This window comes from Antechinus flavipes, chromosome 4, assembly GCF_016432865.1.
Source record: "Antechinus flavipes isolate AdamAnt ecotype Samford, QLD, Australia chromosome 4, AdamAnt_v2, whole genome shotgun sequence".
NCBI lineage: Eukaryota > Metazoa > Chordata > Mammalia > Dasyuromorphia > Dasyuridae > Antechinus > Antechinus flavipes.
This window is the reverse complement of record NC_067401.1, coordinates 357,662,656-357,734,744: the sequence shown is the minus strand read 5'-3', so window position 1 is coordinate 357,734,744 and position 72,089 is coordinate 357,662,656. Positions and strand designations below refer to the sequence as shown.

Below are 72,089 nucleotides of genomic sequence, written 5' to 3'. Positions count from 1 at the left end.
GGCTTCCCTTTGCCCGATTCTAATTTTTAAAACATTATTTTTGTCTTTGAGACTCATCACCTTTCCTAGTTGGTTAACTTTATTTTTTCATAATCTTGTTTTTCATGGATGGTTTTTATTTTTTTTAATTTTTCCTCAATGTCTCATTTGATTTTTAAAACCTTTTTAAAGTTTTTCTATGAATTCTCTCTGGGAAGGGAGCCATTTCACATTACTCTTTGGAGTAAAAGGTTTTTTTTTTTTTTTTTTTTTTTTTTACTTCAGTATTCTCTGAAGATGAACCCCAGTCTTTCCTGTTCCCATAGTATGATTCTATGGTGGGGTTCTTTGCGGGTTTATTATTTTTTTAATCAGAGGTATTAATGTAAGTACTTCTAATCCTGGGGTGAGCTTCACTTCAGCTCTCCCCTCTGACCAGAAACCCCAAACCAAGAGCTCCATTCTGTAGCAAGTGCCCACAGCCAACAGTGTTTCTGACCTCTCTCTGTGCACTCACTGGGGGTTGGTTCCTTCTTGCCCAGGGCTGGGGCTTTGCAGCACAACTAGGCCTGGCATTCCTAATCAGTCCAGTTCCCTCAAGTCTTCCCAGACTCAGACCCTGACTCCACAAATAATCCAGGAGAGGCTCCAGATACATCCAGCTGGCCCTAAGACTTCCCAATTGGTTGTGGCAGTTTCTGCAGAGCCTGGAGGTGTTTGCACTTCATATGGGTTAGTTCCCAGCAGGGTCCTCTTGTATCAGAAGGACCGCTGTTCTGCTACAAGGTGTCCTGATTTTCTCCTTGAGGCACAAATTTGATGTATTTGTGGAGGAAATCTGGAGAGAGTGACATTTACCCACCTACTCAGCCATCTTCCCAGAATCCTCTCCATTCTTGTTCATTGATAAGAATTAAGCAATCAGTAGGTAAGCTAGGAGGCACAGGGTGCCAGGCCTACAATCAGAAAGACCCATCTTTCTGAGTTTGAATCTGGCCTTATATACTTCCTAGCTGTGTGATGTGGCTGGGCAAGTCACTTTACCCTATTTTGCCTTAGTACCTCTATAAAATGGGCTACAGAAGGAAGTGTTGGCAAAACACTCCAATATCCTATAAGAAAAGTTGAAATTGAGGTCATGGAAGAGTTGGATCCAACTTTACAACAATCAACTTAAATAACTGATCACAAATTTGTTTGGAAGTCATAAAATCAGGACATGAGGCAAACTGTAGGACTAAGGAATAAGTATAACCCATTTCTTGTTAGCCCTGTCTTCCTCTACTACAGCAGTTGTCTTTTTTTTAAAGTAATAGTTTATTTTTCTAAATACGTGTAAAGATAGTTTTCAACGTTTATTTTTGTAAGACTATCTTCCAAATTCCCTTTCCCCTTCTGAAGATAGCAAACAGTGCTAAGTGAAATGAGCAGAACCAGAAGATCAGTATATACCTCAACAACGATACTGCATGAGGATGTCTTCTGATGGAAATGGATCTTTTCGATAAAGAGAGCTAATTCAGTTTCAATTCATCAAGGATGGACAGAAGCAGCTACACCCAAAGAAAGAACATTGGGAAATTAACATAAACTGCATTTTGTTTTTCTTCCCGGGTTATTTATACCTTCTGAATCCAATTCTCCCTGTGCACAAGAGAACTGTTCGGTTCTGCACACATATTGTATCTAGAATATACTGTAACCTATTTAACATGTAAAAGACTGCTTGCCATCTGGGGGAGGGGGTGGAGGGAGGGAGGGGAAAAGTCGGAACAGAAGTGAGTGCAAGGGATAATGTTGTAAAAAATTACCTTGGTATGGGTTCTGTCAATAAAAAGTTATTTAAAAATAAATAAAAATAAAAAATAGAGTGCAGCAGCAAAAAAAAATAAAATAAAAAATTAAGTTTGAAGTTATTTCATAAGAAAATACAATTGAGAGTTCCCAGGTTGTTGTTCAGGAAAATGTGATTATATAATTAATTTTAAAAATAGTTCCTTCCAAGAAGTATTGGCAAGGTGGATAGAAAGCTGTTTGCAAAAACAGGAAATCAGCAGAAACAAGCCTTTTTTAAGAGCTTACTCTTACCAAGCTCTGTTAAGCACTGGAGGTATAAAGGCAAAGATAGCTCCTGCCCTCAAGGAACCTACAATGTAAAGTAAGCTCATAATTGTAACACAAAAGGAAATTGAAAAGAATAACAGGATGGTGAAGTGGGTAGGAATCTGATTTTGGGACCAGAGACATGAGTTTTGGTGAATTCAAATGCAGCCTTAGATACTTGCTAAATGTATGATCCTGGGCAAATAACCTCTATTTGCTTTAGTTTTCTCTTTTGAAAAAAAAAAAGTAATAATAGACTAAGGATTGTTGTGAAGAACAAATGAGATATTTGTAAAAAGTGTTTAGCACAAGTGTTTGGCAAGTATTAGATGCCATATAAATGCTTATTCCCTTTTTTCCCTTCTAGAGTCTTTAAAACTAATTGGATAGGTAGTTAACAAGCAGCCCTGCTGAAACAAGAGCTTAACTAAAGACTTCATTGTCCAGTATAGGAAATAACCAGAAACATCAAAGATTATTCAAATTCTCATCTCTGAGCTACTGCCATTCTTGGCCAGGCACATTGAGCTCAGGCAGATTCATCAAATATCAGCACTGAGGACATCTCACACATTATTAGATTTATATTTCCAACCAATAATGTAGTGAAAAGAAGCCTTATATCTATATATAATTAACATATAATTAAAATTATTCATCTTATTTTTTGTGATCACATCTCTCCCTTGTTTGGTTAAGAACTCTTTCCCAAGCCATAGATGTTTAATCCCCTAATTTTATAGATGAAGAAATTTATTGTTTTAAGCTTCTTTGCCTGCAAGATGAGGGATTTGAACTACATATGACCTTTAAGGTTCCAATATTCTAACTAATATTATATGATCTGGGGGAAATTGGTACTTTTATATAGGTGCTTTGTATACCTAACCAAGAACATACTTGAATTAGTGGAAATCATATACTATATCATACCATGTATATCATAAGGTAAGAGGCATAGGAGTCAAAAGTGCAAGTTCTCCAACATTTACTGCTAGGGTAAGTTCCTTAAACTCTTTGAGTCTCAAGTCTCCTTTTCTGTAAAGAGCCTGGACTAGTGGCCTTTAAAGTACTTTGCAGGTCAATACCCAGGATCAAATTTCTCTTCTAGAATATCCTGGTAGCGTGAGCAGTTCATTAAACTTCTTGATGCCTCAATTCCTATAGAGTCCGGGGTCCTCAAACTTTTTAAATAGCAGGCTAGTTCACTGTCCTTCAGACTGTTGGAGGTCCGGACTGTAGTAAAAACAAAAACTTTGTTTTGTGGGCCGTTAAATAAAGAAACTTCATAGCCCTGGGTGAGGGGGATAAACATCCTCAGCTGCCGCATCTGGCCCGCGGGCCATAGTTTGCGGACTCCTGTGAGACCCTTCCTGGTCTAGGATCCATAGATTTAATCTACCCTAAGGTAGCCAAGTATCCTGAACACAAGTTATCAGTATATTCTTATCCTGTTACTGATCTGGTATCTTAGGAAGCTCAATAGAGAACACTGATCATAGCAATTATATAAACTATGAGCCAGAGCATATGCTTTCAAATCCCATTACTAAAATGTCACAGTAAGAGGGGATTTAAAATTAATTTTTTAAATATACCTTTACATTTTTATACCTTTAAAATGCTATCTATACTATGTGTCCAAATTTACTAATTACATTTATAATTCTCTCTAGAATTATTTTTTCCTTGAATTTAAGAAAGCAGCCATAGCATTTTTCTTTCAATTAAAAAGAAAATGCACACTTAAAAAAACACAGAACTGCAAAATTGCCCCCTCCACCCAGAACCAACCAATCCAAACCTCAAATAGGCAAGGCCTTAGTGATTTCCAAAATAAGATGTATAATAATTATTCAACATATCATCTCTATATTTGATATCATCTATAAAGGTAGCTTGCTTTCAGTAATATTAATAAAATCCATGAAAGAGCTCTTTGTGAAATAGATGCCAATTGCATATGACTTACTTCATGGTTAAAAAGTGTTCCTGCCTACACCTCTGAACTCTGGCTACAGTGCCCCAGGCTTCCTGCATGGCCAGAATTGAGCAAAAGAGTTGTGAAATGTCATCTTCCTCTGGTTGTTTTTCTATCCTGAATTTTATCTCATAGGAGTAGGTTCAAATAATCTTATCTTTGGAGCTGAAGTAAGGAAACCCAACTCTTCCAGGTTATCTGCTATAGCCTTCACATTTTGTTTTTTTGCTTTGTTTAGGAGGTGGGGATTTGAGATTGAGTCTCTTTATCAGACCCAGACTGAAAGGGCAGCAGTCATTCCTGGCCCAGTTCCACTGGTTATTGGCACAGAAGCTCTGACTTGCTCCACTTCTGATCCAGCCAGTTCAGACCTCTTTATGCTCCCTGGGGCATAACATATTGGAGCCCAATATAGTTTGAATGTCCCATCAGCTGTAACCCTATAATAGCCCCAAGTTCTCTAGCTGGAGGGATTATCTGTCGAGTCTCAGCCTCTCTAGTAGCAGAGAATTATAAGAATGCTCCACCATGCTAGGCCAAACTCATTTTTAATAAGGGAAAAAAACTAAAGCCCAAAGAGCCTGAGTTAGTTGGCCGAGGCCATACAAATAATAAATGTCAGAGGTTTTAAACCTTGGTTCTCTGGCTTCAAAGCTAATGTTCTTTCTCTAGTAACAGATGGCCACCTCCTAGCACATTTCCCACTTGACCCTAATAAAGCAATCTATCCTGCTTAATCTTCAAACTGGTGAGTTTATTTACTTTTTAATTCAATGAAACAAATATTCATTTAATTATTAGTAAATGCAAAACACAGGTTCTAAGTGCTTCCTGATTTTCCTTATAAACTTTTCTGAGCTTACTCAGAATTGAATATTTCATATGGAAAATTTGTAGGAAGTAGAGAACAGGTGAAAAATCCAAAAGCCATGATGCACTGGAGATTTTATAAAAATTGTTAAAAACTAATTGGTAGCAAGATAATTCTGAAGGACATAAGTTGAAAATTTCTATTCACCTTCAGAGAAAGAACTGATGCTGAATGTGGATAAGAAGCATTTTTTTAATTGTTGTTTTTTAAATAGTACTGCTAATATGGAAATTTTTACATGAATAAAAATGTATAATTTATATCAAATTGCTTGCCTTCTCAAGATGGAGGGAGAGGAAAAATTTGTAATCAAAAATTTAAAAAATATTTTAAAATTTACATTCATTTGAGAAAAAATAAATTAAAAAGGAAACTATCTGGTAGTGTGATAGGGATGACTTTTCCTCTTTTAAAGGAGAGTTGTTATGGAGATTTGAAGCATCTACCACTGTAAAAATACAGGAGTAATAGACACCCTGTGTTTTTCTCCATTATCTTTCTATGGTCTTGGACAGCTTACAAGGTCACTGAAATATGGTCTTTTTTTTTTTTTTTAAATGAGAGTGATAATTCTTTTCAAAGGAAAAAATTTAGGTGAACATTGGAGTAGATTAAGGAGACGGGTGAAAAAATAGCTTTGAAGAAAAGAAGAAATTTAAGTTTGTTAGTCCTGTGGATTTTCAGCTTTCTTAAGGCACCCTTGATACCTGATTTTGACCAGAAAGAAAGAAAATTGTTAATTAATTGAAATTAAAATTAATAAATTGATAAAAACAATAAACTGAAATTCAGAAGTGTGCAGCACTGGGCCCCCACTGTGGGGCCTGTCTAAGAAGGAGGTAATGGCATTACTGAACTTGGTAGAACACACCAAAAAAAGCATCCGGTAACATTCCTCTTGGGCATACTGAGTGCCTTGCTAACTGTGTCTGGCACAGTTGTTGTTTGATAAACAAATAGAAATATGTTCTGCTCAGCTGCCAGTCCACACTAGATTTCCTTTTATTTGAACAAAACCAATTCCCACTCTTTCCTGACTTCTAATTCAGGGTAACAGAAAATTCCAAGTTTGTGTTGGGGTTTTTTTTCACTTAAATATTTTTATTGTAATCTTCAATTTGAAGCCAGTAAGGCAGAAAGTAATTTTGTAATAATTAAGGGCCTATGAATCTAAAGAAAATGAGCCTTAAGCAATATCTGTAGCAAGGCCAAAGTTTGAAACCTGATCATGTGAATAAAAAGACTGAAAATTTTAAAAATCAGAAGTGGTTTTTAGCATTTTATTTTTTAAAAAAGAAGTCCAAAATGTACTTCAACACAGAAGAAAAAAAAACCTTTATAATTTAGATTAATATAATGCACAACGACTTGGCCATAGTAGGTGCTTAATTAATAAATCTTAATTGAGTTTGATTAAATTCCTTTTCCTTAAGGAGAGTAGAATGAGGCAAGCCCTGAAAAGGGTTAGTTAGCATGTGTATTCTTATAAATGCTGCTGCTTAGATTATCATAAGCCTATGGAAAACCAGACTTTCCAGTTTAACTCTGTGCCATATACAAATAAGTAATTAGCTTTACTAAGATTTTTGAAGGTGATGATGGTGATTTAGAGTGACTAAAAGCCAATGGCTAGAAGCATTATGATGTTTTAGGAAGTGTTAATCCTTGATTATGAAAAGAAATTTTCTGAATTTATAACTATTGTACAAGAGGCAGCCCATTCTTAGTATTCAAAGACCTGTTTTGGAGTCAACAAGGCCTAGATTCAGTCCTGCATTTGACACATACTAGCTTTGTGACCATGTAACCAAATTACAAATCAATAACTTTTTAGTGTCCTAGCTTTGACTTTAAGTTATAGGGGAATGTAGAGATAAAAGGAGTTTCTACATTTGTAAATCCCTACATCCATTAAATCATAAGTATGGAACCCCCAAAAGTATACCAAGAGCACTCATTGAGTTTGGTTAAATGACTCCTTACAGATTCTTCTCAGTAATATTTGGGGCATTCTACTTCTGACATATATGGGACATAAGCGTGTTTGCTAACTTTTGAGGGCACAGTGTAGGTTGGAAGAGAATAAAGCAAAAGAGTTCTGTTTTCAAAGGCGTAAATGTTCATAATGAAAATTTAACAAATTGCTTGACCTAGCCTAGTCATACTCCTGGGATTTGGAATGTGAAGGGAGGAAAATCAGACCCATTATTTCATCTGTGGGGAGAATTATGGGAAGGGCAATTGGGCTTTGTAACTTAAGAGTTGCCCAAGATCACGCAACCAGTATACGTCAGGGACAACACTTGAATCCAGGTCTTCCTAGCTCTGCGACTACTATAACATAACTATTTCCTTAGTAGTATTCCATAATAAACATTAGTAATGATATTTATCCATTAACCAAGAAGTCTGGTTAAACTCCAGGGATGAAGAACACATGAGTTCATTTATAAATCTAAACATCTTCCTGTTTTTTATATTTGTTATATCCCCCCAAGTCCCACAATTCCTTATTTATTCCTTAGTGCAAATCAATACATTTTTGTTGACTATATTTGTTGACTTATTGGAGCCTTCCATGAGCTTAATACAGGTTTAGATTTTACTCTTTAGTACAAGTCTTAGGGCCTAATTTGTGGAGAAATAATGCCACCTTGTGGATTTATGTGTATGCTGTGGCCTACCAAGAGGAGAATCACAATTTACAAAATCATATAATTTCTACCATGTTTAACATATATTGGATTACTTGTCATCTAGGGAGGGAGTGGGAAAAGGGGGGGAATTGGAACACAAGGTTTTGCAAGGGTTAATGTCTAAGAATAATCCATGCATATGTTTTGAAAAATAAAAGGCTTTAATAAAAAATGCGAAGCAAAAAAAAATCAAATCAAAAGAAGTCAAAAAGAACTCTGAAATTTTTCCAAAGTCCTGTCTTTCAAGTATATTCCCCTTCCTGTCATCAAGAGAATACTACGGCACGCATTGGAATATTACAGAAAGCAGGATACAATTGAGTTTTTCTGCTAGCATTTATTTTGGAAATTCTACTCTAGAAATATCATAACAAGTTCCAAAACATAAAAAAGGAAGGATTCTCTATGTCAGAAAGGAATAATTAAAAGAAGGCAGTTATGGCTTACCTGATTTGTCAACTATGACAATTCTTTTAACTACTAGTTTCAGAAGTGCTGTTATCTATGTAGAAAATAAATCATTCCCAGCTGTTCTAGGATTAATGAAATTTAGGAGCATATATTTACAGTTTTCCAGCTAAATCCCAATGTTAATTCATATTGAGTTTTCAGTTCTCTAAAACCCATAGATCTTTACTCAAAAGAATGGTATGCATTGTAAACAGCCTGGTCCCTCCCACATCATCATGCATGTAAAGTTAATTTTTTTTTTTAAATATCAAGTGTAAAACTTTACACTTATCTTTAAAATCTCTTATTAAATTTATCCTAATACCCTAGACTGGTAAAATATTTCTGAATCCTGACTGTCAATCAGCACGTTATATATCAATCAATCAATCAAATTACTGTGCTAAAAGCTGGGGTTACAAAAAGAATCAAAAGAAAATCCCTGTCCTCAAGATACTTATGATCTAATGGGGGAGGAAACAAGTATGTATAATAAGCTATAAACAAGATAAATGGAAAATTAAGACAAGGAATGCCCTAAAATTAAGAGTTTTGAAAGACTTTCTGTAGAAGATGGAATTTTAATTGGATCTTAACAGGAAATTATAATCTGGATATTAATAAGGAATACATTGCAGGGAAGGAATGGGGGACAATCAGATAATGCACAGAGCTAAGAGATGGAATGTTTTATTCAAAGAGTACATAGTGGGAAGTAAGATGTAAAATGACTGGAAACTTAGGATAGGACTAGGTTATAAAAGTCTTTGAATACCACAGGACTTTGCCTTTGACCCTGGAGGCAATTAAAAAAACTACTGGAGTTTAAGTCATAAAGAGTAGTTCACATATCTCCACCTTTATATCCTCAGGGTTTAACATATTGCTTGCACATAGCAGTAATCAGTAGTTGTTCAATTAAGGCTCTGTAGAGATTCTAGGACTACAGTGCAACTAAACATTGTTAAAAATTCAAAATATGGAATACAATGTTAGATTCAGACTGTATTAATAGATGGCAAAAATCAGAGGAATGGCTAATGCATTGGATGGCAATAAAATAAGATGAAATCAAATATAGAGTCCCCATATGTACTTAAAAATCAGTAAGTCAAATGTAATGTGGCTAAGAAAAAAAATCTTTCCTTCAAAGAAACAAACTCCTTTTTAATGGGATTGTTTCACTATTATATTTGTATTTCTAGTTCCTGGAAACAGTGCCTGCTATCTAATGGGCACTTAAATATTTGTTGATTTAATGTTTGATTGATAAACTCTGATAATGCTTAGCTCCTTCAACTACAAATGCGCCTATTACTGAATTAACAATTTATTAGTTAAACTAGGAAGTTATTAGATATTTTTTTCTTCTACCAAGACCACAACTTAGATTAGCTCTCTCTACCCATCTGTTCCCACAACTTGAGTGGCCTCTCACTAAGCTATCTCTACTTGTCTCAAAGTCAATTCCACTCATGGTGCCTTCTGCTCCAGTGTCTTGTCTCTCTCCCAACTGAATTTATTTTTTAAAAAAATATTTGAGTTTACATTTTCTAATGGACCCCAGAATTGCTAGTCATAGATCCCCAAACTGCTAATATTGGTTCAAAAGTCTAATGTAAGTACAATCCATACCGAGGCAAGTAATAGTCCTGTTCCCAGTACTACATTATATAAGAAACATTGACAAACTGGAGACTATTCAACTTTTTGTTGGTTTTCTGAGGATTTTTTCTTCATGTATTATCAGGGATTTGACAAGAACATAATAGCCATATTCTTAAAGGAAAAAAGAAATTGCCCATATCATGGGGGAGAAGAGCAGAGCAGAGAAGTGTTAAGGACACATACATATCTCCAATACAAATTAATGTATTCCTTGTCACTCAAAGTATTTTATTTGAAACAGGATGACCAACAGTTAGGGACCTTGTGGAAGGGATTCCTGCACTGGATAGGAAGGTGACATAAATTTTAACATTTTTTCCCCAACTCAGAGATTTCATGGGAGAGACAATATATAGTGCAAGATAATATATACTGGTTCTGAAGTTAGAGGGTCTTGTTTTAATTTCCCAGAATAATGTCTGCTCAACTATTACATGAATGGACTGAATCAGACGGCCTCTGCTGTTGTTTTCAGTTCCAAATTTATAATCCTCTGATTTTATTATTTTGCATTTCCAATTGAACATGCAATAGTGGAAAGAATCCAAATCATAGAGGCAGAGGGCCTGAGTTTAAGGCCTCATTTGACATTAAACATATCTGATCTTGTACAAGTTATAGAGTCAGAATTTGAGAGTTGGACTATCTGTTCTAAGTCTCTCGTTTTATAGTTGAGAAAATCATGGCCCTCGCCTAAAGCCCTAGCCTTGGTTTTCTCATTTGTAAAGTGAGGAATTTGGATTCTTTGAACTCTAAAGTCCTTTATGGTTCTAATATTTTGTGATCTATGTTCACTATTTCCATTAAGTGTAGACAGTATTCCCTGAAATTGAGAAAGATAAGACTTTCTTTAAAAATCAATACACTGGGGCAGCTAGGTGGCGGCAGTGGATAAAGAGTTCAAATCTGGCCTCAGATACTTAACACTTCTTACCTAGCTGTGTGACCCGGGGCAAGTCACTTAACCCCAATTGCCTTAGGAAAAAAATTAAAAAAAAATATTCTAAGTTCTTATAAAACTTTTTTTAAAATGTAGCTTTAATTTATTTAGATAATAGTTAAAGATCCAACTGGAGTGCTTTCTAGGAGAGTGGGTTTTGAGTTTTTTCTGGTGTTTTGTTTTGTTTTGTTTTGTTTTGAGGAAAGGAATTTTTTCTTGTGGTATTTCTTTTACTTTGGAAAGTATAAATAAGTATATCCAGTCATTGTAAACAAATCCTCAACAGAATATCTTGTAAAGTTCAGAAACAAAAAACAAAAACAAAACAAAAAACTGATCTCATAGAAGTCTTTTGTGTATCTTGCACATTATTGTCATAGGACTTTTTTAAAAAATAAAAACATAAAAAATAATTCTAGCCCATCTTGAGTGACACTCATTTCATTTACAAGATGCAAAGTAATAAATCATTCCATTCCTTGTAGAGATATAAATAAAAAATGTTCATCTTCACTTAACTAGGATACTTTACCAAATATCAATTTTTTTTTTTACTATATTTGCCTATAATTCGTCACATATAATGGATCAAAGAAAAGACATGTTAAGTGCTTTGAAAATAGCACTCATTTTTCTGGGAATAAAAAAAAAGGTTTAAGAATTATGATTTGTGCTTAGTGTATTCTTCACTAGAATATAGAATATATCTGCTGCTAGAGTATTCACTGACACTAAAATTGCAGATAATTTATGTGGGAAAGTATAAAAGAGTATTGAAATAGAGATTGCAGGCATGCAGATTTATACATAACTTGCTTTACAGATTTTCATGATCAACAAAGATAATCCAATTCCTCTCTGACAATTCATAAATTAGGATTTTACCCAGAGGTATGCTGGAACCTGCTTCTACCTGCCCAAGAGAGCCCATCTAATAAATTTTCAATTAAACCATTAACACTTCAGAAATCAAAAAATATAACAAGCAAGGGCTTGTTTTATTATTTCGTTGATTGTCTAGCTTTAAGAAAGTAATAGAGAAAATGTTAATAATGCAGATTAAATTTTAAAATGTGGTGGGTGTATATATTTGTTTTTCCAGAGAATCAGGTATTAAACTGTTACTAGTATATTTCTGATTTTATTCTTTCAGGTTCATACATACACACATAAAATGATCTTTTCATGAAACATTATGTTTTGTATTTCAAAAGGTAGCACAGAAGTCTTGATTATAGGATTGAAAAATGAGAGCTGAATGGAATCTTAGAAACAGTGGAGTTAAGTGACTTGTCCAGAGTCATTTGGTAAGCATCTGAGCTGGAATTTAGACCTCGGTCTTTCCAGTCAAGTCCAATGTCCAATTCACAACACCATGGTCCCCCAAGACAGGCTCAACACAAGGAGGAATGCTTCCAGAGGAAGTGTATGAGAGATAAGGGCACCATTTCCTACTAGGATCTACTGAAGGAGCTAGAGGTGTTTATTCTGAAGACTTAGGGGAGCATATAATAGCTCCTTTCCAATATCTAAAGGTAGTAGGCAGATTGATGTGACAGAGATGGAGTCAGGAAAACCTAAGTTCAAATCAGACCTTAAAAACATAGTATCTGAGTGATCTTGGATAGTCATTAATTTCTGCCTTCATTTCCACATTTGTAAAATGGGAGTTATTGTGAGTCTCAAATGAGATACCACCTGGCAAATACTAGGCACTATATAAATGTTAGCCATCAGCAGCAGCCCTAGGAAGAGCAAAATTAGAATTTGATTTAAAAAAAAATCTTGCTAATAATTTGAACTATTCAACAATTGAATGGGACTGCCTCTAGAATTAGAGAGTTCCCCACCATTGGACTTATTTGATCCTTTGTCACGGGATATCTCCAATTGGAGTCTGAGTGAATATTTATTATTGATTCTTTTATAAAACCATGGAGAGTGTGCCTTTTTTGGAATCTCTCAAGAGTCCCTGCAATTATGAGTGGGGAACAAGTTGGAGAAGATTCTGGAACCACAAAAGGAAGATGGTCGTATTTTATAGCTATATAGCTATAGCTGGCAGGGGATTGCCAGGCAAACAACACCAATAGGGCAATATTAAGAGAGCCTGCAGGAATGGTTGGATGAGCTGCAAAAAAGAAAACAATACAATTCCTTGTTATTCAGGCTGCAGCTGCAAGCTACAATGAATCTTGCTTTCCTAGTTGCCTGATAGAGTATGAGCATTTCCTTCTCCACTTTATCCTTGAGGAACTTTTTGAGAGTCTTATCTCTTCTTCAGACTTTGAACTGTGAGAATTTTCTAGCACAGAACTGCCAGTGGGGGAATAGGGGAAAGAAAGAGTTTATGTAAATGCAGTCAGATTTGCATTAACCAATTTGAATCTCCAAACATCAGATTGTGAGAGTATTTATATCCCATACTAGGGATACAGTGGGTGTTTAATAAATGCATGTGAATTGATCTTCCACCATTTCTCCCTCCAGTGTTGGATACAAATGGGACCCCAAACACAGTATCAGACACTATCCTATAGATAAAGGTAATGGTCAGTTTTTTTAATTTGGCAACTTCCTCACCCAACAAACAAGTAGAATCCCACCTATAAATTCCACTGTCTTGGAGGCATGAAGAGCCAAACCAACTGGAGCTGAATCCAAGGTGCTGGTCCAACAAAGATAATACAGACACAACATGGACCAAAGATAAGGGAATCATCCTTCAAAACTTTTAAGAAAATTGTCTCTGCCCAGTAGAAGAAATGTAAGTTTCCCCAGAGCTTCTCTTCCCAGCTCTCTTCAAAGAACTGGAAAAGAGGCCATCCTCTTTACAAATAATTCCAAAGGTTATTTTGTGCTGCTTTTTACAGTTGCTACACGTCATCACTTTTTCGAAAGAGAAGGATGACCTCCTTGGATCATAGTTATTTGCACCAGTGCTACTAGTGGGCACAACATGAGTGTCCTGCAAGAAGACTGACAAGAAGTGAGAAAAATCATCAAAGCAAAATTAGCAATTTGCAATTTCTTAATACTTGATATACCAATTTTTAAAAAGATTAATTTTGTGAGGTGGGGTGATATAGCTCTGGTTTGGGAATCAGAAGACCTGGATTTGAATCTCAAGTTCTGTCATTTACTCTCTGTGTGAATCTGAGAATCACTTCCCTCTATGGACCTCAGTTTCTTCATCTATAAAATTAGAGTCAAACTAGATGACCACAAAGGTCCTTTCTGGCTCTAAATCTTTTATTAAGTTTTTTCTTATTCTCATTATCTTGCATATATGTATAACCCCAGTCCCAAAATCCATTGGTATGGTACCCTCTACTTATTGATGAAGATCAGTACCACATGAATTAGAAGTGAGGATTGGGGAACAAAGGAGTTAGTGAGAGCAGAAGAGTTTCAGTCTTTCCAGTCCCTCCAATTGTCTTCACAGTTTTCTTCAAGTTGCTGAGTCTCTTTAGACTTCATGTGCATCCAACTTTTGAGAGAGAAGATGGGAAATGTCAATCCCACTTTAGTCTGTTAGCAGTAAAGACTAGGAAGAAGCTGTCATGACAGAAGAAAGCAGTCTTCATTTGATAGCATAGCAATGCCCTTAATTCATTCATTGTTAATCTCTTCTTGTGTAAAAAATGGATAGGGGCATTTCAAAAGGACTTTTTAAGAAATTAGGAAGCAGACTTTCTACTCTTTTTTAAAAATCAATCATTAAAAAATTAGACATCTATTGTGTGGTAGACGTTGTGTTAGGATTTGGGGATACAAATACAAAAAACATAAAACAAAGACAGCAATATCCTATGTAAGTGCATATAGAATAGAAATTAATTATTTTTAAAGAACCCATAAAGAATATACGTTCTCTCCCCCTCCTCTTCTCTTTCCTCTTCCCAGTGCTAAATTCAGATAACAGATTTGATAGTTTCTGTGATGATTCTGAAAGAACATCTAAAGATAAAGGGATATACCTCCTAGAGCTCTATCTTCTGTACACAGGAGTTCCCTGTTTGAGATGTGTTGTGAATATGAGTAAATATCAATTCAAAACTGAGTTCCTGAGCTCCTACTATGTCTTTTATTAACCAATCACATCACATGTTAATTTAAAACAAAATTAATTTAATATATAGTAAGATAATTGACAGACATCTGTCCCCACCCCCATCTATACCATCTAAAGACCCAGAAGCACATGCTTCTTCAAGTTAACACCACTGGCAGAGAAAAAGAGGTATAAATTCTATTTATGACTGGGGAACATCTATGGAGAAACACACCATTAGGAAATATATGTGGACAGAGAAAACACATGACAAAATATACAAGTCTATAGATATGTCTGGACAGACAACATATAGAAGGCTATTGCAATTTCCTCTTCTTCTGTGAACAGAGGTACTCATGCTTTTGACTGCAAAATTGCCCATGTCCTCTGGTATTGTGCTAAGAGAAGCGTGGCTAGAGTTCTTTTTAACTCTGTTTTCTAGGTCATATTTTTATTTTCTGGGTATTTCTGCTGCTGATATTTGTGCTAACATCATTTAATCTTTGACTTCTATGTCTTTATGGTGGGGGATCTGGCAGGTCCTTAGCTTGATTAACACAATGGCCATTTTTTGACTCATTCATGATGCAAACCTTGGCCAGCTGTACTTCTCCAGCTAGCCAGAGGAACACATTTTAAAGTTGTCTTCTGAACTTTTTTTCTTCTTACAGCTATGGGAGTTCCTTAGTTATAAGTATATTTGAATTATAGTCTGATTTTCCTTTTTAATTATCCTAGGGATTCCTCTTAGTAATACTATCAAGAAGCTGAGTGGAAATGGGATGAAGGGCTCCCTTCCAATAACTTACTCTCAAAACTGCTTCTCCTTATCAGAAGCACAACTTTTGCTCTTCTTTTCACCCCCAACCAACATTGTTGTACTGTATTCACTTTACATATGATAATGGTAGACAAGAGGGTGGGATTGAGCCCCAAACATCCCTGGGACAACTCCTGACTCTATTATTAACCATTTTCAAATCGTGGACGTTATTCTTCTACAAGGGGTCTTAGTTTCCTTATCTTTAAATATTTGAAATCAGAGAGTTTGAATAAGTGGTTATTCAGGTCCCTTCCAGTTATGAAATATGATATGAAATACTGGATTTTGCTTGTTTGGTCATTTAAAAAGCATACTTTCCTTTTACCCTAGCTAAGAATTTCTGTGGGTCTGTCAAGTAGTAATGAAAAAGGACTAAGGCTCAGAAGATTTCATTTTAAAACCACCTTTGCAACTGACCCTATATGAAAAATGAAGAAAAGCTACATTTTAGAATCTCTGTAAGTGAAATGGAATGAGCATAAGAGAATATGCAACGTTCTGAAATTCTCAAATGAAAGGTCTCTGTAATAATAGCTCATTATTGTTGTCACTGGACCCTCCACCACTTCCATCCCACACCACTTTGAAAGCTGCTGTAAGACTTGCTTTTGTGCCTCACTGTGTTTCTATGGTAACAATCCATAAAAATAACTTCCATAAAAGAAGGCCTATAAATGCTGCAAAAAGTAGAGTGAATTTAGATGATGTTGGTGAGGCAATTATTATAATTGCGTAAGAGGTTGTGGGTTTCCAAAATTATTGGTCCATGTCTTGTTTGTCTCCAATTTTGTCAGAGCAGGCATCCATGATTTCTTCTTCCTCACCTTACTATCCAGTCTCTATCTCCTCTCCCCAGTCCATTTCTCTTATTCCGAAGTAGTTGTCTGGTAACTATGGCAACAGACCTGATAATGGTCTTCTGACTTTATTCACTCATAAAGCTATCTGGGGCAGATAGGACTGACATAAGAGGAGTCATTGTGTACTTTTGTATCAAGATTTGTAATCATTTCCGACAAAGCAATTTGGACAATCTTGCATCTGATTGTCCAAGACAGGAGTTGAAAATTCTTGAATTTATACTAAATGGTTCTTCTGTATTAGCTGTACAAGGTGGCAATCATATTCCTGTATAATTCCTTACCTTTAGCTTATCTTTAAATATGTCATTAAAGGGAGCTCAACTTATTCAATCCTCACCCTCTGCAAGTATCTATAAAATTACAGGGATTGGAAAAATAAATTTAAAACACCTGCTATCAAAGGTCTAAATTTTTTTTATTTTTTTTGCTTTTACTGATTTAAAAGAACTATAATTTCAGCAGAGTGTGGGTATAAAGTGGTGAGAGTTGTGATTCCTCCATATTGTGATTCCTCCATACTGTTGACAATTGTAAACTTCTTGAAAATTGCAGCATCCCCCTAAATCCATCACTAAGTTTCCAGTTTTCTGGCAATGAGTCTGTAAATTTAAGTGGGCTGGTTCTGAGATAACACACATAAAATATCACTGACTTCATTCTCCAAATATTCCCAAATTGGAAAGCCCTATTAGAGTTTGTAGTCTATTGGAATAGCCTTTGAGAAGCTAAAGTTAACTCCACTGTCATGGAGAATGCTTTGCACAGAAGAAAGATTACCTAAAGATTTTAGGGTTCTCCAGATGTACCTATAACTAAAAGATAGTTTATTAACTATATGTGCTCTTGGACAACCATAGTATCTTTCATAAGATCTACAAAGACTCAAAATAAGTCATTGTTCAAACAATTCACCACAGGAAAAAAAAAGTAGATTGACAATTCCACTTGTTCCACTTGCCTAAAATATCTTTGCCATATCTCCACCTGTTGAAACCTTCTCTTCCTTAAATGCTCATATCTGGAGCATTTTCTTTATGAGGTCTTCTTTTATTCCTTCACCCAAAACTGCTTCTTCCATTATGAATAACAGTAGCCTAAATATATTTAGCACTTTATTTCATTTGTTTTTCCCAATTAGTCTGTAAATTAGATACTATTATTATCCTTATTTTACAGATGAGGAAACTGAGTTTGAGAGAGGTTAAGTGATTTGCCCAGAATCATACAGCTGGTGAGTATCTGAAGAAGGATTTGAACTCAGCGTCAGAAAGACTCTAAGTCCAACATGACGTTAGATGATGTTGGTGTAGCAGTTATTACAAGTACAAGTACTTGTGATTTCCAAAATTATTGGCCCATGTCTTGTTTGTTTCCAATTTTGTCAGAGTAGGCATTCATGATTTCTTCTTCCTCACCTTACTCTCTCTCTCTCTCTCTCTCTTTTTTTTTTTAAATAACTTTTTATTGACAGAACCCATGCCAGGGTAATTTTTTATAGCATTATCCCTTGCACTCACTTGTGTTCTGATTTTTCCCCTCCCTCCTTCCACCCCCTCCCCCAGATGGCAAGCAGTCCTTTACATGTTAATTAGGTTACAGTATATCCTAGATACAATATATGTGTGCAGAACTGAACAGTTCTCTTGTTGCACAGGGAGAATTCGATTCAGAAGGTATAAATAACCCAGGAAGAAAAACAAAAATGCAAGCAGTTTATATTCATTTCCCAGTGTTCTTTCTTTGGGTGTAGCTGGTTCTGTCTATCCTTGATCAATTGAAACTGAATTAGCTCTCTTTATCGAAGAGATCCACTTCCATCAGAATACCTCCTCATAAAGTATCATTGTTGAAGTTTATAATGATCTCCTGGTTCTGCTCATCTCACTTAGCATCAGTTCACGTAGTCTCGCCAGTCCTCTCTATATTCATCCTGGTGGTCATTCCTTACAGAACAATAATATTCCATAACATTCATATACCACAATTTACTCAACCATTCTCCAATTGATGGGCATCCATTCATTTTCCAGCTTCTAGCCACTACAAACAGGGCTGCCACAAACATTCTTGGCACATACAGGTCCCTTTCCCTTCTTTAGTATCTCTTTGGGGTATAAGTCCAGTAGAAACACTGCTGGATCAAAGAGTATGCAGTTTGATAACTTTTTGAGCATAGTTCCAAATTGTTCTCCAGAATGGCTGGATGTGTTCACAATTCCACCAATAATGTATCAGTGTACCTGTTTTCCCATATCCCCTCCAACATTCCGCATTATCTTTCCCTGTCATTCTAGCCAATCTGACAGGTGTGTAGTGGTATCTCAGAGTTGTCTTAATTTGTATTTCTCTGATTAATAATGATTTGGAGCATATTTTCATATGGCTATAAATAGTTTCAATTTCTTCATCTGAGAATTGTCTGTTCATATCCTTTGACCATTTATCAATTGGAGAATCACCTTACTCTCTAATTCCTCTCCCCAGCTCATTTCTCTTAATCCCAAAGTAGCTGTACTCTTTATCTACTGTCTCACCTAAGTCCCTGTTGCATCTAAATGTGAATTATTAGTTGTTTATTTTCATATTTATATTATTTATCATGTTTATGTACATGTCTTATCCCTTTATTCATGAAATTCATAGAAATTAAGTTATTTTAAACTTGTAATTACTAGCACACTGACTTGCATATAATTTGATTATTACTAAATACATATTGAATTGCATTGAATTAAAAAATGAATAAATAAATTCCTTTCACAATGCAAGCTCACAGAAAAAGGAACTATTTCTGTTTGTTAATAACTTCCCTGGTGGTTTGGCAAAATTCCTCTGGTTTTACACAATTTCTTTTTCTGAGGCAACCTGAAGCATAAAATCTTAGTACATAAAGCCTTTATCATGGCCATTTTGCAATGTATAGTAAACTTAAGAAGACCTGATTCTGAATCCCTCCTTACATAATTTCTAGCTTTGTAAGTTGCAGCTAAGTCCCTGGCTAAGTAAGGGAATTTGTCTCAGCCTCATTTTCCTTATTTATAAATGGGGTTAGAAATAACATTCCACAGAAATTTTATGAGATCAAATGGAAAAAAATATGTAAAGTACTTTAAATATTATGATATTATGTAAATATTAGCTATTATTTTTATTTAAAGTATTTGTATCAGAGATCCTCATATTTCACCAAAACTTTGATTTGTCACATCTTTGACTCATTTCTATCACACAAACAGTCCAGAAATTTTAATGTATCATAACAGCCAATGTGTTGCCATCAACTTCCTTCTGAGCATAGAGTTTATAAAGCTCAAAGGAGAAAAACTGGTTATTCACCAGTTAAATAAAAGAAATAGACCTCTTATCAGAACTCAGAGATTTAAAACAAACAAACCTGACACTAACAATGAGCAAATCCTCCCCAAAGATTTCCATCATTTATATTCATGTATCAAGGAGAGTTTTCAATTGGTTTTGCTTTTTGTAGATTCTCAGTGTGTGGGCACCTACTGCAGACTTTCACATTTCACAGCAGGTATGGGTCATAATTCCAGTAATTCTCTGAAGTCAAGTCAAGCAGTCTTTATTAAATACCTACTATATAAGTATATAAGTATATTTAGCTTGATTAACACAATGGCCATTTGGTCATTTAAAAAGCATACTTTCCTTTTACCCTAGCTAAGAATTTCTGTGGGTCTGTCAAATAGTAATGAAAAAGTTCCAAGGCTCAGAAGATTTCATTTTAAGTATACTAAGTATATTTAAGAACTACTATACTAAGTATACTAAGAACTGGGAATTTAAAGATTAAAACAATCCCTGCTCTCAAGAAACTCACGGTCTAATGGAGCAAACAGTATATAAACAATTATGGTGCAATCATGATATATACAACCTCCATGTATAATCTATGTCCGATTGCTTGCTGTCTTGAGAAGGAAGGTTATAGACAGAGAAAATAAAGGAAAATCAAAATCTTACACAAATGTATGTTGAAAGCTATTTTTACTTATAATTGGAAAAAATAAAATAGTATTAAATTTTTAAAAAAGATATATACAAACTAAATTGGAGATTATCTCATGGGGGAAGGAAATAACATTAAGGAAGAGGAAAGATTTCTTATGGAAGGTGGAATTTTTAGATGAGATTTGAAAGAAGGCAGGAAAGTCAGGAGATGGAGAGGAAGAAGCCAATTCCAAGCACGAGGGACAGTCGGTAAAAAGGCTTGGAGTTAGGAGGAGTTGTTTTAGGAGTTGTTTAGCCCTGCACTTCCCTCAGCTGGTCCCTTCTGACCATAATTGGGCTCTTTTTCTACCTGTAGTTCTCCACAACTCCCACAGGTGGAAGCCTCTCATCTCTTGCTTACCTTACAAGGGCGTTTCATACTTCAGTGTTATGGAGCTGTCCAAGGATCTGCCCTCAACAGCCTTTTCTGTGGACCTCAGATGGCACAGACTCATGGCCTCACACATGGTTGTCCAGCAGTCAGGAGCACAGACCCTCCCCTGTCCTCTTTGAATAGATCTCTATCACTGACACCCTGTTGAGTCAAAGTGATTCACAATCTGATATTCTCTTCCCTAGTTCCTGCATGGGGTGTTTCCTGCTGAGCTCAGAACTCCCCGTGGTTCTAAAAGCATAACGAAATACCCTAATTTCCTCCCAGTTATCCCTTGCTCTTCCTCTACCCCCGACTGGGCTTGGTTATTAAAATTTCTCTGAGTCTTTCTTTAAGGAGAAATCTTCAGAATAGAGGAATGAGCAGAGGAAGTCAAACACTTCCCAGAATTGTCACAATGTGGGGTAGAGAAAAATGTATTATTCTATGTCTTTCTACCTTGTCTTGCCTAATAACCTATAACGTCCTTGAAGACCCAAATTGGTTTTACTTATTTTTGTATTTACGCATCTTCTTCCTCCCCAGTGCTTAACACGGATCTCTATTAATGCTTCAGAAGAGCCATTTCTGAGATGATCTCATCACCAGTAAAAGTGGTATAATTGTAACATCTTTATCCTTCCATTGTTGTCCCCAATATACTAGGTGAAGTGGTTATGCATTTAAGAAGATGGAATTAGGAAGACTGCTTGGATCTGACCAAATAAATATAGAAGAAATTTGATGTATAAAAATGTTTTGCATACAATACGTATTTAATATGTGTTAGTTATATTTTTTTGTTTGATCAGAAATCCGGGCTGTATTTAATACCATTTAAAAATCACTCAGCACCTAGTTTATAAGATATTTGAAATAGGGGAAGATTCCAAATAATGGAAAAGATAATAAACAATATTTTTACCAAAAAAGGTGACCAAGAATTTATCCACCCCGCTACCAACTCACATGCCTATTTCCTGATCTTTATAAAATCTTTATAAGAATGGTCTATGTATACAGAAGGTATTCTTAGTGAAAATATGAGAAAGAATAAGTATGTTTTATGAACAGTTATCTATAAAAGACTTCTAATTGAAATGAGCAAATAAATAGGTTTATTTGTTGACTTAAAAAACATTTGGAGCAGTAGGGGAAAAAAGCAATTTTAAAAGTTTACATCAAACAGGTACATAAATATTTATATCATATAGAATTCTATGGCAGAGGAGTCCATAGAGATAACTTTGTTCAGCAATATGTTAAGGTATAAAAAAATACATACTTATCTAAAATGTCATGAAGAAGACCTGTCAAAATTAACTATAATAGAATTTAATAATTCAACGTGTATTAGGGACTTACTTTATTTAATGGACTATGTTAAGTGCTAGGGATTAAAAAAAGAAAAAGAAAAAAATCTTTCCCCAGTCTTAAGAACTGACAATCTTCCAATGTGTGTGGGAAGGCCAAACCAGTCTTTAAGAAACTCACATTTCTAATGGCAGAGAATATATGCAAACAACTAGATATATACATATATACATACACATTATGTATACATTACAATTCATATGTATAAACATGCACATAACAATGTATAGAGTATAATACATATATATAATGCTATATGCAGAAATATATATTATGGTATGTGTACATATGTGTATCAATAGGAGTAACCTCAGAGGGAAGACACTAACAGTGGGAACAACAGGGACAGGCCAGGTGAAGAAATGATTTGATCTCTAGCAAAGAAAGAACACCTACAATTGGAGAAAAATCATGAAAGGCCCAACTGAAGAGATAGCACTTTGAAGGAACCTGAGAATTGTTTCTAAGAAGTAGAGCTAAGGAAGGTACACATTTCAAGTATGGGAGACATTTTGTACAAAGGCACTGTGTTGGCAAATATCATGTCAATTTGGAGAATAGCTATTTAAGTTGTTTTAATAGAACAGATAAGAACTATATAGTTGAGGGATTTAAATTCTGGGCTGAAGAGACCATCCTAGAGAGATTTGTGAACAGGGGAATGAAATGGTCAGACCTATTCCTTAAGAAGAGTAGTTTGGCAGCCATATGGAGCACAACTTAAGAAAGGGAGACACTAGCAGAGAGAAGCAACAGCTTTGGCAAGAGGTGATAAGGACCTGAATCAGAGTAGTGATTGTGTGAGTAGATTACAAAAGAAGAGATGTGTGATAAAAGCAGGAAATTGCCCGGATATGTAGGTCTGGCAAAGAGATAGAAGAATCAAGGATTGCTCTGAGGACAAGAATCTAGGTAACTGGAAGAATAGTGATACATTTAACATAACAGGGAATTTTACCGGAGGGGTAGTTTTGAGAGGAAAGATAGATTCCATTCAAAGGGAAATTGCGCCACATCCTCTTTTTCCCCACAGATGATGTGCTAATTTCTTAGAGAACATAAGAATACTACAAAATTTCTTCTAATATAATCCATAGTCACAAAAAGTAATTGGACTAACTTTAATAATAAAGTGGACATTATATGTGCATTCTATCAATTCATCAGTATCTATGGATGTGCCATTTACTAGTAAGTAGTAAGAAGTTCTTATGTCAAGTTGGGAATTAAAGAACCCAAATAAAAGATGGCAACCATAGAAAAGAGTATTGGTTCATTTCTTTCCAGATTACAATTTAGATTTTTCCATTATATACAGAAAGCTTTTCACCCAAGATTATTTCAGCCCTGGAATTCTCACCTCCCTTTAAAGTACCCAGTGGCCCACTACTCTGATTAGATGACTCCTCCCAAGACCTTTATTTGAAGAAGGTTCCCAAGCCAACCATCTCTTCATTTCTCACTCATGTTGAGTATTTTCACCCCACTTCAGCTCCCTTTCACTTTCCTTTTATGCTTTATAGTAGGATTCTATCTCCTTGGAGGTAGGAACTGTCTTTCTTTCTGCTTGTACTTGTATTCTCAGAGGTTAGCACGGTAACAAGTACATAGTGAGTACTTGACAAATGCTTGTTGTATGATGGATCAATGGTAGGCAGGAGCAGAGAAGGCATCAGAAGGAGGGAGCAAAGAGATTAAAGAGAAAAGGAGGAGGGTAACTGGCTTTCGATTGGTCCTTGCATAGCAATGCATGAGTTTTGTAGGGATTATACAAATGAAGTCCTGGAAGTGAGGGACTAGAAAGGAATACCATCTCCCTTGGAAGGTGGATGTAACTATTCCAGTACTAACCAGGTCTCTGATTTTTACCTTTTCTCTTCTCAACATGAGTTTTAATAAATTCATATTATTTCCATTCTTTGTTAGCTATGTGCATGCAGAAATGAATCCACACAGAGGAATGGTCAACATGGGGTAAATTCATGTGTTCCCATGGAGATGTACATGAAAAGCAAAACTAATAACAGAGTTAAAATTGAGAAGACTTCAGATAATGAAATCCACGAGAGCCCTGAGTCACAGTTCTGTAAAGCACAGGTTATACTGGATTATCAGAATGCCCTCAGTTCAGAATCTAAGACAATACTTCATGTGTTTTAGAATGATAGCAAATAAGTTAACCTGATTAAGTGTGATCAGGAATAAAGAGAAATCTTGACAATGTGGATGATCAGTAAATAGCTGGGTAAAGGAGATAAGAGTATTTGCTTAAGAAGATATCTTATATTTGTGGAAATATGTGTAGAAGAATTGCACATGTTTACCATATATTAGATTATTTGCCATCTGCGGGAGGGGGTAGGGGAAGAGAGGGAAAAAATTTGGAATACAAGGTTTTGCAAGGATGAATGTTGAAAATTATCCATGCATGTATTTTGAAAATAAAAAGCTTTAATTTTTTTTTTTAAAAAGAAGGTATCTTCATATATATTTTTAGATTTTTATACTGGGACAGCTTAGAAGTATAAAGTTAATGAAAAAAAGTCATTACATTCTCCTGCATTAGTTTTACAGTTTTTCAAATCAAGGGCTATGTCAGATTTATTGAGTAAGGACAAAACAATTTGCTGTAAAATCTTATGATTTATTTGCCCTGAAAGTTGGAGTTATGATTTGTGGGGTTTACTATGCCAAGAATACAAAAGGTTTATCTTGAAGGATTCACTATCCTATTCCTTGAAAGTCTGTGTTAGTATTATAGGTATACCACAGATTGCTTTGATGGACTACATTTCTAGTATTTATTATTTATGGGCTGCTTTGGGATGTCAGAAAAAAAAAGCAATCATATTGAATATGTCATTTTGTGAATGTGTTTAGATTGCTGAATGACATGTTCTAAATATATTCCAAAATCCTAACTTTGATTAACTTTCATCATTCAACTTCTCCATTCCCTACTCACATACTACTGAATTCACATAGAAAGTCACACAGATGTGACAATGGATTTATCAAAAAATTATGTCATCTGATCTTAACATGCCTTCATTGTTGCAATAAAATGTTTTTATTCTTCTGCATTTGACTTTCTTGTCCAATTTTCCACATAATCATCCCTTTCCACCATATTCATGCTGAAATTACTCTAGCTCAAAGCCAAAGCAAAGCGTCTTGCTTTCTGGACTGATCCAATATCCTCCCATTTGGCCTCCTGGTATTCTACTCTACATACAGCTGCCAAGTTGATATTCCAAAAACAGAGCTCTAAACATGGTGGTCCCCTGCTCAAGAAGAATCCAGGTTTCCCTTTGTCCTTAAGAAAACTATGAATTCTCCTGTTTGGCATTTAAAGCCATTTTAAAATTGGTCTATCTTCCTTCCCAAGTTAATTGTATCTTACTTTCTTCATACACTGGAGACTTGTCAAAACAATCTAATTATTGTTCTTTTTATGCAGCCATTCTGCTTCTGCACCTTGGCACAAGCTATCCAGAATTCTAGGAATACAGTGTCGTCTTTCTTCTATCTCTGAAAATCCTAATGTTCTTCAGTTCTCAATTTATGCCACTTCCTTTCAAGAAAAATTTTCCTGGTTCTTTTGGTTATTAGCAATCCCCATCCCAAATCTCTGTTTTTATTTTGCATATGTTTACTTATCCTATGGTTACTTATCTTTGGATATATTGCATCCTCTCTCCCCTAATAGAATATAAACTCCTTGAGAAAAAGTATTGACACACTTTCCTCACCAGAGTTTATCACCAGAGTTTAGCATAAAGTAGAAAATTGCTAATTATCATATTCTCCACAATGATTATATCAAATTTTTTCCCTCACCTTTAATATTCAACACCAGTTTCCTTTCCCAATTCCTATTTTGAGGAATTGGACTCCTACTTGATTAAGAAAATAGAAGCTATTCATGGATAGTTCCCTCTTTGCTCATATCCCAGATCACAAAACCCCTTTTCATCACCCTTAATTCCCTTCATCGTTGTTCTAGTCTCTGTTGCAATTGTGGGCCTTCTATTTGCTGAATCTAACTGCTTCACTTGTGTTTTTGGTCACACCTCCCACTCCTCTAAGAATTAACAATATTCCCTTTGTTTTTCTTATCTCAATATTTCCTTATCAAATAAGCACCTCTCCAATATCCACAAACATGTCTATATATCCAGCAATTTAAAAAAAAAAACATTTTTAATCATAGCTTTTAATTTTCAAAATACACTCAAAGATAGTTTTCAATATTCATTCTTACAAAACCTGTATTTCAAATTTTTCTCTGTCCCTTTCCCCACCTTCTTTTCTAGTCAGCAAGTAATCCAATATATGTTAAACACATACTATTCTTCTATATATATTTCCACATTTATCATGCTGCACAAAAAATCATATCAAAAAGAAAAAAATGAGAAATGAAACAAAAAGCAAGCAAACAACAAAAAAGATGAAAATACTATGTTGATATCCACATTCAATCCCCAGTTCTCTTTCTGAATGCAGATGGCTCTCTTCATAACAAGTTTATTGGAACTGGCCTGAATCACCTCATTATTAAAAAAACAAACAAACCCAACTCCATGCTGTGTACAATGATTTCCTGGTTCTGCTCATTTCATTCAGCATCAGTTAATGTAAGTCACTCCAGGCCTCTCTGAAATCACCCTGTTAGTCATTTCTTACAGAACAATAATATTCCATTATATTTATATGCTATAACTTATTCAGCCATTCCCCAACTGATAGGCATCCAGTTCCTTGCCATTACAAAAAGAACTGCTACACATATTTTTACACATATGGGGCCTTTTCCCTATTTTATGATGTCTTTGGAATACAGATGCAGTAGAGACACTGTTGAACCAACAAGAGACACAGACAAATTTCTCTCCAGAATGATTGGCTTAGTTCACAACTCCACCAACAAGTTTTCCCACATTACTTCCAATAGTCGTCATTATTTTTTCCTGTCATCTTAGCTAATTTAAGAGGTATATAGTGGTCCTCAGAGTTGTCTTAATTTGAATTTCTCTAATCAATAGGGATTTAGAGCATTTTTTCCTATGACTAGAAATGTCTTTAATTCTTCATCTGAAAATTGAATTCATATCCTTTGGAGAATGGCTTATATTCTTATAAATTCGAGTCAATTCTCTATATATTTTAGAAATGAGGCCTTTATCAGAACCCTTGGATATAAAAATTTCTTCCCCTAGTTTTCTGCTTCCCTTCCTTATTTTGTTTGTACAAGATCTTTTTAATTTAATATAATCAAAATTATCCATTTCACATTTCATAATGTTCTCTAGTTCCACTTTGGCTATAAATTCTTTCCTTCTCCATAGATCTGAAAGGTAGTCTATTCCTTTTCCTCCTAATTTGCTTATAGCATCTCCCTTTAAATCTAAATCATGAACCCATTTTGACCTTATCTTGGTATAGGTTAATGCCTAGTTTTTCCTTACTATTTTCCAGTTTTCCCAGCAATTTTTGTCAAACAGTAAGTCTTTATCCAAGAAGCTAGAGTCTTTGGATTTATCAAACACTGGATTACTATAGTCATTTACTATTTTGTCTTGTGAACCTAATGCATTTCACTGATCAACTACTGTTTTTCTTAGCCAGTACCAAATGATTTTGATGACTGCTGCTTTATAATATATTTAGGTCTGGCAAGGTATTCTGCATCTGTGAAACAACAACCAAAACCAACCTAAGGCACTGTTATTTGACATTTTCATTTCTCTCAAGTTGTTGACTTCTTTTCTTTTGTTTAGAAATGGAAGTCTCTGTTTAGTGACCCTATTCCCTCACCTCCCATTCACTTCTAAGTCTCTGCCGGTTTTCATTCCTAACACTCTACTGAATCTTCCTCTTTCAAGGTTATCTGTGATTTCTTTACTGCTAAATTCAATTTTTTTCTTGGTCCTCGTTTAAATTGGGCACATATGAGCTTTTTGAAACTGTTGTCCATCCCTGCCTCTTTAATACTCTCCTCTTTTAGCTTTGATAACACTACTTTCTTGATTCTTCTCTAAACTGCAAGACTTTCAATATGCGTATTATTTGTTTATTGTTAATATATTGCTAATTATTTACATTACAAAATTTGCACAAAAAAAGGAGAAACTAAAAAAAAAGGATTAAAGATGTAATAAGCAACAGAAAGCCATTAGAGTGTATTCAATAGAGGGGTAATATGATTAGATCTGAACATCTAAGAAAATCATTTTGGCATCTATATAGGGGATGAATTGCAGAAGATAGATTGACAAGCAAGAAGACCAATTAAAAAACTATTACAATAGTCTAGATTAGAGGTGATAAAGACTTGAATTAGGATGGTAATTGTGTCAGAAGAAAGAACACAACAGGTAAGAAAGATGGAGAAGTAGAATCAACAAGGTTCGGGAACTAATTATATATATGGAGCTGAGGAGAGTAAGCAAATTGAAGATGACACCATGATTGTGAAAACTTAGATGACTGGAGGGATGGTGGTATCCTAGACAATATTGGGAAGGTATGGATAATGATCTGTTTGCAGAGTAAGATAATATAATGATATCTTCCATTTAGATCACAATCTATCCATCCTAGCTCATTTTATCATATTTCAAAATGGAAAACCATAGCATTTGTTCATGTTCTTAGTCATTGTTTCCAAGTGCATAGCCCATTTGAAGGGCGCCTGCTTCAGTCAGGAAGTAGAATTTTTCAGTGTTGTAGATAACAATTAATTTAGTTTGTAAATGCCCTACAAGGGCCCACAGCAGCTCAGAAGTATGGTAGCTTGGGAGCTTGTACAGAAAAATATGGGTTACTTTCTTTGGGCAGCTAAATTGCATAGTGCAGGTAGTTCTGAGCCTGAAGTCAGATAGTTCTTTCATCTTTTTTAGTTCAAATCTGACCTTGAACACTAGCTGTGTGACCTTGGGCAAATCATTTAACCATTTGCCTCAGTTTCCTCATTTGTAAGATGAGCTGGGGAAAAAAATGACAAATCACTCCCAGGATCTTTGCCATGAAAACCCCAAATGGGTTTAGAAGGAATCAAGCATGACAGAATGAGAGAGTGTGGGGCAATAAGGGTAGATATGCAGTCATGGTGGGATAGAAACTGTTTTCCAATTCTATGACTGGTTAATCAAGTAAATTCTTAGTGTCAAGTTATTGTCCTTTGAGAGTGATGGCACAGCCCTCCCCAGGGGTCTCTAGTCCCCATTTGGAGGCCACTGGCTCAGAGAGTTAAAGTTAAAGTTAAAAGACTTTGCCATGGTCACAGAGATTTAACTTTGGTCACAAAAGCTGAATTTATTGTAACCCCAGCTGCTTCAGAACTTTAAGGACAGCTTCTATCCAATAAGCCATGCTTCCTTTCTACTTGTAAATCGGACTTATCTGTAGATTAGATAAACCATTTTTCACAGGTTTTCAAAGGAAGCTAATCTTTTAAAGCCTAGGTTAAACATTGCTGTAGTAATGAAGAAGGAGCAATGTTATGGAAGATCCAAAAGAAATCAAGTCCAAAGCAATGTTTTCTTCCATGTCCAAAAATCTTTCTTCAAGGAACCCTAGCTTTGAAATTTATCATTTAATTCCTACATAGATCAAGTTGACTAAATTATTGTCAACAAATGTTTTATTATAATTTTCCCTTAACCATAACCATAAGCTTTCAAAGCTTGTATTGGTATGATCAACCATAGCCACACTGTATAAGGATAATGATTATTATAATTATGTAGCTACCATTCTGCTTTTAGATTTGCAAAACATTTTATAAGTACAATTTTATTTTATCCCCATACAACCCTAGGAGCTAGTTGTTATTATCTCCATTTTACAGATGAAAAAACTGAGAAAGATAAGTGACTTGTGCAGGGTCATATTACTAACAAATTTCTGAGTTAAGATTTGAAATTAATATTTCTTGAGTCCAAATCCAGCATTCTATTCATTAGCTGACTCTGAATCATGCAGAAATTCAACTGGATTTTCTTTTCTAATCTTAAAATCATAAACTTGGTCCATTCTAGCCACATCCATGCATTAGTGGTCTTTATCCTGATAAGTGGAGAATTGACCACTGGAGGAATCGTGAAATGCTCCTACTGTAGTCTCTGAACTTACATGATAAAACATTTTTAGGGACTTCTATTTCCTTCCCCGGCAGCTCTTGTATCACTGCCGAAATATTCACTGCTATAGCAAATTCTTCTGCTACTGTCAAAGTCCCAGATATAAACTGATGGCTAGTTGGAATTCCTCAGAGGTCAGAATAGTCTCAGCTTTTCCTAGATTAGGAAGGGCATATCTGTATATATATGTGTGTATAGATAGATAGATATCTATGTCTATATATATGTATGTATGTATACATAAAATTATATCTGTATATACACGCATTCAATGATTTTGAGAAAACATTTATTGTGTGCAAAGCATTGTGCTAAATATTGGCCTACAAACAGAAAAGCAAGACTGCCCATGCTTTCAAGGTAGCACATTGGGATAGGGAAACAACATATATAGAAGGCTTCAGCTACAAGTAAAATGGAAAGGTCCATGGTCCTTGGGACATAGCAGCAAAGCAGATGCTAAAACTTTTTCTTTAATGTCATCTCCATAGACAAAATAAGATCAGTTTCTGATGTTTGTTAGTGTCTAAGACTGGTAGCAAGAACTTTCTTTTCTGGGTCTTCAGTAGCTACTGCTATAGTGCCTACAGAAGCAACAGCCAGGCTACTTCCCAAGATGATGGTTGAAGACACAGGATTGTTGGTATTCCTGCTAGCAAGGTTTTGAGGTTCAGGGAAGATAAGGTTCACAACAGTGAACCTGCCTCTTGTCTCTGTCTCTCTGCTTGCTTTGCTGCTTTGGCTACTTAGCTTGTTCAAGAAGCTCTTGAAACTCCTTGTCACTACAAAAAAAAAAGTGTTATTTGGCATTTAAATAATAATAGCAGCTAATATTTGTATTGCATTGATTACTAGGCACTGTGCTAAATGCTGAGAACCAAAAGGCAAAAGCAGTATTGACAACTCATTCTTATCTCACAAACAATAGGTGACTAACAATGTATATACAAGATATGTCTATGGATAGAAAGTGGGGAGGTAGGAATGGCCTGGTGCAGGAGAAGGAATTTAAACGGTTTTGAAAGAAGACAAGGAAGTTTGGAGGCAAGCAGGAAAAACATTCCTGCATGAGGGAAAGTTAGCCATTTTGAAAAAGCACAAAATAGGGAGATGGAACACATTATCTTTTAAAAATTTTTCCTTTTTTTTTTTATAACAAATTTTCATTTGAATTTTCAAAATACATACAAAAATAGTTTTCAATATTCACCTTTGCAAAATCTTTAGTTCCAAATTTTTCTCCCTCCTCCCCATTCCCCTATCCTAGACAACAAATAATCCAATATAGGTTAAAACATGTGCATTTCTTCCAAACATATTTACACATTAATCATACAGCACAAGAAAAATCAGATCAAAAGGGGGTGGGGCGGGAAATGAGAAAGAAAAAAAGCAAGCAAACAAAAAAAAATATTATGTTGTGATCCACTTTCACTCCCCAAAGCCCTCTTTCTGGATGCAAATGGCTCTCTCCATCACAAGTCCATTGGAACTGGCCTGAATTACTTCATTATTGAAAAGAGCTACATCCATCAGAATTAATCAGGGTATAATCTTGCTGTTGCTGTGTACAATTTTGTCCTGGTTCTACTCATTTCATTAAGCATCAGCTCATGTAAGTTTCTCCAGGCCTTTCTGAAATCATACTGCTGATCCTTTCTTTCAGAACAATAATATTCCATAACATTCATACACCATAATTTATTCAGCCATTCCCCCACTGATGGGCAAACACTCAGTTTCCAGTCTTTTACCACTACAAAAAGGGTTGCCACAAACATTTTTGCATATGTGGATCCTTTTCCCTTTTTTACGATCTCTTTAGGATATAGGCCTAGTAGAGACACTGCTGAATCAAAAGGTATGCACAGCCTGATAGACCTTTGGGGATAGTGGAACAATATTTAAGATGCCCAACAGTTTAAGGAACAGCAAAGCAAAGCAATTATAGCTGGATAATTAAGTTGCTGGAGGGGATTAAATTTAGGAATACTGAAAAGGTGTGAAGGAATCAGGTTGTAAAGAGCTTTAAAAACCAAACAGGATTTTATATTTGAACTAGGAACCACTGGACCAGAAAAAAGTCAGTTGTCTTTCTTATCATTCGCCTTCCTTCCTCTTTATTTCTTAGTAACATTTCTGTTGAGTTTATACAAATTATGCTACTTAAACTGCTCAAGTCTACCTTTCAGTAATTTCCATCCTAAAATATTAAAAATCTTAGTGAAGTGCTTAGCTAGATAAACGCAGTTCTTCCTATCAATACCCCAAAACTGAATGGCAATGAAATTTTTATGATTTAGTGATGGAAGGGACTTTAGAGGTCAGCTGACATAACCCTCCTTTACATTGGAGAAAACTGAGGAACAGAGAGGCTGTCACTTGCAGGTACTCAGTAGCAAAGTCACAATTTTGTATTAAAGTTCTCTGACTAGTAAATCCACCCTAATGCATCAGATATACTGCTTTTTTCCAAGTCCAACTTCGGGGCTATTCATACCTTATTTTGTCCCAGTTCTTGAAGGATTAACTTGCACATATTTTATACCAATACATGCATATATAGATATTTATGCATATGTATATATGTGTGTACCTATCTAAATAGGATTTTTAAAAAATGTCTATAAATGCTCAAAGGGGATTTCTTACTCTATGAGAAATGAAGGAAGTACCTGTTTCTGTACCTCTTTTCTTAGCTTCAATAATTACAAAAATAAATTTCTGGTTTAGTCAGCCACCCTTCCTGGTTAACGCCGCGTGAACAATCCGACTCAAAAATTTTTCTAAAATTCACTGCACAGCTGGGAGGAGGCGTGGCCTCAATCCTCAGGAAGCTCGTGGATTGGCCGAGTTCCAGGGGTGGGCGGGGCTGATCGAACCGAAGAGCGACTGGAAGGGAGTGGGGGAAGGGAAGGGGAAGAAGGCGCATGCTCGGTAGCGCTCGCGCCTCGGGTCAGAGCGACTGAACTCTGGGTGCGGCGCCAGATCTTTGGCTCTCGCGGCGTGTGAGCCCGGCTTCCGCTGGTCCCGTGAGGTCGCGGTTTGCTCCGTTCCCCGCCGCGAGGAGGGCTCAGCGGGACCGCTGCAGCCGCTATCACGGGGTATCATGGAAAAGCTGCGGCGAGTGCTGAGTGGACAGGACGACGAAGAGCAAGGGCTGACCTCACAGGTAATAGCCACTTTCCTAGATCCCTAGCGTCAGACACGCCCCCTCCTGCTGTGGTTCCCCTCGGACCCCAGTCTTCGGGGAAGAAGGCTACGCGGGTAGCCTCGGGGGCATATCTGATTGGTCGAGGTGGAGGCCCCGCCCCCCTGCCCTTGACCGGGGCCGGCCTTATGAAACCGGGACTTTCGGCCCACTCCTCCCCACCCCCCCAACTCGGTTTTCTCTCTTCCTGCTGGTTCCGGCGCTTCTGTCGCTCCTTTTCCCTGCGCGTTCATAGTATTCCGAGGCGGAAGAGCCCTTAGAGACTATTTCCGCCAATCACCTCCTTTTACAGATCGGGAAACTAAGTTCAGGAGACAGAAATGACTTGTCTTCTCCATCTGTTACCTCTTTCCCCTTTGGCCCGTAATTCTTCTGGGTCCCTGATTCGACATAGATAAAATGAGGGGACTGGAGTGAACTTAGCTTTTGGAGTCCCTTCCAACTCTCTGTCCACCGTTTTACCACCCCCTCTTTTCCCTCTCCAAAAAGTATTGTCAGTAGGGGGTATAGAACTAGCTGGCACTGGAACTGCTATTTGCGAAGATACATATATATTAGACCTTATGATTTATTTCAGAACTCAGAATTTTACAAAATATTACATTTCCTTACTTTAGAACATGAATCCCAATTCCATGCTCCCTTTTACATATGTGTTTTCCCGTCCAACGTTGTAGACACCCCTCTTAAGGATTAGGGTCACAGTTAAACTTTTGCTCTAAAGTAAGAAAATGTGAGAATTTATAGCGATATGAATTCTTTCGATAAAGATGACAAAAGTGCAAGAAAAATAGTGCCTATCCATACATATACAACATAATTATGTATAGTATGTAATTTTAATGTTATGTATGCTACATATAAACATGTGTGTTTATAAATTATAAAATGTAACATGTACGTTCTATGTACAGAGATAATATATACAGTAGGTACATATATTTATTATATGCAATATGTGTTTATATATTGTGTGTATATATATATATATATATACACACACACACACACACACATACATACATAGGGCAGCTCTGTGGCCCAGTGAATAGAACACTAGGTCTACAGGTCAGGAAGACTCATCTCCCTGAATTCAAATCTGACCTCAGAACACTTGCTAGCTGTGAGACCCTTGGTAAGACACTTAGTTCTTCATCTGTAAAATGGGAGTAATAATGGTATCCACCTCCCAGGATTGTTGTGAGGATCAAATGACATAATAATTGTAAATCGATTAGTATAGTTCCTGGCACATGGTTAACTTTATATAAATGTTACATGTTTATTATTATATATGCAAACTTGTATGTATATATGCGTGTAGATTCATTTTTTACCAAGATCTAAATGAAATCTAGCATTGCTGTCAATTATTTAAAAACATTATTCTAAGAAGTCTATAAGCTTCACTGCACTTCCAAAGGAGTCCATTGCATGAAAAAAGGTTAAGAAGATTAAGAAGAGTTGGCTAATTTAGGAAACTAGAACATTTTGAAGTAAAAAGATAAATTAGAGGTAGGAAGACTGTGAGAATATCATGTGGGCTGATAAGGGCCATTTTTTGGGGGGGAATTAAAGTTGGAAGTTGTGACAAACTTGTGTTTTGGTTGCTGATATCGTTTGTTCAGCACATTATATCATGTATGAAATACAGGTGGAAATAGCCTTAAAGAACATCCATTGGAGAAATCTAAAGCTAACACTTAATCCTGTCCTCAAGGAATTTACCATCTTGTTGAGATATAGCCCTTAATTCTAATGTACAAGGAGGGAAGGGGTCAATGTTTATTTAAATTTTATATCTTCCTTAAGATTTTGTATTTTGCGCTACATACTGGACATGGTATAATTTTTTTTTCAAACAAAATAGCTCTTGAAAGAATTAAATTCAAATTCTTAAGTCTGGCTGTATTCATGTTCTTTTAGAGTTCTGCCCCAGACTGTAGTCTAGTTTTTCTCCTAGTTCTTGACCTACTTTCTGCATTTTCCTCACCAGGATTTTAACTTTTCTTCCCCATCACACTTAGATTTTGCTTTCTGTTATATCTTTTGTGGGTGTCATATGTTTTAGATAAAATTATAAACTGCTTGTGGGTAAGGACTTAGGCTTTCTTATCTTTGTGTGCTCCCAGTATCGTGCTCTATACACAATACTTGAGTCACTATTTGAATTTGATAGCTAATTCTCAATGAGTGATATAAACAGTGTTTTTTTTCCTTTTTTTAATTATAATAGTTTTTCATTTCTAATATACATGCAAAGATAGTTTTCAACATTCAACATTGTAAAACCTTGTCTTCCAAATTTTTCTCTCTCCCTTCCCCGTACTCCCCTCCTCTAGTTAGCAACTAATCTAATATAGGTTAAACATAAAATTCTTCTAAATATATTTCCACATTTATCATGCTGCACAAGAAAAATCAGATCAAAAAGGAAAAACAGTGAGAAAGAAAGAAAAAAGCAAGCAAACAATTAAAAAAAAAAGGCAAAAATACTATGCTGTGACCCACATTCAGTCCCCATAGTCCTCTTTTTGGATGTAGATGACATTCCATCACAAGTCTGTTAGAATTGGTCATACAGTAAGTTTGTTTGTGTTTGTTTTTTAGAGGCAATGGAGGTAAGTGATTTGCCCAAAGTTACATAGCTAGTAGTAAGTGTTAAGTATCTGAGATCAGATTTGAACTCAGATGCTCTATCCACTATGCCATCTAGCTGCCCCTCCAAACATTAAGTTTTGAGGGAAAAGAGAAATCATTGTGAACTTAGTGGTGTAGGAAAAGAGAGAAAAAGTGCCCAAATAGATCAGGAGAATTTGAGTTGGTCATGGGAGTAAAGTAAGGACTTTGTAAAGTGATGCAAAGTCATTAGTCAAGAGATTATTATTTATGTCTGGTGTTGTGTGCCAGGCATTTGAATACAAAGATTAAAAATCAAATAATTTTTGCCCTCAAAAATCTTGCAGACTATTGCAGAAACAATGTACAAGATAAATAAATTCAAGATATATATACAAAGTTATTAGCAGGGGAAGCACTAGCAACTGGGTGGATTTAAAAAATGTCTTATAAGAGATGATGTTTGAGCTGGGCTTTGAAGGAAATTAAGGAGTCTGCTGGCTGAGGTAAGAAGGGAGTGTGTTCCAAGGATAAGTTTGTATAGGTGCTTTTTTTTTTCTGGAAAAGCAGGAAGCAGGCCATTCTGTTTGGAATCTAATGTGTGAAGGAGAGCCATTTATAATTTTTTGGAAAGATTGGCTGAGACCAGATTGTGAAGGGCTTTAGATGTCAAATCAGAAGAATTTTTATTTGATCCTAGAAGCAAATAAGGAACCACTGTAGCCTCTTGACTAGGGTTATAACAAGGTCAGACCTATGCTATAAGAGTATGACTCTTATTGTATGACTTTGGCAACTGTGTGGCAATAGATATTGAAGCAAGGAGAGACTGGATGGAGAGAAAACAATTAGGGTGCTATTGTTATAATTTAGATGAGAACCTAAAATAGCATAGCAGCTGTGGGCGTGAAAGGACGAAGAATAAGAGCTTTTGTGGAGGATGAATCAATAAAAGAAGGAAAGTAAATGAATTTGTTGAATGAGATATTGGGGATGACTTTGATGTTTGCAAACTGAGTGAGGAGGGAGACAGAAGTTAGGAGAAAGGGAGGGAGAGAGGGAAGGAGAAAGAGACACAGAAAGAGACAGATAGGTTTAGAAGTTAGTAGAGTTTAAAAAAATTTTTTTTTATTGTCTTTTAGGATAAAGTGTGATTTGTGCATTTATAGATCCTGAGTTTAGGAGCTATAATAGGATGGATAGATAGAATTTTGGATGGAGCAAGTTCTCCCTCCCCTACTTCTAACCCAGTAATAGAATAGGAATGAAATTAACAGTATAGATGATGCTGAGGCAGCAAATTTTTGTTTTGCCCAGTCATATAGTTTCTGAACAACAAACAAAACAAAACAAAACAAAATCTAAGGTCTAAAACTTTTGATAGTTGTTGTCCAGTCTTTTTTTTTTTTAGTGGAAATTTGTTGTGAGGATCCTGCTAAAATATCATTTCTAGTTAGTGGATTAGAGTAAAAATTAAGACCATGCATGGAATTTCAGTTAATATATAGGTTTATATCTCTATGTCTTTTAATCCTTTCCTACTCTTAACTCCTAAATATATTTATAATTTGAAATTTTCATTGAATCCTTCTGATAATGGTGCTTGTGTTTGAGGTTGATCAGTAAGTTAGGAGGTTACTATTACTTTATGACTGAACAGAAAAAAAAAAAAAACCTAGAGTAATTCATTTTCAACACTATCATATAACTTTTCTATAAGATGACTTGTCTGGAAAAGAAGATAAAAGATCACAGGATTTCAGGATTAGAAGGAATCTTAGAGGCTATTTATTTTACCCTTTTCCTAAACAAGAATCCTTTCTGTAACATACCTTAAAAATGACCATCAAGCACTTATTTGAAGATCTGTCCCAAGAGAGAACCTGCTACTTCTTGAGAACAGCCCATTTCACTTTATTTATTAGATTTTTCCCTACTTGAAGTTTAAAATTACTTTTCTGTAACTTTGATCTATGGCTCTAAGTTCTGAACTTAGTTATCAGTTGAATTAAATTTAATTACTTATCCATATGATGACATTTCATCCACAGTCTCTCCTTTCCCACACCTCTATTTTTATTTTTTTCAGATTAAACATTCCCAGGTCCCTCAGCTAGTCGTCATGTTTCAGAGTCACAAGACCCTTTGCTAGCCTGTTTATTACTCTTTTATATATTCTCCAGCTTATATAGGTCTTTAAAATGTGATGTCTAAAACTGAATGACATATCCTGGATGTAATCTAACCAAGGCAAATACTGTCATAGGTACTAAATTAAATGGTTCCCTGTGTTCTTTTGCCATTACAATTCTTATTTTAAAAGGCCTCCCTGGAGAGGCATTATGACACTATTCTGAGTATATCTACTTAGATTAGTGAAGGCTGCCAGAGTACCAGAAATCACCAAAGACAAGGTGAATGTGATTATTTCAGGCATTTTTGCCAAACATAGTAGTTCTCAATCATGAGAACCTTATTGTTATTGATGCTACTGTGCCTTTTGAGACTAGACACTTGGCTTTCCAGCTAGCCAGAGCTGGCAAAAATGAAAAAATATCAAATTGTGTGCCAACTTCTAGTTCAGGAAAATAATGGAATATATAGTGACACAGTGGTAGACTAGGATATTGGGCATTGGGGACAGCAAAAAACTCATATAGACTGAAATTTACATAGAGGCTTATAAATATGAGAAAACTAATGGTTACTTGATTAGGTGGAGTAGACACATACATAAAGCATATTACTAGTGACCTGTTCTGATATACAGAGTGAAGATGTTGAGTCTCTTTTATTATTTTTATTGTATTTTTAATTTTAATTTTTAAAATTGGCAGTGGTTTTCCTTATAAAGGATTATCACATTTTTATTTTTCTTAGTAGACACAAATATTGATTTTGAAATATATTATTCTGGATTTAAATTTTTGATGTCTACCCATGATCTATTGTTGCTACTTATTTGTTCAGAAAGAAAGTTCTTAGGTGAATTATCGTGTGGAAGTAACAGTTGTATGTTTATTTTAAAATTTTTAATTGAATAAAGGAAAAATGCTTTTATCTTGTCTAGAAGAAAACGGGAAAGGTCTCATGTTTGTTAAAATTGGGTTGAGGTTTATAAAGTAGCATCTAGTATTTTGTGTGAAAAAAAAGAAAAAGATAGAAAGGTTTTTGTCATGATAAATTCTTGATAATGATCAACTGCTTTATTTTTTTGAAAAGGGGGTAATAAATTATTGATATAGTGTTTTAATACATTTTTCCCCAACAAACACCATATAAACCCCTTTACCAAATAAACTCCTCCAGAAATTTTTTATAATATTGATTATTGACAGAAGAGATGAATATATATTTTATATTTGTTGGTATGTTAATAATGACTGATCCTTCTTTAAGATTCATGCTGTGCAAATTTATCACATCCTGAACTCTTGGTAGCTGTTGTTTTTAGATCCCTTGGGCATTCTCCTCCTTTCCTCTATAAGTCTAGTCCCCTATCTTCTATCCTCTTACTAGGAGCTTTAGTTCTATATGTACATATTGATGCCTATTTGGAAGTTTAATCCCAAAACTTGAATAAGGTATATAACTATGTCATGCTCACAAGAAAGAACAGGTAAAAGGCAGATGTTGATGACCTTTTCCTTCTGGATATTCTTCTTTAGCTTTTCATGACACAACACTCTGGTTCTTTTCCTACCTGTCTGACTGCTCTTTCTCATGATCATTTGTTGAATCTGCATCCATATCACTCTTAGTAGTTGTCAGTCTCCTGTCCTATCCCTCTTTCTCCCCTCCCCACCTTGGGGGACTTGAGTTTCTCCAGAATTCTGTCCGAGTTTCTTTTCCCTTTCTTTATCTATATTATATCTCCAACATGAGCAAGTCACTTAACCTCTGCCTCAGTTTCCTCAACCTAAAATGGTGATAATAGTATCTATATTCTAGAGTTTTTGTGAAAACAAAATGATATTTGCAAAGTTCTTTGCACAGTACCTACCACATTGTAGGTGTTTAATAAATGCATTTTCCCTTTCCTTTTTTGATTTTCTTCTTTTCCAAGTATAACTTTAGGTTTCCTTACCAGCTTCACTAAAACACAAATTTTTACTCATAACACTCAAACATTCAAAACTCATAACACTATTCTTATTGTCCCATTATCATAGTTTTGTGTTTTTCTATTATTACTTGCTCTTGTGTCTTCTGTATATATCATATTAAAATTGAAGGGGGAGGGGGCAGCTAAGTGGTGCAGTGGATAGAGCACCAGCCTTGAAGTCAGGAGAACATGAGTTCAAATGTGACCTCAGACATTTAACACTTCCTAGCTGTGTAACCCTGGGCAAATCACTTAACCCCAATTGCCTCAGGAAAAAAAAAAAAAAAGTTGGTTGCTTTCCTGTGCGTCCATATAATTTTCTTAAGAAAGTTCCCCTTTTTCCTCTTTAGTGCAAGTGTTCCTTATTTCATAGCTGCAGAGATGACTTTTGCTATAGAATTTTTGTCCATAGGAACTTTCTCATGAACATTTTAAAATACATTGTCCCAAAATCTTGAGGGTCTTCTTTATCACAAACTATGAAAGGGAGTCTTATCTACTTTTCTTCCAAGTAGTCATTATTTTTACTTGAGCAGTTTGTTCTTCATTGATAAATATTGGATTCAGAATAGAATTCTTCCAGTTGCTGGATATTTTTATGGCAAGTCATAAAGATTATTAGTTTTATTCTTCTTGGTAGGGAAGGATTTTCAGGAGATGGATATGTGATAGGCATCCTCCATAACTTCTGAACCTCTCAGCCATTTCCTCTTGAATCACCTATGTTACTATTGAGATTCACCAACATGTTCTCTTTTTATGCTTCTTCTCTCTGATTCCTGGACTTCTTCATATAAATATATTTTAAAAATATAGCAATATTTTCCTCCTCCTTTTACCTGTTCTTTTTCTTGTGAGCATGATATGGTTATACCTTATTCTAGTTTTGGGATTCATTCTTCCAAATTTGTCTCTATATTAAAATTTCTACTTTATTTTGGTTGTTATCTACATTTTATGCATTTGCCTATAGATATTTGAGACTAAGGTTTTTAATATGATCTTTTCTTAGGTTTTTGTCTCCATTGCTGTTTGGGAGTATTTATTGCTATTCTTTCTACATTTTAGCTACTCTATAGTATATAGTTTGGTGAATATACCGTCATTTTTCTCTTCCTTCCCCACTTACCCTTTAATTTAATGTCCTTTTGATTATATTTGTAAGACTCCAGGCAAATACTTCTTAGAATTTTTGTTTGTATTGCACGATAGGTAGGCATTTTTATACACAAGGTACTGTCAAGAAAATTAAGAGTAAGAAAATTTAAGTGACTTAGCTAAGGCCTCACAGCAAATGGCAGTAAAACTCATATTTTCCAGACACCAATGTTAGGTCTTATGCTCTCCTGCATTCCTCTCTCCTAAGCCACTCCCCTTTCAATATTCTTTATTGTGTCAAATTGGGTATCCTAGCATATGACTAAAAATTATCACCTTAGATAATTTACTTCATTTATTTAAGCCTCTTCTAAAACTTGTGGTTCTGTTTGGGAAGATATGGGCAATGTCTCAGAAATCTTTGTTCTTTTTGTTGAGTCATATGGCTTTAAGAAATAATGAAGCATTGAGTCAGTTCCTAGGGCTTGCTTCAAGGATAGCTTGTTGCTTCAGGTTGAGGTCCCCATTCTCCAGTATTTTTTCATTCAGGGTATCTCATTTCTTTGATTCTACTCCACACAGTATTCATTGGACATAGGGTAGTAGTGTCTAAAAGTAAAAACCTGCTATTATTGTTTCTCATTCTCATTATTCTTTGTGGCTATGAATTTTAGTAGTGACCTCCCTTATTCCTCCATCTTCTTAGAGATCTGTCTGTACTGATTGCCTGTTCTATGTGCATATGACCTCATGAGAAATAGAATTTTCTTAGTCTGGGAAATGTAGTCCTTTCCTATCTCAGCCTGTTACATGAGACTCAAATGGAATAATGACATGGAAACTTTTTTAAAATGGTAAATAATCTCTATAAATATAAGAGATTAATAATAGTAATGATGAATTATATTGCTAGCAAAAGTTATAATAATAAATTATATTGTTAGCTATGGAGCAAACTGCTTATAATAGGATACCTTATAACAACTCAAATTAGGTAATTAAAAAGTTAATGTTACAGGTTTTCTTATAGTAAGATATTAATAGAAATCCTCATTAAGTGGTATGCTCCCATTCCCAAAGTCACACTCACTGTTTTGAAACCAGTTTCAACATTTTTCAACTTAACTCAAAGTTCACTGCCATCTGAGACTGGAAATCACCATTTTTGACAGAATATAATGTTATTTTCATTTAAGGAGATGAATAAGGGGAGTCATTTGACTGTTTTGTAATTTATATTAAGTCCCAATTAAATTTGAACTGCTTCAGAACTCCATTGTTGAGTAGTTTATTTATGGGCATGGATATTGTGTGATTGTTAAATAATGAAGCCATATATAAAATAAGTACCTGTTGCAGACATAATGTCACATCTTCTAGATCTGAGCACAACAGAAGCATTCGGAATAATAAACTCCTTATCACCTGAAAAGGTATGCTGATTTCAAACAGTAATACCTCCTTCAGTATCCTCAAAGTGTTATGAAAAAGTTTATATTGTCTTATTGAAAGCCATTAGATCAGAGAAATTATAGTTAGATCAGTTAGCAAGTCAATCAACAAGCATTTATTTAGCACTTGCTATGTTCCAGAGTACTATGTACTTAACTGAGCACTAGGGTTACAAAGAAAGGCAAAAATAGGAGCTTTTTTCAAGGTGCTCACATTCTAATGGACAAGATAACATGCAGATAATTTTGTACATACAGGATACAAAGATATAGATATAGAGTTATTGTATAAATGAAAAGTGATCTCAGAGAGAAGGGCCTAGTATCAGGAAGTAGAAGGTGGAATTTGAGTTGTCTTTTATTTTTATTTATTTTTCCAAATACATGTAAAGATAGTTTTCAACATTCACCTTTACAAAACCTTGTGTTCCAAATTTTTTCTCTCTTCCTTCCCCCCCTCTCTTCCCACAGACAGCAAGCAATCCAATATAGGTTGTACATATGTAATTCTTCTAAACATATTTTCATATTTATCATACTGCACAAGAAAAACCAGATCAAAAGGTGAAAGAAAAAACAAAGGGAGAAAAACCAAGCAAACATTCAACAACAACAAGTGAAAGTACTATTTTTTGATCCACTTTCAGTCCTCATAATATTCTCTCTGGATGCAGATGGCTCTCTCCATCACAGTCTTGAAATTGACCTGAATCACCTCATTGTTGAAAAGAGCAGTGTCCATCAGAACTGATTATCACATAATCTTGTTGCTGTATACAGTGTTCCCTTACTACTACTCACTTCACTTAGCATCAGTTCATGCAAGTCTTTTTAGACTTTTCTGAAATTAACTCATCATTTCTTATAGAACAATAATATTCCATTGCATTCATATACCATAACTTATTCCATCATTCTCCAACTGATGGGCATCCATTGAGTTGAGTCTTGAAATGAGGCTAGGAAGTAAAGAGTCAGTCAGTCAATAAACATTAAGGGTACTATATACAAAGTACTGCTCTAAGCTTTAGAGATACAAAAAGAGACAAAAGACGGTCCCTGCCCTCAAAGAGCTTACTATCTAATGGGGGAGACCTCTTGCAAACAAAATATATATCAAGAAAAGTATACACAGGATAAAGGGGAGATAATTAGTAAAAGGAAAGGCTTTGGCGTTAGGAATGGTTGAGGAAGACTTCATGTAGAAGTTGGAGTTTTAGTTAAAACTGAACGGAAACTGTGGAGGTCATTAATCAGAGTGGACAAGCATAGAGAACATTCATAGAGAATTCTTTGAGTCAAGAGATATGGCGTATCTTGTTAGAACTATCTGGAGATCAGTGTCCTTGGATCAGGATATGTGACAGAAGAGAGAAGACTTGAAAGGCCATATGTAAGAGTGAGATTTGAATGTCAAAAGGTGGATTTTGTTTTTGTTTCTGGAGGCTGTAGAGAGTTAGTGGAATGTGTTGCCTAGTGGAGTCACTTAGTTGGAACTTCTTCATGTTAGAAAAATCACTGAAAATCACTAATGACTGAATGGAGTGAGAGCCTGCAGTAGAGAGGTGGCCGTGTCAGAAAAAATGTATTCAAGAAATGTTGCAAAAGTGAAATCAACAGGCCTTGCCAACAGATTGGATATGGAAAGTGAGAATTAGAGGTTTGTCCAGGCATAGGGGATTACTAATGGCATGTAGGAGAAAACGCTGAACAGGCAGTGTAGTTGGATCATAAAATGAGTGGAGGAAAAAAGAAGACTGGAAAGGCCTGGGATATGAAGGACTTTAAGTGTCAAGTAATATTTTTTCTTTGATCCGAAGTTAATAAGGAACCATTAGAGTTTATTGAACATTGAGGTAACGTGGTCAGACTTACACTTTGGCAAAATCACTTTGGCAATTGAGTAAAGGATAGATTGGGATAGAGTTAACATTTGAAGTATTTTGCAAATATAACTGAACTATATAAATGCTAGTTACTATCATCATTATTATTAATGGATTAATTACAATAAAAATGTTATTTATAAGATAGTTTTATGAGAGGGAAAAAGGAGATATACAAAACATATGAAGGTAGAAATGACAACACTTGTCCACAATATGGATATGAGGAGTGAATATGATAGAGGAGTCCAAGATGACATAGGCTGTGATCATGGGTGAGTGGGAAAATGTTGATTTCCCAGTAGTACTAGGAAAATTAAAAACATGAGTTCTGTTTTTGGACATTACAACAGTAGAATATCCCATTCAAAATGTCCAAGTGGCATTTGGAGATGCAGGACTAGCTTAGAAGAGAATAAGACTGAATAGATAAAGCTGGAAATCATCTTCATAGAGATAATAATTGAACCCTTTGGAATTGGTTGAATCATCATAGTTTAGAAAAAGAAATAAAGACCTGGGTTAAGACCCTACTATGGTTACTGAAGTGACCTAAGTGAGGATCCATCAATGGAAACTGAGGTATGATCTCATAGGTAAAGTAAAAAAACACACACACACACACAAAAACCAGAAAACAGTGCTTTGAAAACTTTGATAGAATCTAGGAAGATTCTCTGATCCAGGTTATCAATTGTGTCAAAGGCTCCAGAGAAGTGTAGTAGGATGAATATTGAGAAAAGTTTTATTTTTAGTAATTAATCACTGATAACTTTGGAAAAAGAAGTTTTGAGAAATAGGGAATTAGTTCCTATGATCACCATAAACTGATCTTTCTATAGAGATTGCTAAAAATATACTTTTCTGCATAGTTATTTATATATAACAAAACATTAATTCTGATAATCTACTTTTTCTAACACTGTAATCATGAAATAACCCATAAAATGCAGGAAAAAGGAAAGACATCATGGGATAAGAGGGTCTGGGACTGTGACTTCAGAAGAATCCTTAGGTTAAATAGGGAAAAATATTATATACTTTCTTTAATTACCTTTTTGGTTTCATTGGTTTTTGTTTTGTTTTGTTTTGTTTTTTTGCTGAGGCAATGAGGGTTAAGTGACTTGCCCAGGGTCACACATCTAGGAAGTGTTAAGTGTTTGAGGCCAGATTTGAATTCAGGTCCACCTGACTTCAGGGCTGGTGCTCTATCCATTAGGCTACCTAGCTGCCCCTTAGTTTCATTGTTAAACTATTTACTCTGATAAAAAACATATGCTTCAGGGTGAGATGGAAAGTGGTACTCCTGCAGGTTCTGCTGTTGTAGTTGGTCTAAACCCCTAGGTGGAGGCTGGATGACTGGAGGAGTGTCTGAAGTGACCATCATATCATTTATCCACAAACTTTCCATTTTTTTCAATTCCCTCACCACATGCTTGAGAAGTTATTTTAGCACTTTCTCGAATAATTCATAACACTTTTCTGAATACCTTCCACCTTTTTCAGTATATATGGCACCTCTTTTTTTTTTTTTTTTTTGCTGCACAAAAGTGAAAAAAAGATTAGTAATAAAACGTTAGATGTAAATGTTGAGGATTGGTTGTATATGGTCATGGTATATGTTCATTATTTGTATTACTTCTTATAAATCTTTCTATTTTTAAAAAAAATTGTATTTGTCATTCCTTATAGTACAATAATATCTTGCTACATCTTATCTTTTAACCTTGGCCTTAAGAGTTTGTTTTCAGTTCTGCTATTATAGCAAGTATTGAAATAAATAGATCTTTTACTGGCATTAAATTGCGTGGGGTATAAGTGTAGTCATTAGTCAAAGGACATGAACTTTTGGTAATTTTTCACACAAAGTTTTTTTTTTAGAGTGGTTGGATAAATTTATAGCTATACAGTTGCCAATTAGTATATTTCTTTTCTTCAAAAGTTAATGTCAAAACAAAAAGCATAACTTTAAAAAAGTCATTTCTGAAAATATTTCCCCTGCAAAGTCATTCCTCACTTCAAAATTGAATTATCATCTATAACAAAGAAAAACTGTTAAGCAAAAAATACCAAATCCAGTAACCTTGTTAATAATGCATATAGCACTTAGCCTTTGTATGCTGCTGTCATTTCCCTAGTTAGGCCCCCTGACAATGTCCACTTGTTTTCTTGGTTAGTTCCCTTTTCCTCATTCTTGCCATTTTACAGATTGTAAGACAAAACCTTAGTTGTTAAATCTGTATTTCTCTTCTAAGTGGTCTAGAACATATCATACTATGAACATTTGGTCATTTATAGAGTGTATTTCTTATATTGAAAACTTCATATGCTTTTACTATTTTGGGGAAGTGCCTCTTGCCCTTAAAAAAGTGATGTCTGTATATATATATTAGATATCAAACTTTGATCCAGTGATATTTTATTAAAAATGATTCTACCTCTCCTTTCTAAGCTTCTCTTTTTAATCTACATTTATCTGTTGCTAAATGATGCTCCATAAGAGTGTGATTAGGGGACCATTTTACTTTTATCTCTTTTCATATTGGGAAAGCTTCTAGTGTGTGTGTGTGTGTGTGTGTGTGTGTGTGTGTGTGTGTGTGTAGACAATTGGGGTTAAGTGACTTGCCCAGGGTCACACAGCTAGGAAGTGTTAAGTGTATGAGGCCAGATTTGAACTTAGGTCCTCCTGACTTCAGGGATGGTGCTCTATGCACTGCACCACCTAGCTGTCCCTAATAATTTTTTTCTCTTGAATGATAGTTGTTGATTTTAGATATAGATATTTAATTATATTAAAGAAAGACCCTTACATACCTATGATTTTTAAAGCTTTTAATATAAATGAGTATTGTATTTTGTTAAGTACTTGGTATTCTTTGAAATAATCACAGGTTTTTTTGGTGATTATTGTTAAATATGATAATTGTTTTCTCCATGTTGATCCATCCTTAGTTCCTTATTTGACTTCAATTTAGTTCTGGTAAATCAGTTTTGGGGTGTATTGTAAGAATTGTATTTTAAGTTTTTTTGTAATTATATTCATTAGAAAATATGGTTTATTGTTATTTTGCTATCTAACTAGTTTTGAGTTATCAGGAATAGTGTTTAGTAGAGTGAGTCATATATTTTAAATGTTAGAACTCACTAGTAAATCCACTAGACTTAGCTCTTTTTCCTGTGGTTGTTCTTATAAGATCAGTTAATTTTTTTCCTCAGAGATCGGCTTAAGGTCTCTGCTTCTTGTTTTGCTTATTTCTAGATACTCATCTGCTTCCTTTGGTCCTTAAATTCTTACTTTTTGTAGCATATAATTGCAATTAATAAATTTTCTTTTTTTTCTTTTTCTTTTTTTGTTTTCTGTTTCTTTGGAAAGATTCTTCATGAATACAATTTTTTCTTTTTCTTTTTATTTTAAAATCCTGCTTTGTGAACTCTGATTTCAGATTTAAATTCATTTGTAAGTTATTCTTTTTTGAGTTTTATTTTTCTTTTGAACCATTCTGGCGTTTCTTCCTTGATTTCCATGCTCTTCCATGATTTCCACAGAAGCCTTTCTTTTATCAAGTAATACTGGTTCCCTTTCCTTCATATTAGATTTTTTGATAAAAGTACTGTGGTTTCTTTTTTAGGTCCCACTCATTCTTCCTTTTGATTTTAGGATTACTTGTATTATCTGCTTTGCATTCAGCTCTTTGTCTTTTTTTTTTTTTTTTATTTTTTTGGTATTTTAAGCATTTTCTTTTTATTCTCCATTACTATTACTCTTTGGCCCTTCCTTTTCCTCTCATACACAAACTTCTAAGTCAGGACTCTTTGTTTTCTTCAGTTATAAAATTTTATATCAATTTCTGAAAGATGTTGAATATTAGACTTTTATCGGAGCTAGTTAATGCAAAATTGTTTTCTCAACCCATGCATTTTCTTTTTAGTCAGGTGAATTGATTTTTTATGTAAACACTTTCAATATGTACATAAGAAAAATACTTTTATTCTAAGATTAATCTATAACTTATAGTCTGCAGTGACAGAGGAAGTTTATACACTAGTCACTCCTCACATTAACAAAATTAAAGACCTTTGTACATAGGTATTCTCTCTACTGAAGCTAGTTGTGGGTTGATAAGCAGCTTTTGCTGATATGGATTGATTTTATTTTTTATTGTTTCCCCTTCTAATAATACACTTAGGAGAAATCAAATGAAGAAAATTGCTCTCACTATTCACTAGAATTTCAACAGGACTTGGAAAATCTCTTCATAAATAGCTTTGATAGTAAATTTGTAGAGAATTATTTAGTGAAAAATTATTAATGCTGCCAGGAAAATTATCTTTCCCATATTTATTACATTTTATAAAACATTTATTTACATTTTAGTTTCATTGCAGCAAAAGATTATTTTCAACATTTATGTTTTTTTATTTAACTTTTGTTTCTTTTCCTTGAAATGTACATTTTTGTGTTATCCTCTTTCTCCCCATTTCCCCTCTACCTTGGTCTATGAAATACTCTGTCTAGCCTTTTAGATTGATATAAAAATGAGCAAAAATACCAGGGTGAGTTGAAAAATAATATACTTTGATATAATTTCAGCATGTAGAAACAAAAAGTAAAAGAGCTTTGCTGTGTATTACATTTGAATAAGCACATGGATAAGGATTTACCAAGCACACACTATATGCTAGTCACTGTGCTAAGCACTGAGGAATACTTTAAATGTTTCAAGTATGTTGTCTCTTTTGAAATAGTTTTTGGAGGGCAGAAAAAATGGCAGAGTCAACATTTTTGCTTAACTCTTCCAACATCTCTTCTGCAATAATCTAGAAAATATATCAGATAGAATCCAAATCAGGAAAAGTAAAAAAGAAAACACAGTGAGTCATTTTTCCAGAGACAGAGTACAAAACCCATTCAGTAAACTTCAATATGTGGCTCCTCAGAAACTGAGCAGTGGTGACTCACTTTTAACCTGTGGTCTTGCATTTAAGCACCCCTTGGAAAAAATCAAGATAGACCAAAGGAGAGTTAGCAGTTCAGTTGTTCCAAATCTGAAGAATGTTCCAGTGGGCTAACCATGCCTGAATCCAGCAATAGACTACTGAAACTTAACTATACACAGACCAATAGACCCATACCTGGATCAGAAACTCTTACAGCTCATACCATAAATCCAATAAACAGACTTTCTCTTAAGTCATATCACTTTGAAAGCATTGAAAACTTGCAGACCCCTATCTTCCTGCCTCAGTCTCTGAGTTGTAAATGAGCAGAGCCCAATACTAACAAAGTCTAAAGTCAAGAAGTAAGCTAGAAGAATGAATTTAAAAAAAAAAAATCTGATCATAAAGAGCTCAAAAAAAAAAAAACAACTTAATATCTATAAGCAAAGACTAAAAAAAAAAAAATACAAATTGGATTCATGCCCAACAATAATTTTTAGAAGAGCTAAAGAAACTTTTTAAGAGGAACAAAAAGAAAAAACAAACAAGAATGGCAGAAGAAGAAAAAGAATTGAGAACTATGCAAGAAAATTGGGGGAAAAGAATTTAACATTACTGAAGAAAATAACTCTTAAGAAATTAGAATTGGCCAAATGGTCAAAGAAGAACAAAATCTTTTAAATATGTAAATATTATTTTTAATGACATAAAAAAACAATTTTTAGCATTCATTTTTTAAATAAGATTTTGAGTTCCAAATTTTTCTCCCTCCGAACTCTCCCCTTTTCCAAGATGGCAACCAGTCTGATAAAGATTATATGTATAGTCATGTAAAACATTTCCAAATTAGTCATGAAGAAACAGAAAAAAGAGGAAAAAACAAAAAACAAAAAAAAAAAAAAACTAACAAGTACAAAATGTTGCCGAAAAAGATTCTTTAAAATAATTAATATACCCCAAAAAGTGATTATTGAATAAATGGAAGTTAATGATTCTAAGAGACACTACTTTCCATTTAAAATTTTTGATTTAATTTGGGATTAAAACTTTTTATTGTATAATACATATTTTCTCATTTTTATTTATTTTAAATATTTATTTAAAACTAAATACAAAATAAAAACAGAAAAGAAAGACAGAAAAAGAAAAGGAAAAAGGGAAAAAAAAAAAAAAACATCGTCATGTGCCCAGCAGAACATCAGGGAGGCTTCAAAATTTGTAATAATAGATTCCCATTTCAAAAAAGCATATATAAGAAGAAATTATATTCATGCCTGTCCATCTTTTCTTTGCTTCCTTGCTTGTAGGCTATTATTTGTTCTTTGTTGTGTACTTTTTTTACTTCATTTTTTTTTTTTTTTTTGTTCCTTTTCATTCCCCTCTTATCCTCCAAGCAGGCCACAGTTAAACATGGATAGATTTAAAAATTTTAAAATATCTATATGTATACATATATACACATACATATGAATATATACACATATATAAACACTCAGATATGTGTATATATTCACATGTACACAAACACACACCTACATGCACACACATATATACATACACATTTACACATATGTAGACATGCATTTAAAACAAAATTAATATGGCTAATACATAGATTTATCTCTTGTTTAAATCTTTAAGTTTGACTTTGAGATCAGTACTGGCCCTATTTTTTTCTAATAAATTCTACTACTGACCCTTGTTATTGTATTTGTATATATCTCTTATTGTCTGTCTCTGCTGACTCTTCTATTTTAGTTCTTTAGTACTTCTACTTTAGTACTTTCATTGGCCTACTATTACTTAATCTCCCCCCCCAATTTATGTCATTCTTATTAATCTACATACTTTATCCCAGTTCCATTACTCTAAACACCCTTCTGTACTCAACCTTATCCTATGCTACCCTTTCTCTCCCTCTTTTTCCCTTCCCCATTAATCTAAACACCTTGTCCCATTGCAGTAAATCTACATTCTTCTATACTCCATCTTAACCTATTTCATCCTCCCTTATTACTTTATAGATTTTGGAGTATACTATACTTTCATGGTATATATATGTTTTGTTCCCTATTTAACCCATTCCTGATGTGAGTAGGTTTTCTGAACTACCAGCTCTCCTCCCCATCTAATGGTTCTGTGTCAGTTCTTCCTCTGCATCTCATTTATATGGCATAATTACTATTTTTCTTTTCCTAGAAAGTTTTGCTTTTCAGAGTCATATCAGATTCTGCTCTTCCCCAATTTTTCTTTTGAACTTCTCAGTTTCTGATATCAGTCTTAGATGTATAGTTTATATTTTCATGTATAAAACATAAACAGTTTGTCTTTGTTGAATCCCTTTAAATTAGTCTTTGATGCTGGCTCTTATGTGTTAAATTTTCTATTGAATTCAGATTTGGTTGAGACAAAATCTTGAAAATATGGAAGTTAAGAGAATTTTTTAAAATTCATATTGTGCTTAGTTTTGCTGGATATAATATTTTTGCCACAGACCTAGTTCTTTTGATTGTCAGTATATAATATTCTAGAACTATGGTCTTTTATTGCAGCTGCTGATACTGTATTATTCTAAATGTAGCTCTAGCATATTTGAATTTATTTTTTGTTTGTTTGTTTTGTGTGGGACAAAGACCACAAGCTCAAATCAAGGAAATTTCTCAAGGTAGAAGCAGAAAGAAATTTTATTACAATTTTGTGAGAAAGAGCATCTTCCTCCCAACAAGCAGTCAGACAAGGAGAGGCAAGGGACAGAAAGAAGACAAAGAACTATGAGAAGAACTCTTAAGTCATTCATATCACTTTGAAAGCATTGAAAACTTGCAGACCCCTATCTTCCTGCCTCAGTCTCTGAGTTGTAAATGAGCAGAGCCCAATACTAACAAAGTCTAAAGTCAAGAAGTAAGCTAGAAGAATGAATTTAAAAAAAAGAACTATGGTCTTTTATTGCAGCTTCTGATACTGTATTCTGGAAAAAAGTTTACCATGTCCAGCAAATAAACTCTTTTTTAAAGAATGAATTCATGCTATAGAGGCACCAGGATAAAAAGAAAATGGAATAGTCTCTGCACTTCAAGAAGTTTACATTCTATTAGGATAATTTTTAAGAAGTGATATACTCTTTTAATTCTGAAGAAATAGTCTAAATATACTTGTTAAAACAACCATGTGTACTACCTTAAGAAACTTCTGTGATAATAATCATTTTTATATCTAAGTGAATTAGGGATTCACTTAGAACTCTTAGCATTTTATTATATAGGAAATCCTGTCTAGTCCTGATCAAGTTAGTAACATTATGGTTTTATTTCTAGTGCATTTTTGAATAAAAGGCTTCTATCACCTTACAGTGGCATGGGATTATTTTCAGAAATGAAGTAGGATACCCATATTTCTCAGTATTGTGGATTTATGCTTTTAAATTTTTATTTTTTAAAAACATTTTAATTTTATTTTTAATGGTATTTTAATTTTTTCTCATGTCAAGATTTTTATCATTCAATTTTATGATATTTTGAGTTATAAATTTTTCTCCTTTCCTCTCTTCTTCCTTCCCCTCTTTCAAAAATGATAGGAAGTTTGATAACATTTATACATGTGCTGTGATGTAAAACATTTATTAGTCACAGCTATAAAAGAAACAGATCAAAAGAAAAAACTAAAAGAAAGAATAAAGGAGAAAAAATATGCTTCTCTGCATTCAGAGTCCATTAGTTCTTTATCTGAATATGAATAACATTTTCCTTTGTGAGTCATTTATACTTGTCTTAGATCATTTTGTGGCTGAGAAGAGCTGAGTCATTCATAGTTGATTATTATACCATGTTGCTGGTACTGTGTACAGTGTTTTCTTGGTTCTGCTCATTTCACTTTGCATCAATACAAGTCTTTGCAGGTTTTTCTGAAATCTGTTCACCATTTCTTATTGCACAATACTATTATATTAGATTCATATACCACAGCTTGTTTAGCCATTCCTCAGTTGATGAGAATCCTCTCAATTTCTAATATTTTGCCACTATGAAAAGGGCTGCTATAAACATTTTTGCTTATGGAGGTCCATTTTAATTTTTTTTCATCTCTTTGGGATGCAGACTTCATAGTAATATTGTTAGATCAAAGAGTATACATAGTTTGGTTGCCCTTTGGGCATAGTTCCAAATTGCTTTCCAGAATGGTTGGATCAATTCACAACTTCACCAGTGTTTATTAGTATCCCAGTTTTTCCACATCCTCTCCAAAATTTATCACTTTCCTTTTTTGTCATAATAGCTAATCTGATAGGTGTGAGGTGGAATATTTTAATTCACATTTCTCTTAATAGAAGTGAAAGTTTCCTATATAAGAATTCTTAGATTTGCTTTTTGCTATATAAGGTAATTTCATTAGTGATAGGCACAATTGTACTGGGTGTATGGAGTGTTCAGGGAAGACTTGTACATCTGGTGAGAGGATTTGCTGAACTCTTTTTCAGGAATATTTATCCTTTGCTTTTGGTGTCCACCTTTTACCCAACTCTTATCTGTGGCGCCTAGAAGTTGTAGGGTGTCTAGTCATCACATTTTGGTAAAAACCATTGGATAGATAGATGAAACGAGGTTGGGTATGAGACCTGTCAGTTTCCCCCAACCTTGTTTTATCCATCATTAGTGTCTGCCCCAAGCATATTAAGACTGCGCCTCGTGAAATGGGCAAATGAAAATAGTTTATTTCAGTGGCTACAAAAGTGGCTGAAGCAGGCACTGTGGATGGAGAGCTTGGAGAGTGGTCCAACATCAGAAACACCAAGATTGCATTTTTGGTCATCACCAGTTATTTTGACTTTTGTCTTGCCACTGGACTTTGATCACTGTGGAAGAGAAAGTGAAGTTGGTGACTGTGCACCTCTGCCTCTCTTAAATCTAATTTACATGTGAATCAAGATATCATGTGATGTCATTGATCCTTTTCTAAATAAAGGACAAACTTTTGGTATACATTGGTTAATAGAAATACATTATACACAATAACTGCAAGAGTATGTGATGATCAACTATGCTCCAAAGCAATCCCATTAGACTTTGGGCAGAAAATGCCATCTGCATCCAGAAAAAGAACTGTGGAGACTGAATGTAAATCAACACATGCTATGTTCACTTTTTGTTGTTGTTGTTGTTGTTTTTAATCTCTAATCTCTCCCATGGTTTTTCCTTTTTGTTTTGATTTTTCTCTCCCAACATGATTCATAAAGCATTGTATATTAAAAATAAATAAACTTACTAAAATAAAAAATATATGTATATATACTGATTAAACTTGTGGATGAACGTATAATCAATATCAATGTAATTTTTGTTGCCTATTTTCCATTTCAAGTTTACAGTTGTTTGAAAAATATGGTCTCTACCTTTAAGGTATTTATTTCCTAATAGTAGTTAGGAAGTGGCACTTTATTCAAAAAAATTCTTAAGTATCTGGGGAATACATTTAGAAATTCTAGACAGTTTGATTTGATGTTGGTCTCTAAGTCCAGAATAGGAAAGTTAAGGAGAAGCTGGGAAAAGGAAAAGGTATGCTAGAGCAGGATTTTCAAGTGAATTAGGAGAAAAATTACTAGAGAAAGTGGTTGGTGAAGGAGCTATGGAGGAGATGGAAAGCAAAGAAAGAAATAATTCATGGCAAAGGCATTCTTGAACTAGTATGCCTGGAAAAGAAGTCATTAAACTAGAGAAACTGGTCCTAATTCCTCCAGAGCATGGACTCTGTTAAGGGAGATGAGGAAATTGGGAAGGCCTTGGCCAATGAGAACTTGTTCTGGGAATAACAATGAGATTCACAATGGCTACAGTCTTCCCTAATCTGTCATTATTATTCTATCCATGTAAAAAATCTTTCAAATGAAAGATTTGATCAGTACTTAGGAAGTAGATGAAAAATTAAAACAAAGTGAGCAAATATTTTATGCTATATTAAAATTAATATTTACTGTGATTGACAAGAGTCTTTATTTAGTTATTCTTATCTACTTTTCATGCTACCTAAGGATTCAAGATGGATTTGATCAGGTAAGGAATACACTATAGGATTTTTAATTGTGTAATAGTTTTTAAAAGTTCTAATTTTATTTCATTATTCTTAAAACATACAGTCTTACTTTCAAATGCACTTGTGCATTGTGTGTTCACATATTGGAGAGGAAATTATTCCTAATTCTACATATTTAATTTATTCAATGAGCTTTGGTAAATCAGATTTAATTGTGGTACTTAATAGTTGAATGTGATACTCTAATCAGTACTCTGTAAGTCACATTAATTCACTTAATTTGATAAGGATTTACCTAACTTGTAAGGGATTTACTCATGGAATAAACTGTCAACAGAAAACGTATTTTAACTTAATGTATTTTGATTATTGAAAAATCATTATGGCTTTGAGCTTCTTTTATAAATAGAATCTTTAGATATTTAAATCATTTGTCATTTGACCATAGATGAAATTAAAATATTTCTTAGAGAATCAAACTATTGTCTCATTTTATCGTGAAAAAAAATGTAAGAGTTTCAATATAGATTTCAAATTTTTTTTTCTCCTCTTTAAGGTCCTAGATGCTTCAACACTTTCTTGGAATACTAGATTGAAGTGGTTTGTCATATGTTTCATATGTGGCATTTTATGTTCTCTTATTGTAAGTCAAAACCTTATTTTTAAAAATATTTAATATAAATAAAATGACAGCCTAAAACATTTACAACTGTATAGCTATAAGTAAAGTAGAGGTAATATAGTTTTCATAGGTTGAGGTTATCATTTGAACTATGAGGTTGAGCCTAGGAATGTAACTTCCCCTTGGTATACTATTTTTTTTTTAACCCTTTAAATGTATCTTGTATAAAGCCTGAATTTAGCTCAGGATCCAAGCTTTTGCTTTGATGGGCTTTTGGAGATGCCACTATGCCAGTAAATATATTGTGCAGATATATTAAAATCATTGGATTTTAGCTCCTTAAAACACTTCTGGATTCTACGAAATCTGTCTTTTCTGGATTCAAAAAATTCTGCTTTTCAAATGCTTGGGGATGGTAGTGAAGCAACATTCTATACAACAGTTTAGAAGAGAAAAAACACAGATAACAAAACCAAAAAAGAGTGAGAAAAATACATTAAACCTTATTTAAATTAAAATATAAACAGAAAAAAGTACTGAAATATGGTAATTTTCATGTATGTATATTTCAAAATGGTTTATTTTGGAGATATAATCTAGCCTTTTTTAGTAGGCAATATAATAACCAATACTACAAAGAAATAAGGTTAATTTTTTTTTTCTCAAAAACAATCACCAAGTTTTCCCAGAGGGAACAGTTTGTGTGTAGGGAAAGCTATAGTAATTTAGATTTGTTGTTATTTTTTTAATCTGTCATTGAAAAAGAATGTCATAGAAGGTTCATCCATTTCATTTTATTCTTTAGCTCAGAAATGTCCTACAGCTCATTAGTGGGAAAGGAATGACTAGAACCGGGATCTCCTAATCCCTGGTCCATTGAGCTAGGTTTAAACAATAATTGTTGCAAGGAAATGTATTTAATATAGTTGTTATTTAGAAATAGGCCAGAAAAAATGAAGTTTGTTTATAGATCCTTCCCTAGAAATGAGTATGTAACATCTTTATTATTGACTTATTTTTTGAAATTCTGTTTAGCAGTAGATGATTAGATTTTTTTTTTTTTTTGGTTTGGAATTAACTCTTGGATTAACTCTAAAATATAATATAGGGAACAGCATTGCTATGGCTTCCAGGAGGGGTGAAACTTTTTGCAGTTTTCTACACTTTGGGAAATATTTCTGCATTAGCCAGGTATGTGTATGTTAAATATTTATCCTTTAATATTGATGCTAACTGTTTAACTTTTAAAAATAATATTCACTGGAAACATTTAGTTGTGTATGTGCGTGTGTGTTTTACTAAAATATTACTATTAGTGAATACTAATTTACTATTAGTAAAATACTACTAATTAATAGTAATTACTATTACTAATACTCCAATTACTATTGGAGATGGAGCCAAGATGATGGAGTGGAGGCAGGGACTCCTGAACTCTCTTCTAGACTCTTCCAAGTATCTTTAAACAATGACTAAACAAATTATAGAGCATCAGAACCCACAAAAAAGACACAGTAGAACAATTTTTCAGCAGAAGGTGGCCTGGAAGATTAGCAGGAGGGGTCTATTACCTCTGGGTGGGTCTACAGCATAATTGCAATTCCTGGTGCACCAGTAAGCTGGCTGTGGGGCTTCTAAATTTGCAGAAGTGGCAGTGATCTCCACAACTCTCAGCCCACAGGCTCCAAGAACAATTGAGCAAGAAAGGTTTAAGGCACTAGGGTGTCAGGGGAACCTCCGCAGACTAGATCAGGTTTTAGGAGTCACTGAATGATGGCAGCAGTAGTGGTAAAGTAGCAGCAGCAACCAGCTGTTGCAGTGAAAGCAGTGGCTTTCTCAACCTACAAGTAGGGGGTTCTGAACTTCTGGGAGATTAAAGGGACCTCTTTACTTTCACTGAGACAGGATTCTGTTGCTTTGTCCTTACTCAATTCTAGGTTGCTATACTAACTCAAGGTTCCTAGAAGGAACAGCTGCACAAAACCCCTGAAGCTTGAACATTGCATGTCCAAAGCGCTATAAAGCATGCATATCCTTTGACCTACTAATAAAACTACTAGGCATAAATCCCAAATGAGATTTTAAAAAAAAGGAAAAGAGTCTATATGTATAGCAATATTTATAGCAGCTCTCTTCTCAGGGCAAAGAATTGGAATGGGGAATAGCTGAATAAATTGTGGTATGTGATTTTGATGGAATAGTAATTGTTCTATAAGAAATGATGAGCAGGATGCTATCAGAAAAATCTGGGAAGTCTCTATGAGCTTAAGCAAAGTGAAATGTACTGTATACATAATAATAGCAAAATTGTGGAATAATCAATCAGCTGTGAATGATTTTGCTATTCTCAACAATACAATGAATGATCCAGTACTACTTTTTGAAGGATTAATGATTTAAAATGCTATTTATAACTAGAGAAAGAACTGATTGTGTCTGAATACAGACTGAAGCATACTTTTTTTTCCTTGTGGTTTATTTTTTGTAGGGGATGAAGAGAGGGAGATTTAGGGTTTTTTGATTAACATGATTTTCATGGAATTATTTTCCCTAACTTCATATGTGCTTTCTCAGTGTGGGGGTATGAGAGGGAGAGAATTCGTTTTAAAACAAATGTAAAAAATTGTTTCACATAGGAAAATAAAAATATTAAAACAAAAAACAAAAAACAAATTACTCCTTTTGGTTTATATTGTACAACGGTTTTTGCTAATATCCAAAGCAAATAATTTGGTGAATTCTTAAACTTGATTTGTTTATACTTCTTCTTTCCAAAGTTTCAATAAGAATAATAATGCAAATCTTAATATCACCTTCACCTCAGTTTTCATAGTAGCCTTATGATACAAGTAGTGAAAATATTGGCCTTATTTTATGGATGAAGAAAGTAAAGCCCAAAAGTTAATGATTTGTCTAAATAAAAATTTAGATAAAAATATGGGGCAAATACGCTTCTTAAAACTTAAAAAGTTTTATGCAAAATTTATGAAACTCAAAAAGTTATAATTCACTGAGCACCTATAGACAAGGAATAATCAGATTATGTGCTCCACAGAGGCAGGTAACCTGGCTTGATTTGTCTGTTTGTTCTGTTAGTGCCTTTTACAAAGTAGGTGTTAAGTGGCTTTCTTAAGTTAATGTTGAAATATTAGCATAAATGGGAATATTGCAAACTATTCCTGATGCACATAGAGGCAAAACATTATCAAATTTGTAAATTTAGGAGTTTGACGTTATTGTTTATAGAAATCATTTATTTTTAAGTAAGACTTTTTCCTCTCATTGAAGCTTTCATTTACCTATGAATAATTGCTATGTTTGAATTGCTATCAGAGTGTTATATGTTTTCTACAACTTAGATTTTGTAGGAGGGAATTATAGTTAGTGATTCAGTGCATTAACATCTATGTTAATTTTAATTGCAAATAGTTATCCATTACAATAGAGAGAAGCCGCATATTTATTATTTACTCTCTTTAATTAACTTGTGTTTTTCCTCTTTTTACTCATAGAATTTCATTATAATTAAATGTAGTAAACATAAGAAATAGTCTAATTGTGTACTACACAAATGAAAAATAGCTTAGAAGTGTTATTTATCAGCATTATAAATTAGCAGTATGAGTAATTTTTAAAACAATATTGGTTCTCTGGTAACCGAAATATCTAAATTTATTAGGATTTGGGATGAAAAATTTATTTTAGACACCATGTCCTATTTATACAGTATATGTAACAATATGCAAAACCAAACTGCATGCACACATCTAAATATGATATAAATTTTATTCAGAGTAGTACCTATCTGGTTTTTATTAATAATTCCCTTTTTTATTAGCAAAGATTTGGTTGAATATGTCTCAATTATTTTTTCTTTTGACTTTTTTCACATAGTACTTGCTTCTTAATGGGACCTGTGAAACAACTGAAAAAAATGTTTGAATCAACAAGGTTGTTTGCTACAGTTATCATGTTGGTAAATATAATTTTATTATTTTTGAACACTTCAAAGCATATTTTGAACAGTGGTTTAAATGGTTTAATATAACAAAAATACTTGCATTATATGTACCACTACTTTTTTTTTTTAATTGAACAGTTTTACCCATAAGATTCAACTTTTATGGAATTACTTAATCTAAGTCTCTTTTAACTTGGCCTGTGCTTGCCTACTAAAAATTTCTGTTTAATTAAGAATTCAATTCAACAAACAAAAATTATTCAGTTTAGTTATCATTGTACTTAGGATTTTTTTTCAAACTTTTCTAGTGCCTTCACTTCTTCATTTAAATTATTGAAAAGCTTCAGAAATGTCATATAGTGGACAAAAAATTGACAGCAATTATACACTTAAATTTTATATTATCTTCACAGATAAATTTAATTTAATTGTTTAAAATATGCCAGTGACAGAGTTGAAATTAAAACTAATTGGATTTGGTCTCTTATTGTATTTTTAATTTCAGTTCCCTTTAATTCTTCATGTGCTTCTGATCTTTTATGTGATCCAAAAGTAAATTGTCACCTTGTAGATTCATATTCTCATGCCATTCACATTTATTACTGTATTTTATAGAGGCTCAGCATGTATGTGAATAAAATATAATTATGTTCTGTGAACAGTAATTTTTAAAATTTTTATAAATTAATGCTTAATTGTCTTCCTAAAAACTCTTCAGTTTTAAACTTATAGGTTCAGTTTCATTATCAGTTTCCAGTCAATCAGAAGATGTTTGTACAAAGCAATATTTCAAACAATGTTTTGGGCAAGGCAATATTAAACATGTTTTAAAGAAAGTGATTCAGTAGAATATTAGGTTTGATGTAGACATTTGTATTTATCTTTAGAGTTAATTTTTCAGTGTTGATTAGAAAATATTTTCAAGGTCATTTTCCAACTCTTGAATGGGACTTATTTGTAAATAAGTGCATTTTGTTAAATGATTTAACCTATATCATATTACCACCTATGAATAAATGCTTTTTTTCTTTTTAACTTAGATTTGTTTGGTGTTAACTCTGTGTGCTGCTCTTTGGGTAAGTGTTATCTGCTTTCTAGTTTTCTATTAAATACTTTTAAATTTATCACTACTGAATTCAGTAAACTGGAGCAGTGTTTTGGATAAAATTCAAGGAACTGAAGAGTAGTTTTGTTTCAGGTTCTTTCTGACTTCATCAAGAGAATAAAAGGTAGTTATAAAATTTATTATTATGCAGTACTGCATCCTGATGTGGAAAACAATGGAAAATAGCATTATTGTGATAGAAATTCTGTCACTTTTCACTTTTTGTGATTTGCAAACACTAATAAAAAGAAATGATAGGATATACTTTAATTTTGATATCATGGCACCAACAATGTTTTTTGAATTTGATTACATTACTTGATATCAGTCTTCTCGTGTTTCTGGAGTGAGGGAGAAAAACAGCTTAAATTTCTAAGAAAGAAGTGTAAAGGTTGATCATTTAAAATAATGTTTAAAAGATCAAGATAAAATGAAGACTTTCTCTTAAAAACCACACCTACCAAAACAGAAAAAGTCAAAAGTTGCAAATGGAATGACGTGAAACTCACAGAGTTTGGGATTCTTCAAGTAACTCTTGAAGGCTGTCTGCCAAAATTGTGGGAGGAATCACAATAATTATTGAATTCTGGCAACTAAGATTTTAGTACCAGTTATGGGGGAAATCTACAATTGTTCTGAAAAGCTTAATATTTTGAAGAGTTTGTGTTCTTGCTCTAAAAGTTGTGATTTTTTTTTAAAAAAATTGCATATTGAAGAAAAATAGTTAATGAGTGAAATGAAGCCTAGAATTTGAAAAATATTTTATAAACAGTTCAAAGGTTTCAGTTCAATTAAATTGCAAAGTAATAAAAATGGAAGCAAGAAGACCATTCAGGTATTAGAACCAGTCATCACAGTCATGAATTAGATATTATGTTGAAAATATATTGTAAAATATGTTTCTAATAATTAGTATTTTTTGTTTAGTGGCATAAAAAAGGATTGGCTCTGCTGTTCTGCATATTGCAGTTTTTGGCAATGACTTGGTAAGTTTTTCTTATACTGATTTTAAAGAATATCATCACCTCAGAACTGTTAATCACTCCCTCTTGAATTAATGAAATATTTGAAAGATACTTAACAAAGATGACCTGATCTGGTGGAAGCAAAGTAAATTTTGAGACAGCAAGATTTCTGTTATCAAATCTTAAACAGAACCTTATAGTGTGGTTCAGAGACTCATACCATTGGAGTGAATATCTCTAGCATATGTTGTAACTAGATATATATTTTTTAAGCTGTTAATATTTTGAAGAATTGGAATGTATTTTTACAATTAATATTTGTAGCCAGATATATTTTTAAGCCATTGATGTTTTGAATGTTTGAAATGTATTTTCATAATAAATAGTTTAGATTTTGTGCTTATGGGTATTATTGAGTACATTTAAATTAGTACCCCATCGAATTTTAGAGTTGAGAGGGATCTCAGTGGCCACCTAGCTTAGCCTATATCTGAACAAAGATGACTAAGGGTGCTTAAAGATTGGCAAGTTCATTTTGACTTTGAGATATCATTCATAGTAGATTATCATTCATATTCACCCCTTCTTTTAGTATATAAAAATATAGTTTATTTAGCCTGGAGAACTGAAAGCAACCAGTTTTTCCTTATCTCCTTACTTTCCTTTGATGTTAGCTACCTGTTGGCCCCATCCATTCTGCTTTATAGCCCATGCTCATTCTTGGCAGAAAATAAGCAAAGTAATAAAAATTGGGCCACTGTAGCTTTTTTCATTAGTTTTTATCTGTAGCCACCCTGGCCATATGTAGCTCTCCCTTCTTTGATATCCTTCCCAGTAGAGCTACTAAAAAACTCTGCAAAAAAAAAAAAAAGAAAGAAAGAAAGAAAAGCTCTCTTTGTTGTTTGTCTTTTCTTATCATTCCTATTTCTCCTTATTACAGTACCATATCATACTTTTATATTTTTCCATTACTTCTGACCCTTTTTTAAACATCTTTTCAAACTTGAAGTTATGTTGAGAGTAGTATCCTCATCTTTTGTCCTCGTGTAAGCTAGTTTTTATTTCATTAGATATTAAATTGTCCTTGAGATTTGATTGTTCTAGGGGATCAATCTGAGGTGGTTGATCTCACTTCCTGACTGCATGAGGATAAAACAATCACATGAAAATTCAACTTCTTTCTGATATTTGTCTGGCAGATCACAAAAGATAATTTTCAGTGTCCTTGATGTGTCTTCTGGGTGGATAACCTTCCTCTGCTTTGAGTAAGTTTTTACTGACCAGGGAACTGATCTGAGTCCCATCTAACCTGGAGCAGTCATTGTAGTAGGTAGGATTCAAATAAAACACAATGCTATCTTGGGGAATGATAAGTTCAAAGGACAGTGAGCCCAGATTGATCTCCATTTTTTTTTTTGGTGAAGGCCCTAGAAATGGTAATGACCTCACCTTAATGTGAAATACCCTCAAACCCTGAGAAAGGAGAATTCGATTTCTGACCATTCAACAAAGAGAGACTGCCATGAATGTGTCCTTTGTCATTCAGAATTGTACCCTAAGGATAACTGTATCAAACTATTGGTAGTTGAATTTGGACTATTTGGGAAGAGTCTTCAGATCCATCAGCTGGTAGGCATAGGCTTCGACCCAGCTCAACAGTAATTTTGGGACAGTTTGAAAAACTGCTGAAAGATCTTCTTATGATATTTTTATGGGGCAGGTTAGAGGCCATTGGATCCTACCACACGGACTTGGTTAAGAGTCTTAAGTCTTAAGAATTGTAGGTATTTTTCCAGGAGCCTAGGAATCTAGGAACTGAGGAGGTGAATAATGTGCCAGTCACATCCCAATTGATTGCTAAGGCCGGTTGTTGCTGCCACAGTTTCCGAGGTTTAAAAAAAGACAGCTTCAACTTTTACTCCAGTGAAAGGAGACATCTATAGGTTATTCAGTGGTTAACAAAAGGAGATATATTTGGCCACCTGCTGTGCTCTGAGGGCACACCTGAGTGAAGCTCTCCCTGCTTTGGTGTGCCTGAATTGGTCTGGCAGTCAAATGACCTGAAAGGAGTTGGAGCTCCTTAGGGCTGTTTTGTATTCCTATAACCTGGAAGAGATATCAGGTACCCAAATCTTTTAATCCTCCTAGCTAAAAAAAAAAAATTTCAAGGACAATTTCATTATCTTTTTAAAAAAACGAGCCTAACCTGAATGGAGGACAGGGGTTCTGATAACTGATTTCAACGTACTTCTGCATCTAAATATGTGTCTTCTCTTCCTTTTCCCTCTTCCTCAAAATTGTTTGCTATTGCAATATCTCCAGAGCTGACCTCCTGTAGAATTTTAGTTTGTGACATCCCACCTGCCCTGCTTTTGAGCTCTTCGAAATCTATTCTTCTAAAATCTAGAGTTCTTGTCAGATGTTGGGCTGGTTTCCTCTTTTCTTTTACAGACTTTAAGAGGAAGTGAGTATTTCCTCAGTAAGCAGTTTTTATTGGTGAGAATCTGATCTGGAAATGAATTTCTTCTTCCCCTTCGAAAATAAAGTTACCATTAAAGCAAGTTAAGAAATACTGAACTGCTGTTTTTTACAAAAATGGAGCTCCAGCTTATGTCCATTTCTGACCCAATGAATAGAGTACTGGCATGTTACTTAACCTTGTTTGCCTCAGTTTCCCTACCTATGAAATGAGCTGGAGAAGGAAATGAGCAAACACCATTTTTATTTTTGCTCACAAAGACTCAGACACCCGAAATGACTGAATGTCATCACCATCACTTTTGTATCAGGCCTCTATTTTAGGCTTATGATCTGTTTCCTAAACTCATCTTTTTTGGGGAGAGGGGTGGGAGGGAGAGTCTAGATAGATTGCATTATTTTTTCTGTTTTTACTTGCATTGATCTCCATTCAAATGAATGTGCTTACTCTCCTCTCCTTATGGTTCCCCCTTTTCCCCTAATAATGTCAGTATTTTCTTACTACATAATGCAAACTTCTGCCTTTTACCCATTTTCTTTCTTTTGAATAAAAGGTACCTGTTTAATTGCTTGCTGTTTAGGGGAGGGAGAAGGAGAAGAAGAAAGGAAAAAATTTGGAACACAAAGTTTTGCAGGGATGAATGTTGGAAACTATGTTTGCATGTATTTCAAAAAAGAAAAGGCTATTATTTTTAAAAAGAGGGTCCTATCTAAAGCCATATTATAGTTGTGAATCTCAAATATGCCTTCCTGTGATGTTAGGCTTTTTAATTCATCATGCTTGTTGGCTATTTTCTCTGCATTTGTATATAGACTTTAAAGGCTATGAATTTTATGACTTGGATTTTTTGTCTTGTGAACATTTTTATGTATTCACTACTATGCTTCTTTCTACCTTCTATTTATTTTCTATGGAATGCAGTTTGGTGGCTGTTTTTCCTTCCTTATTTCTTTTTAGTTTAACAGAAGGAAGAGAGGAGGAAATGAGTACTTATTAAACATTATATCAGGCACTATGATAAATTTTACAAATTCTCTTGTTTGAGTCTCATAACAACTCTGGGAAGTAAATCCTATTGTCATCATTCCCATTTTACAAATGAGTCCTTGTTAGATATCGCGCATACCTTGTTATTATTATATTTTAAACTGTAATCTAGAAATCCAAATCCTATTCTATCATCTTCTTAACCCAACTATTCACTTCCCAAATATGCTTTTCTTATATTTGTCATCCCTTGTCATCTTTTACTGAGTAATGGAAGCTGTTCCTGTTCACCTAAGCCCTTTGATTTCTTGCCCAAGATTTTTTAAACTTTGACAGTGTTTTTTCTCATTTTCATTTATCACTATAATTTGTGCCTATGTGAATCACGAGAAATATCATCCGTTCTGGCAAGTCTTGGGAGAATCTTCAGTGTTATGTTTTGATACATTCCTCAGCTGAAAAGTATTGAGCAATTAGATTATTTTCCTTTATTTTCTTCAAGTCTTATGATATCCTTAATAATAATGGCTCTTGTTTTCTCTAGTCCTCTCCTATCAATCTCCTGTATTTTTAAAAGGATTTAATTCAAGGGTTGTATACTATTAATTTGGGAAGGAACAAAAGGATCCTTATTGTTTGAAATTTAAGAGGAAAATGTTTTATGACTTGATGAATGATAAATCCATTCAAGTCTTTATTATTTTATTATTTACTAAGACAACATGGCTCAGTAGTTTGCTGAATAGAAGACCAACTTTTGCATTAATTTTTTCCAAATTAATTATGAGCATGATAATTTGTATTAGATTACATTTACAAATTAGATGGGATTTTATAATTTAGGCCATTCCTAGATCTGTGGGATTATATAGTTGAATCCTCTAGTTTCATAGGCCCACAGTAATTGAATAAGTTGCCTAAAGTTACAGAGCTAATTAGTAGCTGAGTTAGAACAAGAGTCCAAGTGTCTCGGCTTCAAGACCTCTGTTCTTTCACCATTCACCTTAATTATGTATAACCAAAAGATACTTAATTTGTTAGAAGTAGCATACAGTAGTTTTCCATCTAATTATGAAAGCTAAAATTGTACTTTGAAAATTTCATTTATTCTGTGTCTCTGAGTGGGATGTTGAGTGTTTTTTTTCCTCAAGAGATCTCTGCTTGATTTGAAAGTAGCATTATAATTAAGCTTAAATCAACAAAAAAATGAATGCCAACATTTTCATGTACTCTGAGCCTTTCTAAGGAAACTACTGATGGCTAATCAAAGGCAGTTGAGCAAGTTAGTTTCATCTCAAGACAAAAGCTAGGAAAATCACCGTTAACAAATTAAGCTTACCTGATTAGCTCCCTCTAAGTATAACAGGCAGTGGGCCATGCAGAGGTAGTTGGCTATATAGGGACAGTGGGCACAACAGTTACCTAAAAGAAGGTCTAAATTCATAAGTACAAAGGACAAAGAGAATGTTGTAGTATCTCACATAAAATAAATAGTGTTTGTTTTTCTGTTATAGAGAAGCACCTAAGCTCAGAATGTTGCCTGAACTCTATCCTAGAGGAGGAAAAAAGAATATGAGAAATATCTTCACTCTCATAGTGAGCAGGAAGCCTGAAGAGCTGTCTTTTTTTTAATGGAAGAAAAAACCTTTACTTTTTCTTCCCCTTTTTTGGTGGGGGTGAGTGGTGAAGTGGATTGGGGAGTTTATTGGCAAATAGGGAGTTTTGAATAGGTTTTGAATTTCTGAATTATGCTCAAAATATGAGAATGATGGACTATTTGTCAGGGATGGAGACTATCTAACAGGGATATATAAAATGTTTCTTATGGAAAAGCATTTAAGGTGCAAAAAAAAAAAAAAGAAAGAAAGAACTGATCTCAGCGTAAAGATAACAAGTAGAAAAGCTTATTAATTTTCAGAAGATAAGACTTAAGAAAATAGGAGCACAGAAGTACCAAAGGAGGAATAGGATGATTGCTGGAGGTGGAAGGAATAATGATAACAGATGATGGGAATAAAGCTGAACTACCAAATTCTTTGCTTCTGTTTTCCTTGCAAAAGAAAGTGCCCTTGAGACTAGAAAAACATGGCAAAAGAAACTTGTAATAGAATTTGGGAGCCTAGAATAAGTTAGCTGTCTGTAGTTTAAAGCATCAAACTCAAATGAATTGCATCCCAGAATACTTGCAGATTATGTTTTTGCTAAATTATTATCTTTCAAATGAAATTTAAATTTCAAAGTAGTCTTTGAAAGATCATGATGAGTATAAAAACTTCTTTATTCTTGAAGGACAAATATCCCCATTTTCAAAAAAAGAAAGAGGTGTATTGGACCTTAATTCTTGGCAAAACTGTTAATAACTAGCCTTTGTATATCTTCTGCTAAGTTCTAGAATCCATGGTAAGTATATTTGATCCTCACAACAATCTTGGGAAGGAGATAAATTCTCTTATTAGTCCCTTTTATAATTGAAGAAACTGAGGCAAACAGAGGTAGTGATTTGCCGAGGGTTACATAGTTAGTTCATAGCTGAGGTTGAACTTGAATTCAGGATGTCTTCTATCTACTCTTTGACATCTATTCTGTCTATCTGCTCTATCTACTGTGACATTATAACAAAATCATTATTTCTTTCTTAGAAAAAGTAATGAGACTGAGACTGACATCAGGAAATACTTATGTATTTAATAGTCCGTTTAGCCTCACATGCCTTTAACAAAATCTCATTCTTATTCTACGGGAAAAATGGAAAAAGGTAGGCCAAAAGAGATTATGCAACTAAGTAGATTGAGAGCTCTATAAGTGTTCAAATTCACAGTAGTAATATAGTTTTCACATCACCTTGGTTTTTCAGTGGACTGCACTATCATCTGTGTTTGAACTTGTGACATTTAATTTAAGGTTACTAATGTGAAGAAGTTGTTAGATATCTTAAGAATTGAAATTGTGTCTCATTTCTTTATTTTTTCTTGGCCAATATTTGTGTATAATGGGTAATTGATTTCTTAAACACTGAGAATTTCTTGACAGTACATTTAGTTCTTCCAGAACTCTTTATTTTTTAAGAGTATATGAAACAAGAGGGTAATCTTATTATACTTAGCTGATTTTCTTGTTTTGATATAATAAAAATTATTTTGTATGTTTAAAAAAAATTATATACTTGGAAATCCTAATCATGTTGTCCTTCTGTTACAGGTATAGTTTATCATATATCCCATATGCAAGGTAAGTTTATCTTAACCCTTTTCCCTTGTTATTGCATAGTTAGTTCTATGCCAACTATGCCATCTAACGATTGCATAGCTAGTTCATTGGAATGCCAAATTTGACAAGATCTTTTAAATATAGTTTTTGGAGGTTACTTCTTAAATTGTTCTCTTTAGTATAAGAAGTGAATTAGTTTTTTTTTTTTTTTAAGAGATAAGTGAGGTATTTTGTGATATACATTTTGATGTTACAGAATTGGATGGAGAGAATGAATTGTGTATTTCATCTACATATCTTTATAATTACAAAGTTTTGAGAAATCTTATTTTATTTGTTTCTTAATTATGGTTTCATTTTTGAACTGAAAGTCAGAGAAGGTCTATCCAATAGAAGAGACTAGGAGAAACACTTTGCAATAAGAAGGCAAGCTTCTAGAACATATATCTTATTTACTTAAAAGTGAAAATCAGTGGGAATGTAGAGAATGGAGTCTGTTGGCATTTTACTTTAAAGCCAATATTGCTGGAATCTCTTTATACCATATGGCGAAGAGATTGATACAATTTAACTTTAGAGAAAAAAAAAAAAAAACGGGATTCATTCTCTTTTCCAACCTTTGAAATGTAACATATGCAAGAAATTGGGGTGGGGGAGAAAATCATGCTTTTTAATAATGCAGAAAATTAGTTCAGTCTTTTATTCCATAATAAATAGGATATTAAATTTGAAAGAGAAAAAATTACAAGTCATCCACAGATACAAAACAGCTGTATTCAACTCCACCAGTGCCTTGAAACCTTGGTGGATCTCTGTTTCCATTTCATTCCCTGCCTCCCATTTTGAACTCCCAGCCTTTTACAAAGTTTTTGGTGGAGAGAGAGAGAGAGAGAGGCCTGTGAGTTGTCTCCTGTACACTCTGGTAATTAGAACATCTCTTGTCCTACTATTTTGCCCATTCACCCTTAGTGATCTTGAGGCATTTTGGAAATGACAGGTACCTTTACAAATCTTTTACTTTATACAGAACAGCATTCAGAATTTCTTAATGATAGAGCATTATTAGCGACTCGATTGTAACACTATGCCAAAATTTTTAAGTTGTTTGAATTTCAATATGAAATGATAATCCAGAGGTTTCATTCATTTTTTTAAAAAAAATCTGTAGCTTTTATCTAAATTTTGCATTTGAAAGGTAATTAGAGCTCTAATTCGTTATCTCTAAATTATTTTGATCATGTAAGATCACTTATTGGACTAAGTGCCATTTCAAAAAAAAAATTCTCAAGATCTAGTAATGACACACATACTTCAGGTATTGAAAAATCCAACAAATTGTATTATGTCAGAATATTATATTTAAGATTGTTTTATGGCATTCGATCTTTAGTATCCATGCAAGACTTGATGGTAAGGAGTTTTCAACAAATGTGTTTGTGGGAAGGTTATTACAATTCTCTTTTTTCTCTTTCCTCCTTCCTTCTCCTTAGGGATGCAGTGAAGAAATGCTTTTCCTCTCTGATAAGTTAAAATAAAGAAACTTTTTGAAGATGAAATTTTTATATTGATGTCAAGTTTTCTTGGTGAAGCATACTTCAAAATTAATTTTTACTTCAAAAATGTTGCAATAATTTAACATCTTTTGTATACTGAGTAAAAAATCTTTTATGTTTAAACTGTTAAATATTTTTGTCTTAAATTCACAATGTGCCATTATTGTGAGTTTCCAAAGAACAGGAAATTTTAATCATAGAACTTAGATTATTTTATAAATCACTTAGCTTCTTTTAGACTGCTTTGAGATTTGTAGTTGTTTGGAGAGCTTATTGTAAATCTACAGCAAGATATATACAGTTTTCTGGCCCTTTATAATTTTTCTAAGACATCATTGTTTTTACTTGAAATGTGAAATAGTTTTTCTTTAGATTGAGTTGCATATTATGTATAGTAAACAAATTAATATATAAATCATTATAATTTTGAAATAAAACAAAAATTTGGAAAAAAGATTTTCTGTATCCAATTTGTTAAAGAGGAGATGAGAGGAAGTAAACCAGTTCCCTAACTATAAACTTATACCCACCCCTGCAAAAAAGGTAAGCACTTTTACCTTCCCTGTAATCTCATTATTTTCCCTACTGACTTGAAAAAAGAAATAGAAAAGAATTTATTTAGAAATTATAGTATCAGGAAAAGTTGGGTGATACATTTTAGACTGCCTCCCAATCCCCAAATACTCTTGGTTCTTTTCTTTTCTTTTTATGAGAAAGATATTCCATTTAAAAAATATACTTTTTTTTTCTCTCAGTGCTAATTTCACTCCCAACAGCTACTAGATTAGATCGGTTCTTAACCTTTTTTTGCATATGCACTCCTTTGATAGGTCCTATGGATCCCTTGACATCATGTTTTAAGTACATAAAATATGTAGAATCTTAAAGGAAAAGCAATTACATTGAAATACAATTATCAAAATATTTTTAAAAACAAATTCACTGATTTCAGTTAAGATCATCTTATTTACATAATCCTATTGATCAGTAAACATTTATTGAATTCATGTTAGGTGATAGGCACTGTGCTAGATGTCAGAGATACAAAGAGAATGATGAAATAGTTGCTGGATAGATATGGTCTAAGAGGAATACAACAGTAAGCAGTTACTAAGTGCCTTCTTGTATCAGAAACTACATATAAACATTTAATTTAAAAATAAGATGTATTTGACTAAAATCCCTCTGGCGTTCTTTGGATCTGAATAAGATATCATTCATTAAGATTAAAAAGCATTATTGTATTTTTGTGAATTTCCAGATTTCCAAGTTCTAAGGGATAGCAGAGCCTACATAATCCAATCCATATGTGAAAAATAATACTATCATTCTTGGCAAATGGTCATTTAGTCTTGACTTAGTGAGGGGAAGGAAACCAATATCCTTGCAAGGTGAGCAGTTTAATTTTGGAATAACTAATTATTAGGAAGTTGTTCCTTCCCTTAACCTTAAATTTGCAACTTTTACCCAATGCTTCTAGTCAATACTTGAAGAAATCATGTGTCTTTCCTAGTTCCGGTTGGCATGAACTTAGGCTTTTCA

At 34.0% G+C, this 72,089-nt stretch overlaps 1 protein-coding gene and 1 long non-coding RNA gene across 3 annotated transcripts; one reads left to right on the top strand and one right to left on the bottom strand.

The window, feature by feature from the left end:
* Positions 1–30,603: 30,603 nt before the first annotated feature.
* Positions 30,604–33,303, bottom strand: LOC127562408 (uncharacterized). Its single transcript, XR_007953673.1, has 2 exons — positions 33,012–33,303; positions 30,604–31,118 (listed from the first exon to the last, which is right to left on the bottom strand). It is a non-coding gene; the product is annotated as an uncharacterized LOC127562408 (long non-coding RNA).
* On the top strand, positions 33,278–71,001 carry SFT2D1 (SFT2 domain containing 1). Of its 2 annotated transcripts, XM_051998091.1 has the most exons (8): positions 33,278–33,508; positions 56,225–56,311; positions 57,399–57,481; positions 60,185–60,266; positions 61,292–61,327; positions 62,284–62,342; positions 68,986–69,015; positions 70,485–71,001. In XM_051998091.1, exons 1-8 carry the CDS (start codon positions 33,446–33,448, stop codon positions 70,522–70,524), a joined length of 480 nt encoding a protein of 159 aa, XP_051854051.1. In that variant the 5' UTR covers positions 33,278–33,445; the 3' UTR covers positions 70,525–71,001. The 2 variants fall into 2 exon arrangements, with proteins under 2 accessions (XP_051854051.1, XP_051854050.1); XM_051998090.1 differs by lacking the exons at positions 68,986–69,015; positions 70,485–71,001 and adding an exon at positions 63,521–67,657 and having other exon boundaries at positions 33,362–33,508.
* Positions 71,002–72,089: the final 1,088 nt, after the last annotated feature.

Coding starts and splice junctions, on each gene's coding strand:
- SFT2D1 (XM_051998091.1), top strand. CDS start 33,446: ATGGAAAAGCTGCGGCGAGTGCTGAGTGGACAGGACGACGAAGAGCAA. Junction 33,509..56,224: donor AGCAAGGGCTGACCTCACAG/GTAATAGCCACT, acceptor CTCCTCTTTAAG/GTCCTAGATGCTTCAACACT. Junction 69,016..70,484: donor TCATATATCCCATATGCAAG/GTAAGTTTATCT, acceptor CCTTCTCCTTAG/GGATGCAGTGAAGAAATGCT.